Below are 58,903 nucleotides of genomic sequence, written 5' to 3'. Positions count from 1 at the left end.
ATTTATCTTTAATCTGTCCTCCAGATAAGCAGTATTTTTTTGCCAAAAGTTACTTTTGAAATGTAATTGCTTTCTTTGTAAATGACAACCAACTTGCTCACATGGGAAGTAAGAAAAGCAGGAGGTGGTATGCGCTACCAGGCAAAATTCCAGGGAGTGTTTGTGGGGAGAGGCTGCTGATGACTGCTTCCCTCTTCCTGACCCTCTGAAGACAGGAGGATGTGTTGGAGAGGCCACTTTTGGGGATCAGAATCAGTCTTATAATGGAAACGTGGTTGCATTCGTAATTGCCACCCCTTTGTTGTAGAGACAAAAGCAAATTAACAACGAACACTGGGCAATATACTCCAGAGGATTTCCTCACTTTGACCTGGCTTTCTCTTTCCTTTTGTACACTGCCCCAAGCAGTCATGTGACCAGTGGAACGTGTTAACTCTTGACAGGCTCAGGGCCTTTACCGTGTCATATCCAGGAAAGGTTGGTTACTATTTGCCATGATTATACCAGAAAACTGGGAACTATTCTTTGTGATATTGTATGGACCTACTCCCCAAAACAGGTTCCTGTTTGACAATATGAAAGCGGGGGAAGGTTGGCCAAAGATACGGGGGAAAACTCCATTCTTCCAGACATTGCCAGATGGTCATCAGAGCTCATGCAAAGCATATGAGACCAAAGGGCCCACCCATAAAGTAAAGTACAAGGTGATCAAGAAAGATGAAGAGCTAAGATAGCCCTATTGGGATTTAAACATGTAGCACCCAGGAATCTATGTATAGCATTCAAAACCTAATGTTTAGACTTTAAACCATCCTCTCAAGCCAATGTCCAAAACCAAGCCTGTATTTTATGCCATTTTGCATTAATGTAGAGTTTTGAAAGCATTCCAGAATGCACCATATTGGAATTTGATAACCTTAAATTAAAAGTAAAAAATTTTGTTGATGTCCTCTGTGTGTAAGTTACATTCATTAAAATTTTCCCTGGCAAATGTTGTGCTCTCTCTAGTGGCCAACTTTTGCAAACTTCTTTTCCCATCCCTACTATCTCACCACACACATGCAGCCTTCAATAAGTCTCAGGGCATAATTATTAATTATTGTTTATTTGTGTTACTGTAGTGCCTACAAGCCCCAGTCATTAACCAGGACTCCATTGTGTTGGAACCTGTACAAACCCAGAACAAAAAGACAGTCTATCCCTCACCCCCAAAGAGCTTGTGATTTCACATACAATGGTGTAAATCCCAAATAACTCCATTTTAGTCCGTTACATTAGTGTAATGATTGATCCAAAGCCCATTGAACTCAGTAGAAAGACATACTGTTTGCAGTGGCTCAGACCCTAAGTGAGAGGAAAATCAGGCCTTTATCTATGCTACATAACCTAAAATACCCACCACCCAACATATCCAACAATTTGGGGGACAGAAGAAAGGGTGTGAGTGTCAATAAACTCTTTCCATTTCTGATATGTCCTTTAAATATTTGAATCTAGAGAGTTTGGTTTGTATTCCTTAACATGTTAGATTTCACAAGTGGGTGGATCTGACCATCTATCCAGGGCTGGCCTTAGGGAAAATGGCACCCTGGGCTAACTTGTATTTTGGTGCCTGTGCCCCCCTGGGCTCTCCATCGCTCCTGGGTCCTGCTGCCTCCCTTGGCACCCCACCCATCTCCCCATCCCCCTTGACCCCCGCTGTCTCCCTCGGCTCCCCTCCCCCGCTCATTGCCCCAAGCTCCCTTCCACAGCCTCACACCCTAAACCCGCCCCACTCCTTGCCTCTTGACCACAGTGCCCTGGACAATCACTCACATCTCCCACGCATAAGGCCGGCCCTGAATCTGCCTATAGGTGTAGAATCTAGATGCTGTTTTTATGATTCTGTGGGAGTGTATACTCGTTTCCATCACTTCTTGGACTTTTTAGTTCAGGTCGTTATCCGATGGTAGATTTATCTCCAGGAGAGAGCAGTCTTGTTTGGACTTCATGAAACTCTAAATTTACTGCTTCTTTTTGTATCTTTGAATGGCATTCTAATATAAATATATAGAACTAAAGTGAACAGTTCATATGCTCTAATATGGCTATGTTTATACTCTAGATTACCTCTATACTATATTTGACTACTATCTTTCATGTATACAGGTCTGTCTCATCTTACGCTGGGGTTACGTTCCGCGGTCAGCGCGTAAAGCGAAAACCGCGTATAGTCAAAATTACATTGAGTGTAATGGCGGGCGGAATTGCCCACACTACAGGAACAGTATTTAAATTGTTATTTTTCTCTTTTTTTTTGTTTTTGTTTTTGCCGACCGCATAAAGCTGAATTCGCACATGTTAAATGCGCGTAAGATGCGACAAACCTGTACAATGTTGTTGTAGCCACGTCAGTCCCAGGATATTTGAGAGACAAGGTGGGTGAAGTAATAGCTTTTATTGGAGCTTATTGTGTAAGCTCAAAAGCTTGTCTCTCTCACCAACAGAAGTTGGTCCAATAAAAGATATTCCCTCACCCACCTTGTCCTTCTACTGTCTTTCATGTAATTTTAACTCTTCTTAAACCTTACAGTAAATTTAAAAAAAAAGTCTAATAGATACAACCATATGTTCCTAAATTAATCGAAAATTTTCCTCAGCAGCAAATGTAAGGCTTTTTTGTTTACACTTATTGTAATATTCACAGAAACAACAAGGAGTCCGGTGGCACCTTAAAGACTAACAGATTTATTTGGGCGTAAGCTTTCGTGGGTAAAAAACCTCACTTCTTCAGATGCATGAAGTGAAAATTACAGATGCAGGCTGTCATAACTATAAAGGGAAGGGTAACAGCCCTCCTGTGTACAATACTATAAAATCCCTCCTGGCCAGAGACTCCAAAATCCTTTTACCTGTAAAGGGTTAAGAAGCTCAGGTAACCTGGCTGACACCTGACCCAAAGGACCAATAAGGGGACAAGATACTTTCAAATCTTGGTGGGGGGGAAGGCTTTTGTTTGTGCTCTTTGTTTTGGTGGTTGTTCGCTCTTGGGACTGAGGGACCAGACATCAATCCATGCTCTCCAAATCTTTCTGAACAAGTCTCTCATATTTCAAACTTGTAAGTAAACAGCCAGGCAAGGCATGTTAGTTTTATCTTTGTTTTCTCAACTTGTAACTGTACCTTTTACTAGGGTGTTTACCTCTGTTTGCTGTAACTTTGAACCTAAGGCTAGAGGGGGGTCCTCTGGGCTCTTTAAGTTTGATTACCCTGTAAAGTTATTTTCCATCCTGATTTTACAGAGATGATTTTTACCTTTTTCTTTAATTAAAAGCCTTCTTTTTAAGAACCTGATTGATTTTCCCTGTTTTTTAGATCCAAGGGGGTTGGATCTTGATCCACCAGGAGTTGGTGGGAGAAAGGAGGGGGAATGGTTAATTTCTCCTTGTTTTAAGATCCAAGGGGTTTGGATCTGTATTCACCAGGGAATTGGTGAAGAGTCTCTCAAGGCTACCCAGGGAAGGGAATTAGCACATTGGGAGTGGTGGCAGCGGACCAGGTCTAAGCTGGTAGTTAAGCTTAGAAGTTTTCATGCAGGCCCCCACATCTATACCCTAAAGTTCAGAGTGGGGAAGGAGCTTTGACACAGGCATTATATAATGACACATGAAGAGAAGGGAGTTACCTCACAAGTGGAGAACCAGTATTGACAGGGCCAATTCGATCAGGGTGGATGTAGTCCACTCCCAATAATAGATGAGGAGGTGTCAATTCCAGGAGAGGCAAAGCTGCTTTAGTAATGAGCCAGCCACTTCCAGTCCCTATTCAAGCCCAAATTAATGGTGTTAAATTTGCAAATGTATTTTAGTTCTGCTGTTTCTCTTTGAAGACTGTTTCTGAAGATTTTTTTGTTCAAGAATAGTTACTTTTAAATCTGTTGTAGAATGTCCAGGGAGATTGAAGTGTTCACCTACTGGCTTTTGTATGTTACCATTCCTGATGTCCGATTTGTGTCCATTTATTCTTTTACATAGGGACTGTCCGGTTTGGCCAATGTACATGGCAGAGGGGCATTGCTGGCACATGATGGCATATATAACATTAGTAGACGTGCAGGTGAATGAGCCCTTGATGGTGTGGCTGATGTACTCTAGCGACACCATCAGAGGACCCAACCACATCAGTCACACCATCAAGGGTTCATTCACCTGCACGTCTACTTTGATTGGCTGAAATCTTCTGGAACAGCAGCAGTTAGAAATAAAAGTGAATGGCTACTGGTTGATTGAAAGACAAGAGATACTTCATAATCTAGAGAGCATTCCAGAAGCAGTAAGATATTAATAATTGACATAAATTATACAGAGTCAGGGAAAGCCAAAATCATTTGTATGGAAATTTTTACTAGACAGGAACATAGAAAAACTGTTAAAAGATAAGTGCAAGATTTGTTCTTGTGAGTATGTGACACATGAAGATAGAATGAAGAAACGTGTTGAATTATTGTGATGTGTCTAGCTATTGTCAAAGTTAGATTATTGGAATCAAACAGCAAGAAAGGGAAAACTGGTCTGCACCACATTTTTTCTTCTGTGCATTCTCCTTCATCTTCAGCAGCAGCATCATGAAGCACAGAATCTCTTGATGAAGATAGTGATATGAGTGATAATGAAAGTGAAGCTAATTTCATTTCTTCATCTTCTAATCAGAATCTTGCCACTCCATCTGCGTCAGCCCCGAAAACTCCCACTCCTGGAAAGTCTTCAGATGTTCATCATATTGGTATTTAGGTTTTTGGATAGAATGTCCCATGATCAGAAAAATGAACCTGATCATATGTTTGCTAGTAGAATTTATGCCAGCAATACACCATGTCATATCGTATCCTTATATGCTAGAATTTTTTCATAAGGTGCATCCAGTATAAGTATTAAGTAGAAAACTGCTTGCAGGAAGCGTTCTGAATGGCAAAGTGGACTATGTGAAAAATAGAGTTGGTGTCCATATTGTGCAAGCTTCTCACATGCTTCTAGTGTGTGATGAGTGGAGAAATAGTCACAATGAGGGTGTCATCAACTTCATGGTAACAACTCCACAACCAGTGCTTTACTCCTTTCAATGCACAACTGAGCATCACCACCTAGCCCAATATATTGCTGACCAATTAAAACATAGAATAAATGAATTGGCTCCATGAGAAGTTATTTCGGTTGTGACCAACAACGTCGCTAATATGGAAGCTGCTTAGGCTTTGTTGATAAATGAGCATCCACATCTCCTGTGTTATGGACTTGCTGCCCCTATGATGCAGCTTTTCATTGGTGATGTTGAAGATCTGACTACTTTCTCATCACGTGTGTCAAAAGTGAGAAGCACTGTCAAGTTTTTCAGAAACAAATGTACCAGTAGCCATTTTTCAGAGTAATTTAGTACCTCAGTCGGTTTCATCCACACTGAGTATGCCTTGTCATTGTGGATGGGCATCTTTTATTAAATATCTCAAAGAGCTTCAAATATAAATAAATAATGGAGATATCCCATCTCCTAGAACTGGAAGGGACCTTGGAAGGTCATCAAGTCCAGCCCCCTGCCTTCACTAGCAGGACCAAGTACTGACTTTGCCCCAGATCCCCAAGTGGCCCCCTCAAGGATTGAACTCACAACCCTGGGTTTAGCAGGCCAATGCTCAAACCACTGAGCTATCCCCCCCCCCCCAGAAGACTCTTTAATCAGCTGGTGTTGAAGAAGCGGTGGTTGGGTATTGTCCCTGAGTAATCCGCACTGACGTTTTTGATGTCTTTTGGATATGAAACTCGTAATTAATTTCACTTCTTGAATTAGTAGCTCAGAGCATTCAGAATATGAACAGTGATAATTTTACACTGTCTGATGTCAAGAATGAGTTCCTGAAAATAAGAAACATATTTGTGAGAATACGGAACACAGTCTACTTCCAAAAGCTGAAGATAAAAAGATAATAGACAAAATAATATAACAGGAAAAAAAAATCAAACAATCACTCCAACACATGATGCTGCCTCATTTCTTTAACAACACTTCCCACACCAAGCCCTTTCTGATGATTAATTTGATTCAGCTTTTGACCTCATGGAGGCTGTTGTAAATTTTAAAGGATATATAAATTAACAAAAAATTCCAATAGGGGTAGCAAATTCTAAAGGAAAAAGCAGCCCATTCAGTTGTAAAACAATGTGGAGTGCGATCCCAGCAGTTCAATCAAAACAGCTTGCTCCTTCATGATGGTGGAAAGGAGTGTCTCTTCCTTGCACTTTAGCTATAATGGCAGAAATTCTTTTATCACTTCCATGTGCTACTGCATGTGTGGAATGAAATCAGCGGGTTTGGGGAACTATCCATTCAAAAACCAGAAATAGACTGAAGAAGACCTCCACTGCTGGGAAGCTGATGACTGTGTATCACAATTTACGATTAGAAAAGAAAATGGTAGATGAAGAGTTGACTCAATATTCAGCAGGTGAAAAGGAAGGAGGAGATTCTGATTGATTTGATGATGAGACAAATCTAGTTCAAGCTGCCATAGAAAAAGAAGAGAATGAAAAGCAACATTCTTGAAGAGCTGGCCTGCTGCCTACATAGCATCAGTGCATTTAAAAATTACTTTTCTTCTTTTTATAGTTGTTGTTTGTTTTATTTCTGCTTAGCTTCATTTTTCTTTTCTTTTGTAATTGTTTAGTCTTGAATATCAACCACCTTTAAATGCTCACCTAATGTTGCTAAAAAAGGTAATAATTCCTTCATTTTTTGGAACTTAATTTTATTGTGTGTTGCATTTTTCTGAGTTAAAATAACTCAGTTAAGTAACTTGTTTTTTGTAATTAGGTATAAGTACCTATCTAAGGCCATGTTTATATGTACAGTGCTGCAGTGGCGCAGCTGTTCTCATACCAGCTGCGCTGCTGCAGCACATCTGGTGAAGACACTCTATGCCAACGGGAGAGCTCTCTCCCATTGGCATAAAAAACCCACATCTGCGAGTGGCATAAGCTATGTCAGCGGGAGGCGCTCTCCCGCCGACATAGCACTGTGCAGACGAGCGCTTATGCTGGTGTAATTTATGTCACTCTGGGTGGAATCAGTGCTTAACCCAAAGTTTAAGATTCTGAAGTGCCATCCAAAATCTGAGAGGGATGAGGTGTGGAGCATGCTTTTAGAAGTCTTAAAAGAGCAACACTCTGATGCGGAAACTACAGAAACCCGAATCACCAAAAAAGAAAATCAACCTTCTGCTGGTGGCATCTGACTCAGATGATGAAAATGAACATGTGTCAGTCTGCACTGCTTTGGATCGTTATCAAGCAGAACCTGTCATCAGCGTGGACGCATGTCCTCTGGAATGGTGGTTGAAGCATGAAGGGACATATGAATCTTTAGCACATCTGGCATGTAAATATCTTGCAACACCAGCTACAACAGTGACATGCGAACACCTGTTCTCACTTTCAGGTGACATTGTAAACAAGAAGCAGACAGCATTATCTCCTGCAAATTGTAATTAACCTTGTTGGTCTGAGTGATTGGCTGACCAAGAAGTAGGACTGAGTGGACTTGTAGGCTCTAAAGTTTTACACTGTTTTGTTTTTGAGTGCAGTTATGTAACCAAAAAAAATCTGCATTTGTAAGTTACACTTTCACGATAAAGAGATTGCACTTCAGTACTTGTATGAGGTGAGTTGAAAAATAATTTTTTTTGTTTTTTACAGTGCAACTATTCGTAATAAAAATAAATATAAATATAAAGTGAGCACTGTACACTTTGTATTCTGTGTTGTAATTGAAATTAATATATTTGAAAATGTAGTAAACGTCCAAAAATATTTAAAATAAATGGTATTCTATTGTTGTTTAACAGCGCGAATAATTGCGATTAATCTTTTAAATTACTTGACAGCCCTAATTCATAATCATAACTGATGCGGCAAGCCCAGAGGTGCCGGGGCTATGAACTGCCAAGCCTAGAGGTGCTCAGCCCTGGCAAGCCCTGGCACAAATTAAGCACTGGGTGGAATATTCACACCCCTGAGAAACATAAGTTTTGCCGGCATATGCTATAGTGTAGACATAGTCTAAGACTAAGCCTATTGGAGACCATAAAGTCTTACTCTTTATTGTTGCTGTTCTAATTCATTAGTGCTTTAAAATATTTGACCATTTTTGACATTGATAATGTTTGACCAGTCAATTGACCAGTTATTTTTGGACTGGTCAAATGCCCAGCCCTGTAAACCAATTTAAAATGACACATAATACTTTGTACTATAAAATATTTATTTCATATTAGCCCCATTAGCAAAACTGCATGTGGTTCTGGGTTTCTACCCTTTTATTTGTTTGTGGTGAAAACTAAAAATGGCAAGAAAAGTACAGTTAATCCCGGTAATATTTCATCTTGACGTTCTAGAGAATTGTAATCAGTTGTTTAAATCAAATTGGTTACAAGAACAAACAACTCTGTGTATGCATGTATGAACGTGCAAATCTAGACATTGTTATGCCAAAAGTTACTAATGGTTTGCCCCATTGTAGGTCATTGATGTATGAACACCCAGACCTTCTGCAAGGAGATTGTGTGAGTTAAAGCATTCTTCACTGTCTGGCAATTAAAACTCTGAGGTTCCTTTGTAATAGAAAGCACAAAAGGAGGGTTCACACCCAGGCTCATCTTTGAAGGCCATGTGGTCCTAGAATGGAGTTCTGAGCTAAAGTTTTCCCAGGTGGAAAGCTCAGGGATTGGAGTAGGAAGAGAAAAATTGTTTTGTTGAGTCTCTAGATTTGTGGGAAACCCTAGACAGCTGCTTCTTGGTGTCTGACCTCAGGTTTCTGCAAAAGGGGATGCAGATTATTACACCCTTGCTCCCGTTCAAGAAAACAGAGCATATGTACCTTTTGTAAATCAACAATTCCCACTAAGAAAATACTCTTACTCCACATCACTGATTTCTACTGCGAATGAGAAACTGACCTGCAATAATCCAAAAATCTGCTATTGAGTGTGTGACACTGCATGGAATATGTGGGACACTTTATGATATGGTTGTTATCGATATTATAAAATGCTATGTGAGATATCTGCAAAAATGTTATCATTTCCCAAGTATGATAATCTTGTTGATATGTTTGTATCACCTTTGTATTGTAAGTTATAGATATGTGTGGTATATCTGTATTTCCAAATTTATGCTGTGCATCTGGGTTACACCCCTAGACACATTGGCATCAGCAAGGCCTAGCCTGATTGATGGCCCATCAAGGGACATCAACTGTACAATGAACCCATTGAAAGGGCCAGGGGCTACACCTTATGTCTCAGCAAAGGCATACAGGGGCATGCCTATGGAGAGAACTCTAAGGCCTTTCAATGCCATGTGCTGTGAGTTTGTGTTTGGAACAAAGGAAGTACCAGACACGTGGCAAAAGGACTATAAAGGGCAGCTACATCATCATCTCCATCTTGTTGTCTTCAGTCCTGCTTCTTGTGTCCATTCCTGCTTCTTACCTGTGGAGTAACTTTTCTACAAACTGAAGCTCTGAACAAAGGACTGAATGACCCATCCAAGCTATGGATGTGTTCCAGAGGGACTTTCAAGCCAGCAAACTCATCAATACAGCTAAGAACCTGATACATGGACTTTGAATCTTTGTATGTATGTGACTGCTTTACCATTTCACGGCTCTCTTCTTGTTCTCTCTTTTTTTTCTTTATAGTAAACCTTTAGTTTTAGATGCTAAAGGATTGGCTGGCAGCATGGTATTTTGGGTAAGATCCAACCTAATATTGACCTGGCAATGTGGCTGGCCCTTTGGGGTTCAGAAAAACATTTTGTATGGTGACAAGAGTTTTTGAAATAACTTTTCACTGTACTGGACCTCCGGGGCTGGAGCACGCACTGGCAGCCCCCTCCCCCAGAACGTCCTGCCTGCTGGTGGGCCCCGCCAATCAGTGCCTCCCCCTCCCTCCCTGTGCCTCCCGCCCACTGCAATCAGCTGTTTCATGGCATGGCGGATTCTCTGGGGAGGAGTGAGGACGTGGCGTGCTCAGTGGAGGGGCTAGAATGGGGCGGGAAGAGGTGGGGCGGTCAAAGCTTGGCAAATAGACAATATACTTTGTCAGGGGTTCTCAAACTGGGGGTTGTGACCCCTTGGGGTTATTATCAAAAGGTTATTACATGGGGGGTCGCAAGCTGTCAGCCTCCACCCCAAACCCCACTTCACCTCCAGCATTTATAATAGTGTTAAATACAAAAAAAGAGTTTTTTATGGGGGGGGGGTCACACTCAGTGGCTTGCTGTGTGAAAGAGGTCACCAGTACAAAAGTTTGAGAACCACTGCTTTAAGTGCAAAGCTCAACTCAACCTTAACTATGAGAGTTGCAACCAGTGCCCCAATAATGTATGTGCATGCATATTTGTGTGTTGTCTAAAAAAACCTGCATCAGTTTGAAAATTTAAAAAGTACCAGAGAAACCAGAAGAAATATTTTCTAAAGTGATTCATGTTGGCTAACTCTGGGCCCAGTGATGATGTCAATGGGAATTTTACCATTGATTTAACAAAAGCAGAGTTGGACCGTTGCTGAGGGCTTTAGAAAATCCTGCCATAATTAATTGTCTTTTTACCACGTGTCTTGAAACATTCTCCTATCTCATGATTGTCCATATTTTATATATTACTGCAAGACATAGATTTTTCAGGGCATAATTCTAATTCAGAGTACCTCAAAAGTGGCTCCCAGAGGAAAATGGTGTTTATTGATGGGTGCCAGCTCAGTGCATATATTTCTGTCTTCATGTTGAAAATTAGAGGAAATATAAATTTTCAAATCTATCATTCCTAAGTTAACTTCCAATGCTCGTTGTTATTAATATCTTTCAGTTATTATAACAGATGAATATGGGTAACTTTGTCACAGGCCAGAATCTTGTCGTGTCAAATAATTATAAGAATGATGTTCCAAGCTAGCTCTGTAAGCTCTAGCTCTCAAAGAGCAATTCAGAATATCACTAACTAGACAAGGAAAGAAAAAGTCAGGACAGGTGGCAAAAAATGCTCTAGGATAGTAACATCCGTTGGATCTGATTTGTGTCGTCTGTCCATTGGAGATTTGATTCTGTCACTCATAATCATAGATTTGTAGATGTTAAGGCCAAAAGGAACCATTAGATCATCTAGTCTGACCTCCTGTATATCACAGGTTGGAGAATCTCACCCAGTTCATCCTGAATTGAACCCAAAATCATGTGTTTGATTATAGCATATCTTCCAGAAAGGCATGCAGTCTGGATCTGAAGACATCAAGAGATGGAGACTCCACCACTTCTTTTGGTATTTTGTTCCAATAATTAATTACTCTCCCTATTAAAAGAAGGTGCCTGTTTCTAATTTGAATTTGTCTGGTTTAACTTCCATACATTGGTTCTTGTTATCTCTTTTGCATTTGGGTTAAAGAGCCCTTTAGTAGTCAATATTTTCTCCCCCCAAGATGCTTTTATATACTGTAATCAAATCACCTCTCAACCTTCTTTTTGATAAGGGAAATGAAGTGAGCTCTTCAAGTCATTTTCAGGCATTTTCTCCAGCCCTGGAATCATTGTTGTGGCTCTTCTCTGCACCCTCTCCAATTTGTCAACATTTTTTTAAAAATGCGAACCCCAGAACTGTTCGCTCTATTCTAGCATCTGTCTCACGAATTCCGTATACAGAGCTAAAATCACCTCCCTACTCCAACTCAATACTACACTGTTTATACATCCAAGAATCGCATTAGCCCTTTTTGCCAAAAGCTTACTCTGGGAGCTCATGTTGAGTATATGTCCACTATGACTCCTAAATCCCTTCCAGGATACAATCCCTCATTGTGTAGCTATGACCTGCATTCTTTGTTCCTAGATGTATGGTCCTGCACCCATTATGGAGGTTTAAGAAATAAAGATAATGATAAGCTATGTGCTCTGTCTGTATCAACCTTTGTTGCTAGAAACAAAAGATTATACTTATGAAAGAGAATGTTTTGTTTGATTTAAGAATATATTTATAGTATCTATTAGATGTATTTTTGTTATTGGGTATATGCTGTTCTTATTTAATGTTAAATTGTGTGTGTGCGTATGCACACAGCTAAAGGAGGTAAGTGCAAATAAAGGCCCATTTTTTTTGGAGGGAATAGCTTAGGAGTGTAAGTATCCATTTTGGCATACTTTAACTCTCTGGTCTTTTTCCTGCCAAAACAGGTCTGGGTTCTGTTTCGCCCATGCAGGAGCTGATGTTTGTGCTGGGAAATATTCTGCCCCTCTGCTGCTCTGAATGTCTGTGTTACTCAACTCTTCCAGAATTAATAGAATCCTGAACACGTATCTTCAGCCTGGAGTTATGATGTGCATACTTCCCAGTGAAGTTACTATATTTCCTATACACAAAGAGCAAAATATGCACTTTTAGTATGCATGATTTATTTTAGAGAAAGGAAAACAACAAAAGAAAGTACAAGTATAAAACCTTCATGACAGGGAAAACAGACTGTCTCTCAATCAGCAAGATCCTCTATCTTGAATCCTCTTCCATCCCAAGACTACTCCCTTGGCAGAGAGGAAGAAAGACTGTCTACATTTTAAATGTATAGTACACAGAAAACAATTGGCAGAGCCAGGAGTATAACTCAGGAAATTCTGGCTCCCAGATTTGTGATCATTCCTTTAGCAGCTTGCTTACAAGAATTCTGAACGAAAGCAGACAAAGTTCAGATCTATTTACATCTTCAGATAACATCTATGAGGATTTATCACTGTCCTATCAAATTCCTTAACCCCTCACAATTTACCTAGCCACTTGAAGTGTCTTGATTTTCAGATGCATTTCTCACTTCAGAGGGGCTAATCAGTTCTAAGAAGTGTTCAGTATATTGCCATAGAAAGACTGGATTTATTCACATCCTATATAAAGTCACCTCACATTGATGAGGAATTAGCTGCATGACGAGAGGCTTTCAAACATCTCCTTAGATCTTAGACTCACTGACCTGATTTCTGTCTCTACTTCATACTGATCTGCCTTGCTCTCTCCCAGTGACACTGTCATATGGAATCTACTGATAATATTAGCTTCCTAACAATGCCACAAACCGGTTATAATAAATTATGCCAAGCTCTTATGTCATGCAGAGATGACGAGGAACCTAATAAAGGGTGAACACCCTTGTCTGTGACCTACTAACTACAACCTTCAGATATGGGCTATAGCCAATCTCCTTGTAAAATCACTCAGACTCCTACAACAGAGAAAACAGACTGTTTTCTTCCTCCTCACTTATCCTATAACCTTCCAAGTCACTTTCATTAAAACAACAGCTATGGGATCCAAAAGGGGCACTCTAACAATGTCAGCTGAGTTGGAGTGGGGTTGGGGCAGTAGGCCAGCTGGACCTCTCTATGAACATTGGGGAATCAGGTACCTTGAGGCCTCTCTGCTGAACAGCTTTCTCACTGGAGGACAGTCCATAGGACCTTGTGCTCTCAGGTTAAGTTAAAGTTAAGCACGTGGCAAGTGTCTGCAAGACGGGTGCCAGAGTCAATACTAAGTCAAAGTCATTAGGTCTTATGGCTCTTTGCCCTGTATAAAATGAACTGGTAGTTTCAATTCACTTTCTAGTGGTCAGGTAGTCACATCACACACACAACTAACTGGCTTCTTTAATAGAGAGGGCAGGAACTGACTAGGCCCTGGACATGGTTATGAACCCTCATGCTTCAAGGCATAAACCATGCACTAACTGATGGGGGTGAGGAAAAAGCTTCTAGGATAGGTTATTGTACATTATGGGGCTTCATGCATTTTCCTCTGGAGCATCTGATAGTGGACACTGTAAGAGAGAGGAAACTGGGCTAGATGGACCACTGGGCTGATCTAGCATGACAGTTCCTATGTTCCAAACTACCCTGTCATCCCTTGAAGTAAAAAGTCCAGGTCAGTCAATGTAGGGAAGCTTGCATTGTCCATGCCCTATCTGGGGCTATCTATTTGTCACTAGCCACACTCACTTTTATTTGAAACTCACTTAAACTGGTTCTGGTGTAACCTCAATTGGCTTTCATATAAAATGATAAAAACAAGACTGGGTCAGGCAGTAAACAACAAGTGTCTAGGTGTCAGCTCTATCTTAGGCAAGAGCAGTCAAAACATTGCAATGGTCAAGATGAGTATATGGTGCACAGATTGCACAATGCACTGTTTATGTACCGTGTATACCTCTGATGTGCACATCCTGTTTGCAAATGGCATAGTCCTGTATCATGTCTGAATCCGTTTGATATATTGTCTGAAGCCATATAGTAGTATAATACACAGTCAATTCAATTTAGACAATACATTTCGAATGTATACTCCTGTCTTCCAGAGATACTCTGTATAATCGGCCTTGCATCTCGTGATGTCCTTTGCTTAACAGAATAATATTTATTTTAGTACAGCACATTAAGTGTACATAGCGCTTTACAGACAATGTAGAAATTAAGATAAAGGGGCTTGATTGTGCTCCCACTGAAATCAATGGCAAAAACCCCATTTATTAACTGGCAGTAGGAGCTCCTAATCCTGCTCCAATCGCCAATCTAATTTAAACAGAAAATACAATTACATCCTGGCAATAATTATACTCTGCACCTCTATAGCTACTGTCATTGGAGGATTTCAAAGCACTTTACAATCATTATTAAATTTAGCCTCACAACACCTTGCGAGACAGGGATGTAGTTTTAGCCTTATCTTACCTGATGGGAAACTGTAGTGAAGAGAAGTGAAGTGACTTGCTGAAGGTCAAACTGCAAGTCAGTGGACATAGACTCACAGTTATGTACCTTATCTATTGTACCATGCTAACTTAAAGTAAAAGAGAAATTAGTTACATCATGGTTATGAATGGACTGGACATATTTTGTTTTTTATCTGCTACTTTCTGCATTGAATTACTGAAAGAAGATTCAGCTAGAACTGCAGCTAATTTATAAGCACCTAATGCTATAACTTGAGTTGAAGATGAAATTACGGTTTTAACTAAGTGGAGGTTTAAGAAGTGTAACAACATTCAAACAGCTTCTTATAGTGAATTTTTAAAAACTAAACAATTTAAACACAAACTGAAAAACAGAAACTTATTTTTCTCTGCATTCTATCAGTTACAGAACCTTAGGTATCACTTTTAAGAAGCGCAGGTAAAAGATTTTCATACAGAAGGGCTGGCAAGTGTCCCTTTAAGATAACTGACCATTTTATGACTATACAGAAAGCTCACACAAAAGAATTAGATCATAAAATCATCTATATTACATAGGTAAATAAAATGAGTAACACCTGGTAAATATTAGGGCTGTCGTTTAATCACAGTTAACGCATGCGGTTAACTCAAAAAAATCTTATTAATCGCAGTTTTAATTGCACTGTTATACTATAGAATACCAATTGAAATTTATTAAATATTTGGATGTTTTTCTACATTTTAATATATACTGTATTCTCTATTGTAATTGAAATCAAAGTGTATATTATTTAAGATTATAAATATTTGCACTGTAAAATGATAAACAAAAGAGAGTATTTTTCAGTTCACCTCATACAAGCACTGTAGTGCAATCTCTCTGTCGTGAAAGTGCAATTTACAAATGTAGATTTTTTTTGTTACATTACTGCACTCAAAAACAAAACAATGTAAAACTTCAGAGCCTGCAACTCCACTCAGTACTACTTCTTGTTCAGCCAATCGCTAAGACAAACAAGTTTGCTTGCATTTACAGGAGATAAATTCTTATTTGCAATGTCCCCAGAAAGTGAGAACAGGTATTTGCATGGCACTTTTGTAGCCAGCATTGCAAGGTATTTACGTGCCAGATATGCTAAACATTTGTATGCCCCTTCATGCGTCGGCCACCATTCCAGAGGACATGCTTCCTTACTGATGAGGCTCATTAAAAAAATAATGCGTTAATTAAATTTGTGACTGAACTCCTTGGGGAGTTTTGTATGTCCTCTGCTCTGTTTTACCCGCATTCTGTCATATATTTCATGTTATAGCAGTCTCGGATGATGACTCAGCACATGTTGTTCATTTAAGAACACTTTCACAGCAGATTTGACAAAATGCAAAGAAGGTACCAACAGGGGTGGCGAGTTGTATGGGCCCGTGGTGCCTGGGCTCCAGCAATGTTTAGGGCCTGGGCAGGGCCGGCTCCAGCATTTCTGCCGCGGCAATTGGAAAAAAAAAAAAAGCCGTGATCGGCAGCGGCAGTTCAGCGGCAGGTCCTTCGCTCCTAGAGGGAGTGAGGGACCTGCCGCCCCCGAATTGCCGCAGGTGCCGCCCCTCTCCCTTGGCCACCCCAAGCACTTGCTTGTTAAGCTGGTGCCTGGAGCCGGCCCGGGGGCCCGGCTCCACGAATGTTTGGGGCTGGGACTCTCCCGTGGCCCCACCTGCCGCCCCGTGCGCCTCCCCCAAGTGTCCCCTGGCCCCCACTTGCTGCCCTCGCGCACCTCCCGGGGCCCCAGCTCTGCCTCTCCCCTGCAGCTCTGGGCTGCTCTGCGGGATCCCGGCATCAGTGCCCCCCATCCACGAGTGGCAGCGCAGGCTGTCCTACCCCTGCTCTTCCGCCTCGGACCCTTCCTTTTTCCGGCGGGACCCTCCACCAGCACAGGGCCCCCCCGCCTGCAGTCACCGCTCCTGCCCCATGCTGGGCAAAGGGCAGCCCCACCCCCAGTGAGGCTATGGTGAGGGGCAGCAGCAGGGGAGGTGGTGCACATGTGATGGCAGCCCCCCGCTCCGGCACCCACCAGAGGGGAGACAAGGGGGCTTCCTCGACCTGAGAGGGGGCCTAGGAGCACGTGCAGGGACAGTGGTGCGGGGTGAGTGTGCTGTCGGGGGGGAGAGGGGGACCCTCCTCAGAGCTCACTGCTGCTGGCGGGGAAAGGGCTGGGGGGAGTCCTCCTCTCTGGTCCCAGCCCCGGGGCAGCCTGCCTGCACCACAAACTCATCCCTAGCCCTGCCCCACCCCAGAGCCTGCACCCCCAGCCAGATCCCTTACCCCCCCCACCCCAACCCTCTGCCCCAGCCCTGAGCCCTCAACCCACACTCCAAACCCCTCATCCCCAGCCCCACCCCACAGCCCTCACCTCTGCATCCCCTCCTTCCGCACCCCCTCCCACCCCCAAACTCCCTCCCAGAGCCTGCACCCCCACCTCCTTCCCACACACCCTCTCCTGCCCCCAAACTCCCTCCCAGAGCCTGCACCCCCACCCCTCCTGCACTCCCACCCACTGCCCCAGCACAGAGCCCCCTCCTGCACCCAAACTCCATCCCACAGCCTGCACCCCAGATCCTCTCCCCCACCCAAACTCCCTCCCAGAGCCCAACCTCTCACCCCTTCTGCACCCAAACTCCCTCCCAGAGCCTGTACCCTGCACCCCTCCTGCACCCCAATCCCCTGCCCCAGCCCAGGGCCTGCACCCCAGACCTCCTCCCCCCACCCAAACTCCCTCCCAGAGCCTTAGGCAGGTGGGGGGTGGAGTTTGGGGTGGGCGGGTTCTGGGCACCACCAAAATTTCTACAAACCTGCCTCCCCTGGGTACCAATGTGAAATTTCTAAAGATGGCTATAGCACTCAACGCAAGGTTTAAGAATCTGAAGTGCCGTCCAAAATTTGAGAGGGACGAGGTGTGGCGCATGCTTTCAGAAGTCTTAAAAGAGCAACACTCCGATGTGGAAACTACAGAACCCAAACCACCAATAAACTAAATCAACCTTCTGGTAGTGGCATCTGACTCAGATAATGAAAATGAACATGCGTCAGTCTGCACTGCTTTGGATTGTTATCGAGCAGAACCCACCATCAGCATGGACACATGTGCCCTGGAATGGTGATTGAAGCATGGAGGGATATATGAATCTTCAGCACATCTGGCATGCAAATTGCGACATCGGCTACCACATTTGTAAGTTCAACTTTCATGATAAAGAGATTGCACTACAGTACTTGTATAAGGTGAATTGAAAAATACTATTTCTTTTGGTTTTTTTTACAGTGCAAATACTTGTAATCAAAAATAAATATATTTGTAAATGTAGAAAACATCCAAAAATATTTAAATAAATGGTATTCTATTATTGTTTAAAGTGCCATTAATCACGATTAATTTTTTGAAATCGCTTGACAGCCCTATATTTTTGAATATTTGTATTACATAACAACTTCAGGCTTACCCCTCTGTTCCCCCAATCTACTAATTAAGAGGAAACAAACAAAATAACAAAGAACTATTAAACACAAAGAAGACTCATGGGCATCAAGGAGAAACAACAGCCCACTAATGGAAGAGAAGAAAATGTCTAACTATTACCCCAAATACTGTCTCTGTCCTAAAGGACACATCACAGTTAGAATTCATCTATCAGATTATGTTACCTGTTGCAGTAATGCTCAAGAAAGCCTAATTTATATGTCTCCAGACTGCATAAGGGCTGCTACATGATGTTATAATGATGGCAATTAGCTAATTTGATGAAGTAATTTTTCAAATTTAGCTACCAAGTTACTGCTCACATGTACTTTAATCTTGTGCTGTGTACAGGGCTGTTTGCATTATGAGAGAGTTAGTCTCTTAGCAGCAACCACTGGTCTCACAAACAAGCTTCTCAAAAGGTAACCAGGCAACTAGTGTCTCCCAGGATAACTGACTTCACGCTCAACTCCATATCCACTTGTAATATTAAACTGACCCTCAATTGTACTGTTCCAGAACAGTACATTTTCCACCATAGGGTCTGATTCTCCTCTCCATCACATCAGTTTAACTCCAATGATTCCACTAGAGGCCCCCCCCCCCCAGATTATTTTGGATTAAGTGAGAGGATGCTACATGTGCAAAGGACATGTAGCATCTCTGAACATTCAAGATACATTGATGGCAAAAGACAAACCTTCTTGAGTCTGGTAAGAGCCTATATATTCTGTGCAATATTTTAAATTGTAGTGTCCAACTACGTGATCCATCCAGGTTTCCTTTATATTTCGTTAACTTACTTCCCAACTCTGGGCCGTTACCCTTTTCTCAATATTGTGTTATCAAACTCCCTTCAGCAGCTTAGCCCAATGTCTCTATCTGTTTAGCATTTGTATAGTTTGGATAGAAGAATAGGGATCAGAAAAACAGATCTGTAATCTCATTGTGCCCTTCAGCTGTAAACTAAAAAGTGACTGTAAAAATGGTACCGGGGGTTCCATCTTCATTCTGTCTGTTTCCAGAGCAAATGTGTCCAGCCTGATTTGCAAACTCACCCTGAGATCCAAAAGTCAATCTGCTTTCTTTCTGGATCATGCATTATCACCAATAATAAAAAGTCTGCTGTTCAAACTTATTTAACAATTCTGTTGATCATAAAAACGTTACAAGATAATTCAGCTCATTCTTCTTTATGAATGTTGAATCTGCAGAGCTAACAATAGTATAAAGTAGTGCAAACTTATATCTGTCAATAATGTAAGGAGCTGTGACTCTGAATACACACAGGGAGTAGATATGTTGGGTGAGAAGGTGCCATTTTTATTTAGTCACATTTCCCACTAACCTCTCTGTAAATTCAAGCCTTAAAAATGGTAAGCACGTTGGGGCAGGTTCTCCTTCTGTGCAGAGCAAAGCAATCTGTCAGCCCTCAATAAATACTCAGAAATATTCTTGTGAATGGAAGAATGTCTGAGATTGCAGTTACTTCCCCCGCCCATGTCCTCAAACAACAGTTGCAAATGTTTTATTTTAATTATTTATTAAAAATAAAATAAGTTTTTGCAGAACCAGTTAAATGACAGCCTCATGCTCTTAGGTTTGCAACTCTTGCCAGAAAGTGCAGATGGATAAGGCACCCATGGCTCCGAGAGCTGGGAAATGGCAGCCATGACTTTGATTAGCATTTCTGAGTATATGTACCCCAAGTTCACATCAACAGAAGTGGGTGTCCCCTTCAACTCATGTGCATGTAACCACTACTTATGGCTGGGAGGGGAGGCTTCCTGGAGGGTCCCTCTCTATCCTTGTATCCTAACAGATGTTCCTCTCCTATTCCAACTGTACTGCAGTACAATGCCAGGAGTGAGGTGACCCTAATCCATTCCCTGCACCACAGTAATCATTCTGGGAGACCAGAGATATCCGTCACCCAGCCCCCTGCACCCCATTACTCACTCTAGGGGATGTCCTTTCCGCTGCAGTCAACAATCATTTTAGGGTATTCAATCTCTTTATGATTAGAGATTGTAATTTAATCAAGCATTTGTACAATTTAAATATAAGAGAGAGGCAATGAGATATATTATGCTGTGGGTAGTCTCCTGAGGGAAGTGGTGGACGCCTATTTACTTTGGTTTTTTTGACACTACACTGAACAAAAGTTCCCATTACACCCCAATAATCACCAGTGGATGTCTCTCTCCCATTTCCCAGCACCCAGTAATCAAGTAATCAATCAGTAGGTCTAGGCTGGGGATTAGGAAAAATTATTTCACTAGGAGGGTGGTGAAGCACTGGAATGGGTTATCCAGGAAAGTGGTGGAATCTCCATCCTTAGAGGTTTTTAAGGCCTGGCTTGACAAAGCCCTGGCTGGGATGATTTAGCTGGGGTTGGTCCTGCTTTGATTAGGTGGTTGGACTTAGGGTGACCAGACAGCAAGTGTGAAAAATCAGGATGGTGTGGGGGGTAATAGGAGCCTATATAAGAAAAAGACCCAACAATCGGGACTGTCCCTATAAAATCGGGACATCTGGTCACCCTAGTTGGACTAGATGACCTCCTGAGGTGTCTTCCAACCCTCATCTTCTATGATGATTCTATGAACTTACAGCGGTGTTTCTCGACCAGGGGTACGCATACCTCTGGGGATACTCAGAGGTCTTCCAGGAGATACTCAGCTCAATTAGATCAGTGTTACTCAACCTGGGGGTTGCAGCCCTGAGGGGGGTGGTCCTGGGGCAGGTTTAGGAGGGTCACAAGTGCAGAGCCAGCATTAGGGGGAGGCAAGAAGGGCAATTGCCTGGAACCCCATGCTACCAGGGGCCCCACAAAGCGAAGTTACATGTTTCAGCCCTGCCGCCTGGGGCTCAGGCTTCAAAAACGGCTCACAAGTGAAAAATAGGCGCAAGGATCACACTGAACTATAAGTACAATATTTATATTCCAATCCATGTATTTTCTAATGCTATGGTAAAAATGAGAAAGGAAGCAACGTGTCAGTAATAGCGCGCCGGAACACTTTTGTGTTTTTATGTCTGATTTTGGAAGCAAGTAGTTTTTCAGCGAGGTGAAAGTAGGGTGACCAGATGTCCTGATTTTATAGGGACAGTCCCGATTTGGGGGTCTTTTTCGTATATAGACTCCTATTACCTCCCACCCCCTGTCTCTGGTCACCCTAGGTGAAAGGTGGGGTACACAAGACAAATCAGACTCCGGCATGGGGTCCAGTAGCCTGGAAAGGTTAAGAACTGAGTTAGGCGGACTGGGGGAGCCTCCCCTATTCGCCCTGCGCTCCAGTAACCACCAGGGGGGTTCAGCAGGTGTCTCTCTTATTCCCACCACATCCCATGGAAACTGTGGCACTGGGGGCGAGTCCTTGTGCACCCTAATAATCTCTATGGGTGGCAGGGGTGTCCCCTTCCTAGTCCCCTCCGGCCCGATCACTGCTAGGGGCAGGGGGGCCGCCCCAACACTCAGGCGGGGCCCAGTGCGGGGAGCAGGGGGGTCCCCCTGAAGGGCGGGGAGCGCCCGGGGCAGACCCAGCGGGGGGCGCCTCAGGGAGTCGGGTACCCGGTGCCGGGCCGCCGCACTGCGCATGAGCGGGAGGCGGCGGAAGGGCCCGTGAGGAGCCGGACTCGGAGCTGGAGGAGCCGCTGCCGCCTCCGGAGGAAGCAGCCGCCGTCGCCGCCCTCAGTCTCCGCCTGAGCCGGGAGGGGAGAGGCCTGCACAGCCCCCAACATGGTGAGCGCCGGGGGCAGCCTCCTGGGCCGGGCCGCGCTCCGGCCCCCGGGCCCCCGCCGCCAAGCAGCGCCGCTATGCGGGAGCCGGGGCCTAGTCGTGGTGGCGCCGGGGGCGAGAAAGTACCAGGGGGCAGCGCCTTAGAGGCGGCGCCTGCGGAGCCTCCAGCCCGGCCGGACTGAGCAAAGGAGGCTGGGGGTCACTGCGGGGCCTCGGCTCGGCTCAGGCGGGAGGTGGGCTGCTGGGGGTCAGGCCCCCTTCAGCTCAGGGGCTGGTGGGGGGGAGGGGCTCAGACCCCCTTCAGCTCAGGGGCTGGTGGGGGGGAGGGGCTCAGACCCCCCTCCGCCTCGGGGGGGGGGGGGGGGGGGGGAAAGAGGTCAGGCCCGTCACTGCGGGGGGAGGGGGGCACACTGGTCCCCTGGAATGGCATATGAGGGGGAGGGTGCTGTGGGGCTGACTGGGCACCTCTGTCGGGAGGGTAACTCAGGAACCTTCACTTCAGTGCTGCAGGGAAGAGGTAACTAGGGCTCTATGGGGAGAGAGCAGGAACTGCACCTCAGGGCTAGGTGAGGGGGTCTGTGGGTTCCTGGGGGGACCCTGCATCTCAGGGAGGGTTTGGCAGGGAGTAGTCCAGGCCTCTCCACAGCAAGGGCTCAAGGGGGGGGATTCCCTGTATTTTTGGGAGGGGGGGATTCAGGTCCCTTGGGTTGGGGATTTCTAACTTCATGGGCATTTTAGGGAGGTTCAGTTTTTTGTGTCATTGTTGGGTTGGGTGGATTCAAATCCCATCGTACACCAGGAGCTAATGGGGATGCTTTCCCCGGGCTCAGTGCCCATTGTAGCAAAGCAACTTCACTGGTGATAGGGAAGTTTCTGAGGTTCATCAAACCGGAGCCTTCCTGGAGAATTTGTGGGCATTTACTGCGTAGACCGGGGATTGATCCCTTTCATATCAGCATCACGAAGGACATTCTATCCATTTACACTTTTTAATTTGATTTATTTTGGTAATAGCTAATGATTTCTGGTATACAATGTGTTGTTTTTAAAATTATTTTTTTTTTAATATGGGAGTATCTTGATATTGACTTCTCTCACACGTTTTTGTGTACTCAAGTGGACATGTTTTAGTGTCATACTTTTTTCTAAGGCCTCATCTGCACACAAAAGTTGTACCACTTTAACAATATTGGCACAATTAAAGTGGTACACTGCTCCTAGTAAGGACGTAGATTTATTGTTATAAATATGTGGGAAGGGGAATAAGCTATAAAGGTATAAGACACCTTTACAGCGCTATAACTGCATCCACACTAGGGGTTGTACTGGCATAACTATATCATTTAAAAAAAAATCTCAGCAACATAGTTAGACTTTTGTAAAACAAACAAAAAAACACCTGTGGTATTCCAGGACATAGATTGTTGGTGTGGCATTTAGACCTCTTGCACTTCACTTTTTTGTTGTCATTAGAAATCCTTAATAAAAATCGAAACCTTTTACTGAGCAGTTGGATGACGGTTTTTTTTTGTGCGAAACAGGTTTTCTAAGAGAGATCTTGCAGTTGAAGGGTGAGGTTGTTCAGGAATCTTAGTATAACTACATGCTTTTTGGAACTCGGTCAGTGGTTTTCAACCTCTTTCATTTGTGGGCCCTTAAAATTTTTCAAATGGAAGTGCAGACTCCTTTGAAAATCTTAGGCATAGTCTGCGAACCCCTAGGTGTCTGCGGACAACAGGTTGAAAACTACTGTTCTGTGGTAATGACAGTCTTTTGCGGACCCTTTAGACCAGGGTGGGCAAACTACAGCCTGCAGACTGCATCCGGCCCGTGGGATTGCCAGCCCCACGCCGCTCCCAGAAGCGGCTGGTACCATGTCCCTGAAGCCCCAGGGGGAGGAGGGGGCAGAGGCTCTGCACGCAGCCCTCGCCTGCAGGCACTGCCCCCCGCAGCTCCCATTCTCTGGGAACGGAGAACCGTGGCCAATGGGAGCTTCGGGGGAGGTACCCTCAGGCCCTTTGCCGTCCCTCCCCAGAGGCCGCAGGAAAGTGGTGCCAGCTGCTTCCAAGAGCAGCATGGGGCCAAGGCAGGCAGGGAGCTGTGCGCCGCTGCCACCCTGGAGCTGCTCAAGGTAAGTGGCAGCGGGCCGGAGCCCGCACCCCAACCCCTCCTGAACTCTGCACCCCAACTCCCTGCCCTGAGCCCCCTCCAGCACCCCACACCACTCCTGCACCCCAACCCCCTGCCCTGGGCCCCCTCCCATACTCTGCACCACTCCCTGCACCCCAACCCCCTGCCCTGAGCCCCCTCCTACACTCCGCATCCCCTCCTGCACCCCACCCCTTGCCCATAGCCCCTTCCTCCACACCGCACCCCCTCCCACACCCCACACTCCCTCCTGCACCCCAACCCCCTGCCCTGAGCCCCCTCCTGCACCCCAACCCCCTGCCCCCCCTCCTGCACACCGCATTCCCTCCTACACCTCGCACTCCCTCCCGCACCCCAACCCCTTGCCCCAGCCGTACATTCATGGCCCTGCATGCAATTTCCCCACCCAGATGTGGCCCTCGGGCCAAAAAGTTTGCCCACCCCTGCTTTAGACATAGTCAGCGGACCCCAGTTGAAAATCACTGCACTAGGTAATTGTTACCTCAGCAGTGTTGTGCAACATTTTATAAAAAGCATCTTGTTAAGGCTTCAGGAAGTACAATTAAACTAGATACCTGTACTACTTAGGTCTTTGAAGGCACGTGGCTTTAGGCCTCATGCCTCACAACACAACCTGGATATGCCATATAACCACACACAAGGTGTGTTGGTTGTGTATGCATATATCAACACCTGGCTTTATGATTAGAGATTGTAATTTAATCAAGCATTTGTACAATTTAAATACAAGAGAGAGGCAATGAGATATATTATGCTGTGGATAGTCTCCTGAGGGAAGTGGTGGACGCCTATTTACTTTGGTTTTTTTGACACTACACTGAACAAAAGACTAGAAAACATTCTGTAGGGAACAATGCTGTATTGACACTGATGGACTGGGTAATCTAATAGGTCTATTATTATATTAATTTGTATTATAGTAGTACCTGGCCACCTCAGTCATGGACCATGGGCTTGTTGTGCTAGGCACTGTACAAATAGGTCTTTTCCAGCTTTAACTTGTTTAATTCTACAATTATGTACTAATGGCTTGTTCATGTCACCATGAACTTCAAAGTAAAAACACACCCTCATTATGAAATGGTTAGGATTTCTTGTAATACTACTTGGGTAGAAAGGTTCCGATTCTGCGAACACTTATGCATGCGCTTGTTTTTATTACCATGAATAGTCCTATTTAAATCAATGGGCTGTTCACAATAATAAAGTTAATTACATGCTTAAGTATTTGCAGCACTGAAGCCTAACCCAGAACTACAAACGAATTTTATAATCTTTATTCAACAACTTACATTGTTTACTGTCTTGTGTATCTGCACATGTTCTCTAAGAAATGCTTCTCTTGTGATAAAATGGTAAATATACAGTTGCTTATGACAAACTTCTTGCAGCAACAGGAAACTGAAATTCTTGTACAACTTGAAATTCTTAATGTTTGACATTATCTTCTGTAATATCTTGTTTCAGTTCATGGCATCATTTTACAGTTTAATATCACCCTGTAAGTTGTAAGATGATTGTTTCATACGGCTATTTGGTACCTATATGGTGAATATTTGTGTTTATAATAGTTTAGTGCTTGCACATCAAATTCAAAACCAGCTTATTTTCCTAAAGTAACATTTGTAGATTTAGCATCTGCATTTAGGATCAATTCAGGCCACTTCATCTGTATCTTAAAAAAGAGATGGCCAAAGGATATACATCTTTGTGTCCTTTCCCAGCTTTCCAAAGAGTCCATTGGATTCATGTTTATATAGTTCCTTTTCACCAGAGCTATCTTAAGATTGTTCAGGAGTAGGGGCTTCTGTCAGAGCATTGTGTGATTTAGTGTGTAGCCCACCCTTGATTCTCTATCCACATTCTTGCACTCCTGGTGGAAGTGTGTCTTATAGAAGCAGCTATATAGGGGCTGTATAGATGCTTCTAGGCTGGACCAGAATTATGGGTGCAAAACAACTATTATAGTTGACATGCGTCTGACGAAGTGGGTATTCACCCACGAAAGCTTATGCTCCAATACATCTGTTAGTCTTTAAGGTGCCACAGGATTCTTTGTTGCTTTTTACAGATCCAGACTAACACGACTACCCGTCTGATACTTGACTGTTATAGTGTTATTGTGCACCTGCTTTTAGGGCAAAAGTGGAAAAGGACTGAATTCAGTACTTACTCTGCCTGCTAGATTAAGGGCTTGTCTACACTGGCACTTTACAGCGCTGCAACTTTCTCTCTCCAGGGTGTGAAAAAACACCCCCCTGAGCGCTGCAAGTTTCAGCGCTGTAACGTGGCAGTGTAGACAGTGCTACAGCGCTGGGAGCTACGCCCCTTATGGAGGTGGGTTTTTTACAGCGCTGGGAGAACTCTCTCTCAGTGCTATGCCACGACTATGCAGCAGCGCTTTAACGTTGCTAGTGAAGACGTGCCCTAACTCAGAATTACCTCAGTGACTCTCAGAGCTATTACATTCTCTTGGTTAGGTAGGTAAGAATTGTATAAATTGCCATGAAAGATTATCCAGTTACACACACACATTAATTGAAATAACCTTAAATTTGTAAAGCAAATCAAGGAATGCCAGAAAACTTCAAGATAACCTTGCTGGTGTTCACACCCTTTCTTTGAGTGGTTTATGTTGCCGGATCTTGTGAACGTTTAATTTTTGTGTTCCTGAATTGAAAGTGAGTGGATCTTATTTCAGCTTAAAATACAGTTTAAAAAAAAGAAAAAGAAAATGTGTCCTTCCTCTCTTCTTTTTATCTTCCTTTCCCCAAACCACCAGAGAAGAGAAGGTGATTATCAGGATATGACTATTATTATTAGTACAGAAAATGCTGTGGGAATTGATTTTTGGTAGTGCTACACTTTAACTTGGACTTTGCATTTATTTTTAATTTGCCATGCACCCATATGCCATGGCACTAGATGCATAAATTATCCCTCAGTAAATGCATAGCTTGTTGTGGTAATAAATACTTCTGTGATCAGTTTTTATGCTCTCAACAAAGATGATGAATAAAATATCCCTTGATCAGGTTTTGCTTTTTATGTTTTACCAATTGTATATGTTAATAAACACAGACAAGAACACTTATGGTTATTTGCAAGTGTCTGATGCATTCTTTTGACGTATGTAGCACAACACTGAATGCTTTTGATTCTACAGAAAAGTGAAGAAATGCTGTTATGACCATAAGAATACTCCCATTAAGGTGCACACAAACACTTCACAAATCAGGACCCCAGAGCTAAAAGGTGATCATACCCGCCCGATGCTAATGTCTGCATACAATGCCTTCAGGTTATTCAGTGTTTGACATGAAGTCACTGGAGTTTTATGAGAGTGTAAGGGCCTCTCCTGCATGCAGATTACTCTGTAGGGTTTACAGGCAGTTTATGTATCCTTAACATAAGAACTGATTTTTTTCTAAAATGGAAGCCAAGATTCTGCAAAAGTTGATGCTACTTACTTGGAAAAGATTCCTATGCACCGCATCTATGTGAATTTTTAGGCCATAATTTAAGAGGCCTAATAAAGATATTAAAATATTATAGTTAAAGATGTAACCTCTAAATAAGTTCCAGTGCCTCTGTTGCTATGAGCTTTTCTAAACTGCAGATTGACAACTGGCTAGAGTTTTGAGTGTTCATTGCTGCTATTGGGATCTCTATGGGTAGTTGTGAAACTGACAAGAAGAGGTAGGCATCCAAAATGTGACACTGGGAAGAGATTGGAATAGCAGAGACTCCCATCACACCTGGGCCAGAATATTGGTTTGGTGGAGATGGTAATCGAACAAATACTCTCTACCTTCTGCAAGCCAGAGGGATTTGGGGTGGGGATTCTTCAAATTGATCAGATGCCAAATAGCTGGAGACTACACACAACCTCTGGGGAAGTTCCAGGGGCAGCGTACTGGAAAGAAGTCCATGCTTCCCTTTCTAAGCAGCATGGAAGAAGGGGTGTTGACTTCTCACATGGATGTTAATCTTGGGCAGCGGGGCATCATTATTTAGTGATCTAGCTATTATGTGTTTGGCAAATGTTTAAGTCCAATATATGAGAGTGATGGTGAGTGGGTGGCTGTGGGAACTATTTTAAAAAAATTATTTGTATTCCCATAGTTCCCAAAAGCAACAACTAAGATCTAAGTTCCCATCGTTCAAAGAGCTATATAAACACACAAGAAGATGTTTCAGTGTGGGGGAGGAAGGAGAGGGAAGCGGAGTCACATGACAAGAAATGAGTTGATAAAGGATGAAGATAAGAACTGCCATACGGGAGTTCAGACCAACGGTCCATCTAGCCAGTATCCTTTCTCTGACAGTGGCCAGTACCAGAGCTTTGGGGGGCACGTATAGAACAGGGCATGGGGTTACATCCCTGACCATCTTGGCTAATAGCCATCGATGGACCTATCCTACATGAACTTATCTATTTTTTTGAACCCAGTTATACTTTTGGCCATCACAGCATACCATGGCAATGAATTCCACAGGTTAATTGAGTGATGTGTAAAAAGTACTTTCTCTTGTTTGTATTAAACCTGCTGTCTGTTAATTTAATCAGGTGATCTTTTGTATTGTGGGAAAGGTTAAATAACACTTCTCTATTCACTTTTTCCACAGCATTCTTGATTTTATAGACTTCCGTCATAACCTCTCTTAATTGTCTCTTTTCTAAAATGAGCACCCCTAATCTTAGAACCATAGGGTTAGAAGAGACCTTAAGGGTCATCTAATCTAACCCCCTGGCAAGATGCAGGATTTGTCATATCTAAACCATCGAAGACAGATGGCTGTCCTGCCTCGTTTTGAAAACATCCAGTGACGGAGCTTCCACAATCTCCCTAGGCCGTCTGTTCCATTGTCCTATTGTTCTTACCGTTAGGAAATTTTTCCTGAGATTTAATCTAAATCTGCTATGCTGTAGTTTGTACTCGTTGCCTTTTGTCCTACCCTCTTGTGGCAAGAGAGAACAACTTTTCTCCATCTTTTTTATGGCAGCCTTTCAAGTATTTGAAGACTGCTATCATGTCCCCACCCTTAATCTCCTCTTTTCCAAACTAAGCATATCCAGCTCCTTCAGCCTTTGCTCATATGGCTTGCATTCCATCCCTTTGATCATCTTTATCACTTGTCTCTCGATCCTTTCCAGTTTCTCTACAACCTTTCAAAATTGGAGACCGTACTCCAGCTGAGGCCGAGTAGAGAGGTACTATCACATCCCGTGATTTGGGTTGTTAATGCAACCTAAAATTGTATTTGCTTTTTTGCAACAGCATCATTGTTGAGATTGTGATGCACCTCAACTCCCAAATCCTTCCCAGCATTGCTGCTATGAAGCCAGTTATTCTGTGTTTATGCATTTAGTTTTTCTTCCCTAAGTGTAGCACCTTACATTTGTTTTTGTTGAATTTCATTTTGTTGTCTGTCGCCCAGTTCTCCAATTTATCAAGATCCCTTTGAATTTTAGCTTTAGCCTCCAAAATGTTGGCAAACATCCCTAGCTTTGTGTCATCTGCATATTTGATCAGTATGCTCTTTATTCCTACATCCAGGTCATTAATAAAGATGTTAAATAACACTGGACCCAGAACATATCCCTGTATAACCCCACTTGAGACCTCCCTCCAATCTGACATCATTCCATGAATAGTTACTTTTTGTTTGCAAATTGTCCAATTATATATCCACTTACTGGTAGTTCTGCAGAGCCCGCATTTCTCCAGCTTACTTAATAGAATATCATGTGGAACTGTCAAAAGCCTTGCTGAAGTCTAGGTATATTATGTCCACTGCATTCCCCGTATCCACCAAACCAGTTACCTTGTCAAAGAAGGAAATCAAGCTGGTTTGGCATGATTTGTCCTTAGTAAATCCATGCTGGCTGCTAGCAATTACCCTTTCATCCTCTAGGTACTTGCAAATTGGATGTTTTATACATTGCTCTAGTAGTTTCCCAGATATCGAGGTCAGGCTGACTGGTCTGTAGTTGCCTGGCTCCTCCTTTTAAAAGATGGGGCATTATGTTAGCCCTTCTCCAGTCTTCCAGAACCTCTCCAGTGGTTTGAGCATTGGCCTGCTAAATCCAGGGTTGTGAGTTCAATCCTTGAGGGGGCCACTTAGGGATCTGGGGCAAAATCAGTACTTGGTCCTGCTAGTGAAGGCAGGGGGCTGGACTTGATGACCTTTCAGGGTCCCTTCCAGTTCTGAGATAGGTATGTCTCCATATTAGACCAGGGGTGTCAAACTCATTTTTTGTTGGGAGCAGGAGCAAAAATTCACTGATAAGTAAATTTTGCAGTCTTGTGCAATTGCATCATGTGTCTCATTAGTGAAGTTAAATACTGTGTTTAAAGAAAATGTGTTCACTTAGAATTCATAAATAAGACTTTTTTTCATTCTTCCCCCTTTCCTCTAGGGGAATTTCTCTCTTTTCCTACCCTCTTTTAGGAAATTATCTTCTTCATCCCGTTCTTTGGAGGCAGGAGGTACTAGGGAGTGAAGTGGAGAAGATGCCATATCCCTGAGCCCAGTGCTAAGGAGCTGGGAGAGATGGATAGAGAAGAGGAAGGCGAGGCTAGAAAAGAACTTCTCTGTGCCAGGCTTTGTGGTGTTACCTGTGCCCTCCTGCTCCTCCCAAGCAGTGGCAGTTTGCACAGGCATCTGTGTGGTCAGGCATGAGTTTCCTGCTTAGTGGCTCCCTCTAGGCTAGATTGTCTTTCATTTCAGAGGAAGTTGCAGGTTAAAGAATAGGGTTCTCGGCGCCACATGGAACTTGTGCGCTGTTTGACACCCCTATTCTACACAGACAAGAGATTTGTTTCAGAATTGTCAGTGTTATGCATAAACATCTATCTAGGTTCTTATACCGTGCTCATCACGTAAATTTGTGATCAAAGGGAATGGTCTGCAAAGACCTGAGTTTGTACTTTTCTCCTTATCCAGAGGCTGATAGAATTTATTAGAACATTCAGTCTATTCATTTATCTCACTTTTCACTGTCTTTTTTTTATTCCAACAATGATAGCAAATAAACTTTTGTTTAACTGACTTCATGTTACTAGAATGTTCCCTTCAAGTTGATGTAGAGGCATGTTAGCTAACCTGAATTGGGGTAGCAAGTACTGTATCTGTCTCTAGTTAAATACAGGAAAGGCTGTAGGGTGTGGTAGCCTCTCTATTGAGCATTTTAAAACAAGTCTCTTGAAACTCAGCTTCTCGAAATCCTTTAAAAAAGTGCAGTATGCTTTGGAGCCTGTTGCCACTTGAGGTGTGGCTTATTTTTAGTGCAACCAAATATGAGCTGTAACAGGATATTAAAAACTTGGCAATAATCTTATCTCTTGCAGTCCCACACCAGCAGGCTTTAGGAGAGCTGCCCAATCAATATAAACACAGAGTATGGAAGCTTTTGGGGAAAGACTCCTCCAATGTACAGGGCCTTTGAGGTGATGATGGGAATCTCAGATATGCCACCAGAAATAAGCTCCCTGGTGACATAATCAGAAAAAATGGATGTTAAATAATTCTAATATTGAAATATTCTATAAGGGAGACCATGGATTAGAAATGAATTGTAACACAGCTTTTATTAATCTGTTAAAATGAGTTCTAGTTTTATTTAAAAGGCATTGAATTGTTACTAACATTTAGGTAATCTTGGATATAGGAAAATTCTGAATGAATGAAACACATATAGGCATATATTAAAACTATACAGTAAAACCAATTTAAGCTACAATTTTTTTACCTAGTAAATTGCTTTTATTTTTTGTTTTATTTATAATTTAAAATTTCTGTTTACCTTTTTCTGTAATTCACTGCATTCCCGTTGAAGCCCTTGCTAAGCTTTCCCCTGACCTCCCTTTGCTTTTTATACCATTACTCTTGGGATCTTCCATCAAACCTTGTAGGGATTGCATGGTACAGAGCATATAAAGTATCTTCCTGGAGATTTTTTGTATTTAAAAATATTTGACTTACAAATACAAATGTTAAAATAATCGTAAGTGTGCATGGTACTTTACATAGTGAGTAAAGACTCCAGTCCTGAAGAGTTTACCGTCTGATTGCCCAGTCTTATAACTGACTTCATATGGGAACATTGGCCTGAGTGTATGGAATTAGTTGCAGGATTGCAGCCTTGATTGATACGGGCAAATATCTATAACCTTCCTGGTATTGCTAATGGGGAGGGAGGAATGCACAGATTTGGAGTTGCCATCTTGGTTTCTAGGATTTTGTTCAGTACTTTCCACAGCATATTATATATGTAATATTACAAAACAGGATGGATTTGATTTAAAAACTAGTCAGGAAGACTTGATTTAATCATAGATTTATACATAAAAGTGCATTCTTGTTTGTTGTTATAACCTTAATACATATTCTTCACAATTCAGAGATAGATGTAGGTTTTATTTTTAGAAGGTACACACTATACATTTTTAAAGTGATTTATTCTGAAATTTTTTCAGATTAGTTTTACAGCTATATCAGAAAATGAATGATTGGTCATTTCATTTACCAAAAGTAAATTGAAGCAGATATTTATGAAGTCATTGGGAGGTGAACTATCTTCAATTCAGCAGGTTAATCATTAATATTTGGAGGATTTTCTTGCCATGCTGTATTAGTAGGAGAACATCACCAGACAGACATTTAAATTGTTTTATTTAACTAAAACAACAATGTTGTTGTTCTGGATTTTTTTTCTTCAACAGCAAACATAATATTTTAACAAAACAAACATATGAATTTTTGAATGTAGTTAAACATTCAAGTTTTTTAAAATCAGGTTTGTTTTTGATAAAATTGTTTTTAACTAAAATAGTTAAATGAAATAATTTTTTTTAAAAACAAAAATTAAATCGACTATGTCAGCCAGGTCAACACGAGAAACTTAAAATATTGGCTTCTGCAGTTAACTCAGTCGTCTTCACCTTCACTTTCCTGTTTGTTCATAATCTGGAAAAGAAAAACAAGCTTTCCTGCTTTTTCAGGTCCCAAACGATTTCTCAGTTGGAATGAATTAATTCAAAGGAAGAAAATATTCTTTCTATACCGGCAGAAGAAGCTACTGCTGTTAAGTGAGATTATCACTTCAACAGTCTCTGAATCCAAGTGCTTAAGTGACTTCCACCAGTTCACTGGTGTGACTTTCTTTAAAACATCATCATCCTCAGCAAACATATATTCCTTGAATGGTTCTTATTCCCAAACTGGGTCTCTTTTACGGCCTGCTGCCATTATCGGTTTTCCCTTCTAGTGAGAGAATGGTATGGTAGATCTCAAATCAATGAAGGCTACACTCAGAAAGACCTCAAGACTTGTGGAATATGCTGCTCAAACAGTTTCACTTTTGTTTCTACAGCCTGCCCCTCCCTTCTCACATTTATCTCCAGACTTCTCCTTGTCCAGATCTATTCTGCCCCCAACAATTTTCTATTCATTGAACTTTTTGAATCTTTGCACTTTTAGAGAAAGGTAAGGGATTGACTCTGTGTACAAAAATTTGCAGAGGGACAATAGGGTTCAGGTCTGTTATTTCTCACCTCTATATTTTATTTATTTATTTAAAAACATTTTTGCTGTTAACAAGCATGTTATCTCTGGAGAGACAAACCCACAGTTTGAGAACTGCAAAACTAAGCATCTCTGATGGTATTTTCTAGACTGAGCAGTGAGTCCCATTGGGTAGATAGAAAGATTAACCTAAATAATCCATACAGAAGCCCCTGGAACACCATAAAATTGGGTCCCTAATCCATGAACTATTGGAACTCATTTACAAAACTTTTCTTAAACATTACATGAATATATTGTCTCATACTATAGAATTAGAATTTATAATCCCTATTCCATGATGAGATATATTTGAGCTATAGTGTATCTTAATTAAAACTATCTTTAGGCAGGTTTTTTCCTCAAAAAGCATTTTATCAAAAAATCTGATTTTTTTGATTTAAAAAAAATCATTTATTTTTATTCACCCTGTTACAAAATATTGTACTTTCTTTCTTAAAAACGGATATTAAAAAAAGCATATTTACCTCTATAAGTAATCCTTCCACATTGTGCTTGATGTACATGGATGAAACTTTGAGCCCAATCCTGGAAGGCACTGAATGCCTCCTTTTGAGGTGCTGAGCTTCTGCAACTCCTAATTTCAGTAGTTGAAGTGCTCAGTGGCTCACAGGAAATGCGCACCAGTTTGAAACATTGGGCACTTACTCTACCATTATCTGTGCAGTACCTATTCAAATGGATTGATCTCTGTCTGCAACTGTTCCTGAAAATTTAATTTTTAACATACATTGTGGGAAAAGGAGCAAAATATGGGAAACTTGTTTAAGGCAAAACTTTATATAAAGCTGAGAGAGAATAAAGCAGCATATTCTCTATGTGCCAAGTTCTTATCTGTAAACATTTTCAGATAGTAATTCATTCCTTCTAATAGGGGTTTTAAATAGAAATGCTGATTGTCTTTCTTCTGTAATAGCATGAATGGGCTCCATTGTAGATCATATTTAAATTTTGCTTGTGTGTGCATTGTTGTACTCAATAGAATGTGTAATACCTAGGCTGCAAACTTATGTTAACTACTTTTGCGAGTGTATTGAGTATTGGTTTTTCATGTCATCCACTCAAAGAGGAGTTGAGCAGCGTTACATTGGATCTTACTTTTGAGTTTGAATAATTTGGAATCTGAAGCTCTGGTTGTACTTCCTAATTATTTAATTGGACACACAACATGCGTTGGAATTGGGTTTCTGTTCCCACTCCTTTTAAAATGTTCATTCTTTGTCTAAGAATAATTCATGTCCGTTTCAGATCTTTGCCTTTTTCCCCTCCTTGTGGTTCTGAAAAGGAGTTTGGCAGTCAGATAATGCTGTGATGGGCATGGTATAAAAACCTAGATAGGATACAAGATGAAAAATTGTAAGTTTGGGAATATGAAAATTTGGGCTTTAAAGCTGAGTTTTGTTTCCTAACTTAGAACGGCACTTTTTATTAGTAGGTTTCAGCATGTTGATTAGAAGGCTTTCTGCTTTGAAAACGTTGACTAGTTTTTTTTAATTGGATTCAGGTTCAGTGAAATGGCTGGAAGAGACCCTGTTTTCATCAGTAACAATTGGGGTAATATTTTTATAATGTACTTCAGGTAAAAATGTCTGATTTGAAATACTAAGCACTCTTTAGTCCTCTCCCCCACTCAAAAGCAGAATCATTGAATCCAGAATCACATATTGCCTAGTAAGTTACTGGACTCAAGAAGTTGGTTTAATTTTGGACTTAAGTGGAGGGATAGTCTGTTGGTTTAAGCATGAGAACTCCTTAATTCTCACTGTGACCCTGATATGTCTACACAGTGCAACCACTCCCCCCCCCCCCCAAAAAAAACCCCCCACAGCAGCAAGTCTCAGAGCCTGTGTCAACAGACTTGAGCTTGCAGGGCTAAAAATAGAAGTGTAGACATTCCAGGTCCAACCCATGTCCAGATGTCTGTACTGCTATTTTTAGCACCTTAGCCCAAGCCCCATGAGCTCCAGTTTGACCCGGGTTCTGAGGCCTGATCTACACTGTGGGGAGGATCGAACTAAGTTACGCAACTTCAGCTACGTGAATAATGTAGCTGAAGTCGACATGCTTAGATCCACTTACCGTGGTGTCTTCACCGCAGTGAGTCGACTGCTTCTGCTCCCCCGTCGACTCTGTCTGTGTCTCTCGCCAAGCTGGAGTACAGGAGCTGACGAGAGAGCGCTCAGGGATCGATTTATCGCATCTAGACTAGACGCGATAAATCGATCCCCGCTGGATCGATCGCTGCCCGCCGATCCGGCCAGTAGTGAAGACATACCCTAAGACTCACTGCTGCAGGTATTTTTTTGCTGGATAAGTTTTGTCACTGTATTGCTTTAGGTAAGTTGCTTAACCTTTTTGAGTCTGTTTCTGCTTCTATAAAATAGAGACCGTACCTACTTCATAGAACTGTTGTGGGGATTATATAGTTATTGTTAAGGACTTTGAAAACAAAAAGCACTATATAAATGTTTGAAGATGTTTCATTTTTCAATTTTCAGCTTTCACTATTTTTAAATGCTAGTATTATCTGAACTGAAGTTACAAACTAGTCTGTCAACATCTGGTGGATTTTTTTTTTTTTTTTTTTGCATGAGGAATGAGAGTTTTCCAAATTACAGCAGACTTAAATTTTATGCATTTCAGTTACCTTTCTTTGTCACACATAACATTAAAAATTGCTCTTGCTGTAAGCCGAGAACTCCGTATCTTCTAGGCAAGATAGGTTTTAAAAGATCAGCCTTTTAAATAGGAACTGTATGTGCATGTGTTACGCCATCATCACTACAACGTATTGCCTATTGAGATGATAATATCAATTTTAACATTTTCTGGATGGTTTGGCTAGGGGATTTGTATGATGATTTAGTTGATAGTTTTGCCGTTACATAGAAGACCTGGATTTGAGGGTACCCTTGCATTGTGCAGCCAGAAGGGGTTGAGAATACTGAAGACACTGCTGACTTCAAGTAAACATTATGGGCACACAATGTTGTTTGTGTGCACTCGTAGGAAACCAGCAATAATGTTTTATAGAAATGTATCTGTTTATACCTGTCCAGTTGTTTGTCTTATAGTATGCCTAAAAAATATGTTCACATGTAATTTAAAAAAAAAAAAAGCATCTTTTGATATAACCAACTGTAAGAAAAACAAGGTATGTATTAAGTATAAAGAGCATAAGTTGTGGTCTGACTGTTTAATGTTTGTTAAGGAGAGAAGTTTAATATATTGTGAAGGTTGTAATGGAATTTGGAGGTACTTATATTTTTTCCAGTAACCAGTGTTCGTCTCAGTATTGTCTTTTCTAACTTTCCTAGAACAAGTTGAAATCGTCACAGAAAGATAAAGTTCGTCAGTTTATGATCTTCACTCAATCTAGTGAAAAGACTGCAGTGAGTTGTCTATCTCAAAATGACTGGAAGTTAGATGTTGCAACAGACAATTTTTTCCAAAATCCTGAACTTTATATACGAGAGAGCGTTAAAGGATCATTGGACAGAAAGAAGTTAGAACAGCTATATAACAGATACAAAGGTGAGTGCAGTGAGTTCTAACAATTACCCTTTTTAGATTATTTTATTTGCAGCTGCTAATTTATAGATTCCATGTGCATCGTATGCTTAGAACTGGGCTACTCGTCTTAAATTTAAACTGACCTGTACACACTAACTTTTATGTAACTAATAATACAAGCCCAGTCTAGAAAAGCAGAGATGCCTTATAGAAATGGTCACAGTACTGCAAAGACACACATGCTTAACTTCATGAACTATTGACTTAAGCATGTGTGTAAGTTTTTGCAAGATTGTGGCTTAAACTTGGAGCTTCATGTAGTGTTACCCACTTGACCCCTTGATAGCCATGCTTCTTTAGATTGATTGGTTCTTTTGTGGGTAACATATCACTCCAGACTTAACCCTTGACAAAATAAAATGGCATATAGATTGGTCACTCAGTCAAAAAGGTGGAGTGAGGATGGGGAGTCACTTTAAAAGCAACCCTGTAGTTTTATGAGACCAATACAGACAGGGCAGGAAAGAGATGGAAACACCCACTGTGGCCTATCTGAAAATGTCATCGGTTGAATGTTTGGCTGAATAATGAACAAAGTAAGGCGGAGGGGGTTTGCAGCGATAGATTAGATTCTAGTTAAAAAAATACTTGATGTTTTAGTTTAAAAAAAAATAGATTTGCATAGTCATCTTTACGTTTTCTATTAGTTTTAAGACGTGTGCTGTTTGCATAAACATTGTGTAATACACATACAATTATTCTGAAGTCTTTGCTGGCTTACGTTAGTAGAGGGTTATTACCTCCTTTTTGAAATGTAAAGACCTCTCTTCTAGTCCAGCTACTGACTTTTTATGAACTGTGGGGGGAAAGAGGACACATGGCTGGATGATTTGGGGTTGCTAATGAGGCAACAAAGTCTTTGCCTTCTAGGTTACTATATCCAATGCAGCACAAGTAGTTTCATGGGGAAGCCAATTTGGTTGTCTCAAAATCCATCATTGGAAGTGGCACCCACATTGGCAATCTTAGCCAAGAACTTGAGTGTGCAATGAGGAGTGAACTACCTTCATTTTCCTAGAGTTAGAGCTTGTCTACATTAACCTGGAGGGTAACTAATTGCCTCCTTGATAGAGGAAGTTGAGCTAAGTTGTATAAGTAGACTGAGGGAGCTCAGTTGTGGAGAGACTGTAGAGGAGACAGGCAATGTTCCCGCAAATTTTTTCCATCCATGTGCAGAATAAATTTTATGCGCACTAAGGTATGTGCGGATGTGTGCCACCAGTAGAAACAAAAAACCTATATATATATATATATTTTTTTTTTTTTTAAAAAGTTACTATAGGGATAATTACTCCAGCCAGGACAGGTTAGGCATTTTAGAACTCACTAACCAAAGAATTAAATTTAAGTGTAAGAGAAATAAAAATTATGCTTAGACCAGTTAAAACACTAAAATAACACACTTTGAAAGAATAAAATTACAGAGAATATATGTGCAGTGCAGGAAGTACCAAGAAGTAACAACAAGAATAATACAAGTATGTGTTGGGAGGTGAGTGTGACACAGACACAGCTGTGTGTGCTGGCTGCTGGGGAAGTTTCTGAGACATGCCGTGCGCTATCTCTTTGAGACACTCACTGAAAGCTCTCCTGCTTTGTCCTGAGCCCTGTTGTCTTCCCTTCCCCGCTTTGCAGAGATGGGGTACACGGGCAGCAGGAGGGAGTGGGGGGAGAGCGTGTGTGAGAGAGAGACAGAAACTGTGTGAACTCACTGCTGGGGAAAATCTCAGAAACAGTGCACTGTCTCTTTAAGAAAGGCAGTCAGTCACTCACCGTTCACCGCAACAGCTCCGAGTCCTGAATCAGGCCGTGTCCCCTCCCCTGCTCTGCGGAGATGGGGTACAGAGGCGGGGGGAGGGGAACACCTGACATCAGCACCCCCCTCCCTCTGCTCTGCACAGCCAGCAGGAGGGTCCTGGGAGCAGCTGCAGGATGGAGCAACGTAGGGGGAGGAGCACCTGAACACATGCTGCCGGCTGAGCATGCTCTGCTAATCAGCTGGGTGGCATTTGAATCTCTCCTGGGCGGCTGCCCAAGCGCGCAGCTTACAGGGAACGCAGGAGACGGGTATCTCTGACAGAAGCCCTGGACTAGGGCTTAACAGGCTGGATACAACCAGGAAACTACAGTGAAGCCTGAGGGCGTGGAAGGGCTATTAATTTGAGGTCTTGTGTGAATCTTTATTTGGACTTTTTTATACTACCCCAGAAGGGGTCTAGATTTTTATGTGACTTGGCCAGAGGGTCAAGGCTCACAGTACCCTAAGGGGGAGTCAGGAGTGGCCAGCAGAGAGGGGGTGCAAGAGGCAAAGTTCCCTGCAATGCCATGTTCAGACACGAGGGGATGCGCGAGAGGTGGGGACACACATTTACACATGATACCAGGAGGAGGATTTGGAACCCCACTCTCTGAAAAGAAAAGAAAAAAAAAGGTGGGGGGGGAGATACCAACTTCCTTTAAGTCGAGGTGTAGAGGGACAGACTAAGAGTCTCTCTTCTTCTTTTGGGACGATGGAGTACATCGTCCGCATGCTGGCGTCCCAATAGGAGCAGATGCATGCCCTTTTGTTGTACCTACTACAACGGCAGCAACAACAGCAAGAGGCTGGACAGGCTCAGCAAGAACATTTCCTGCGATGCCTAGAAAAGTGGACCCCAGGGACCCGACTGGTTTTGGGAGAAGAGAATTCTGCCAGACAGGTACTAGGCCTGGCAAAGTTGGGCCCAGGTGTTGACCCAGAGGGATTTTTGCACACATTTGAGAGGGTAGTGACCACAGCAGGTAGCCCCTCTTCAGTAGCCCCATTCTTCTCCCATTCTTCTCAGGAGAAACTCAGGCGGCCTACTAAGCTTTGTCTGACAGCAGGCACAGTCATACAAAATTGTAAAAGATATTCTGGATAAACTGGGTCTGGGCCCAGAAGTGTACCACCACCAGTTTGGGACAGAGCCTTTCCCCCGAGGGTGCATCCTAGAGTGGCAGCACATTTATGAGATCTGGCAACACAATGGTTGCAGCCTGACACAAACTCATTAGACAAAGTGATGGACCTTATACTTCTAGAAGAGTTCCTAAGGATCTTGTCTGTGGGGGCCCATAGTTGACTCTAGAAGTTTTGGCCAACTTCTGCTGATGAGGCCGTGGTGAGTCCAGAGACCTACATGGAAGGTGATAATGCTGAACCACCTAAACGAAGGTGTAGGTCAAAGGGACCGTTCTGAGGGAAGCAATGTGAGAGAACCCTGACTCTGGGATGGCATGGGAGATGCATGGAGAGAGAAATTCATAGACAATTCTGTACTTAAGAAACTGGAGGAGGTAGTGGCACTCAGAAGAATCCGGTTTTGTGTTTCTGGTGTGGCCAACTGGCTGATATACAAAAGGATTGCCCAGTCACGGAAAGCGACTTGAGACGCTCCCTCAGTAGGGGGCACACTTCAGCCTACCAGGTAACTGCTGAAGTGGCTGGACAGGAAATGAGAGGACTGATTAAGTCTGGGTGCAGACAGAGTGGGGAGTAGTCTCCTCATAGTGAGAATAGATCGGCATTTGCCGGTGAAAGTTTCACATGTACCTGGAAGACATGGGTCTACCTGGAAGACATGGGTCTACCCGACAGCAGAGGTAGAGATAGAACTACAAGGTTGGAGGAGCAAGCTGCGTGTCGGCATTGTAAGATACCTCTCCTGGTCCATAATTGTAGGTAGAGACTGGCCTAATCTCCCGGCCCTATTACGAGAAAGAGGAGTGCTCGGATCTGTTGACCATAATATGACCGTCACCCGGATGTGGAGTGTTGGGCTGCGTGGCCCAGCGGCAAGGATGAGGAGTGAGGACTCGATGGGCTGGGGGAGCTGATTGAGAGACTCTGAATGGAGACATCAAGGCAATTACAAGCCCTGGTAACATAGTTATATGAGGCAAATTGGGAGCTGGAAGAGGTGAAAGCATCATGACAGAAAATAATAGAGGAGGCTGTAAAACAAGAGCAAGAACTGGTTTGGACAAGACTGGCATATGAAAAGAAGTAGCTGCACTGTATATCGTGGGACCATGTGACAGTGGGGCCTCAATCTCTGGGAGTCAAGAGCAGGACCATGCAGGGGAGAGATCGAATTGGGCAAATTTGTGGGAATCGATGTCCTGAGTGAGGAGACAGGAGAAGCTGCCCTGGTCATGGACTCTGATCTGCCACGCCACAGGCAATGCAGGAGGCTGGACAAGCCATGGAGAGAACACAGTTCCAGTAATTCCAAGGTAGGTTAGCCACTGCTGAAGAAGCCCTGCAAATACATGTGCAAGATAACATTCCTTCCAGTATTCTTTAAGATGTGCTAGATGAACCAAAACACTGTTCATCTGGATACATGACTTCGAAGAAGAGCTGGAATGACTGCAAGGCGAAGTACAGTAACATGTACAGAGTACCCGGACAGGTACTACCTCGGGGCGGGGATAGGGGTTAAGTCCCGTCACCAGCCAGGCAAGGGAGGGCATCCAGCTAGTTATGCTTTGCATCTTGGGAGTAACTAATTGCCTCCAGGATAGTGGAGGCAGAGCTAAGCCATACAAGTACACTGAGGGAGCTCATTTTTGGAGAGACTCCAGAGAAGGCAGATCTCTCTGACAGAGAGAAACCCTGGAATAGAGCTTAACAGGACAGGTACAACAAGGGAACTATAGGGAAGCCTGAAGTGGGTGGAGGGGCTGTTCATTTGAAGACTTGTTCGAATCTTTATTTGGACTTGTTCTTGCTACTCCAGAAGGGATCTAGACTTTAACCTGACTTGGTCAGAGGGTCAAGCCACAAAATACCCGAAGGGAGGCGTTGGGAGTGGTCAATGCAGCTGAAAAGTAGCCAGCAGAGGGAGGGCAAGAGGCAAAGTCCCCTGCAACGCTGTGTCTGGGCAATAGGCGGGCACCCTAGGGGTGAGCACACACGTCCACAGGGCACTTGCACTGCTCTTGCCTATGCTTAGTGTTCTGCATTTTCAGTTTTTATTTGTGTAAAAAAAAAAAAAGGAGTTTTTCAGTGTTTATTTTCCTAACATTAAAATGGGGATGAAATTGGGTTAAAAATTAAAAAATCCAGAGGGGGAAAAAGAAAAACAAAAAAACTTGTAGGATACACATTTTACTACAGTATAATTGAAACTTTTTTTAAATGAACAAAGGTATATTTTGCCTCTCTGAGCTAGTAGTTTTTTCCAGAAATCCTGGTTGGGTGCGCTCGCATAATTTTCTTCAAAGTATCCTCACTCATGTTGAGCCTCTTGCTGTCTTGGAGGTAGTCCAACTTTGAAAATCAGTGTTCTGCATCAATAGATCCAGGGGGTGCACTCAAAGCTTTCCATGGCACTTTGCAGAAGTTGGGAAGTGTGTCTTGATGACTGTTCCAAAAAGCCAGAACATCCAGTTTCACATAGTCAGGGTTAGGCAAGTTCATGTAAGTAGTAAATTCCCTTTTCAGATTTGAAATTTTATCTTTAGTGGAAAATGATTGAAACACTTTGGCATAATGGTTGGGTCTGCTACAAAATTCACCTTGAGGAAGGGGTGCAACACCTGGATGACATTCCAAGAAGAATCTTCAGCACCAAACACTTCAGGATTCAGATTACGGACCATGGTTGTCTCCCATTTCTCGCTGAGCGTTGTGTTGAAGGTTTTGAATGTATTTTAGTTCTTATATTCTGGGATGGGAAGGATTTCCAGAAACAGCTGGGTTTTCTCGTCGTATGTTTCTCCTGCAGCTTTTGTGCTCAGTTCAGATGACATTTTAGTTGTCAGGATTTGGTAAACGTCTGTATTGGCAAATGCGTTAGCAGTAGGTGGAGAAAACTCCAGTGTTTTCTGTATGACAGTGATACCAAGTTTTCAGCAATGAACATTACCTTTGTGCACAGAATCTGGCAGTTGTTTGGGTTATTTGCCAGTCTCTTCAGAGTTTCTGCTTTAGAGCGAACAAAATCAAGATGTTCTAGGAGACGCATTAGCACAGTCCTCACGTTAGTTACATGACAGGCAGCAAAATACAAGCTCATCCACCAATGTGGCACAACAGGGGTAGATAATCGGCAGCTGGCTCTGCACTCGTCTCGCATTGCGTAAAACAAAGCCTTCAACTTGTTCCATGCTTGAAAATAGCCCTGAATCCAATGATGCAAGATTTCATGTCTTTCATTTCTTCTGTAGCAGTAGCTGCTGACAATGCAACATTAATCAGATTAGCAAGACAGGTAATACATAGCAACTCCTGTTTCTGATTGAGTTTAATCTCCTGTGCAAATTTAGCCATGTAGGAAGTAGAATCTGTGTTAGTTGTGGCCACATTTTCCCAAATTAGTTGGTACATCTCAAACATGTTGACAAAACCGCTGGCAGCAGAAAGGATGCATGTCACATCAGCACAAAACAATGCAGGTTTATTTGCTTTGAAATAAAAAAATGAAAACAAAAGGCCAAGAAGCATGTGATCGAAAGCATCAGGAGACTTGTAAAAAATCAGACTACTCACCCCATTTCCATCAATTCATTCCATCAGTTTAGATACCAAAGCATTGTCATTTTCTTTCAGATACTTACAAGTGAGGTTGTCGGCATTAGAAAGGGTTTTTGCAGCTGGACTGTATTGTCACACAGTCACCAATAGGCCCCTCTGCTGTTAACCGTGGTTGTCCAGCGAAACAAAGAGCACGCACAAATTCATTGACACAATCATGCTGTGTCCTCTCTTTCATTAAAGCTCTGATGAAAGCTCCTGATATTGACTGTTTATCCCGAAGCTCACTTTCTTCTTTAAGCTTCTTGTGTCACTTGCTTTCAACATGCTCCTTTATTCTGTCAGCGCGAGCACTGACCTCACTGCTGCTCTACTTGCAGTGCAATGCATCCTCTTCACTCCCGTCTTTACTTTTATTGAAAATTTCTAAGCACTGATTTTCTTGTTGGTATTCGGGCATAGATTTGCGTTTTTGCCCCATATTTACCTTTTTACCTTACCTATCTGTAATCCCCAGGGAACTTACCTAGGTTCCTGGGACTCTGTGTGATGATAGTTCAGGGAGAGGCACACTGTTCCTGGTAGCAAGGGGGAGCCAAGGGCAGACTCAGTCTTCTAGGGAACCAAGAGGGAGAGAGGAGAGAGACTATTTAGAACAACTGGGGACCCTGTTGGTTTGGGGAAGAATTGCAGATGTGCCTGCTAAGAGGAAGGGGCAGAGTGAAATGATTGATACAGGAAAGCCTGAGAAGAAGAGTTAGCCTGACCAATAGGGAGTGAGATGCTGTCCCTGGGAGCCCCCTGGAGGGGAAAGAAGCCGTTTGGGAGCTAGCCACAGAAAGGGCAGGACTGGCTGTGTGAGGATCCAGAAGCCCATTTATCCAAACCCGTAAGGAGATTGGCACTAAAGGAGGTATCCGGGTGGATAGGGGGCATTATATATCTTTATCTGTAGAGGATTAATTGCTTAAATCAGTGCCACACTAAATGGACGCAAAGAAATAGGCGGGCAGCATGTCCTTGTGAGCCAGTGATGATACGATATTAACATGGTGGAGGTTGGAAAAAATCAAGCAATGAGTGTGTTCTGTGTTTTTTACACTGTGGAACTGCTTCAGTCTCAGAGTTGACGGACACAGCAATCGTGTAAAGCTTTTGTTTTTTAACAAAAATAAGTACCTGAAAAAAGACTGATTTAGTAAATGGGTGTAAATCAGTAAAAATTGAGCTCCTTTAATAAAAAAAACCTGGTAATTTATCAGTGAAAATCGATAAAAAAACGAAACCGCAGAACACGATCTCTACAGTATCTGTTCAGTGGATACAGAGAGGATTTCACTGTACAGAGCTTTCGCTCCAATAATAGCCACGAGCCTTAACGTTTTCTTACAAATTGAATCTGAAGTGTATATTTTTAAAAAGTGCTTAAATATCCCCTTTTAATGTGGCTTATTCCAGAGGTGATGTTGTGCATATATCTGTTTGTGTTTGTGTTTGTTCATGTGTGAAGGAACTTACTACTTCAGAATCATGGAAGATTTAATGTTTGTTTTTAATCTTTATCATTGTATTCCAAAGATCCTCAAGATGAAAATAAAATTGGCATAGATGGTATACAGCAATTTTGTGATGACCTAGCACTTGACCCAGCCAGTATTAGCGTACTGATCATTGCATGGAAATTCAGAGCTGCGACACAGTGCGAGTTCTCAAAGCTGGAATTTATGGATGGGATGACAGAATTAGGGTAAGTATGCAACAGGTAAAAGAAACTTAGCAGTGTAACATACTGGAGAAAGCTGGAACTAAAAGGAAAATATGTCCACTTTTAGCAATTCAGAACTGAATTATGTCTTCTCAAAATTTGTCTAGTATCTGCCGTCTATAAATATAGAAATACATCTTCTATAAATTTGGCAGAAGTTATAAGCGAACCCAAATAAAGGGCAAAATGCTGCTTGCTTTAAACATGTGACTAGTCCCATTGGCTACAACAAAACGAGTGAGTAAAAGAAGGATTTGGCCCAAAGGCCAAAATGTTTGGGGCCATTTATCTAAGAATGTAATTTCTTTGCCCTGCATCAGAGCTCTAGTTTTTGTTTTCTAAGAACATTGATAGACTTTTAATTATTCTAGATTACATATATCTGATTATTAACCAGCTTCTTCAAATGCCAATGTGAAAAAACATTTTTTTAAAAAGCAGCTGAAATTGTTTCATAAACAGACTTGTTACGGACTTGCTGAAATTAGTTTGCATAATCCTTCTGTATTAAAACAACTAAGGATTGTCCATAGTAGATAAGGTTTTAAAAATAAATTTAGCGTGTTATTTTTACAAAATGAATACACAGAAAAACTTGCTTTTTAAAATACAGATGTGACAGCATAGAAAAACTAAAGGCCCAGATTCCTAAAATGGAACAAGAATTAAAAGAGCCAGGAAGATTTAAGGATTTTTATCAGTTTACTTTCAACTTTGCAAAGAATCCTGGACAGAAAGGTTTAGGTATGTATTCTTAATTGTAAACACTTGTGATATAGTTACTAGAAACTGTCTCTAATACTTACTGTAGTAAGTGAAACTATTATTGTGATCCAGTTAAACTAGCCATGGGATAAAAATATACTTCACTGTGGTAAAATATAGATGTCAGAACTAACTTGAAGGTCAATGCCAGATTTTCAAATTCACAGAGATTTCCTGCGGCCTTATGAACTGAATGTTTCAATTTAACATATGAGGGTGCATTCTTCCCTTCAGAGTACAGTATGTGCAAAATTCCCATTAAAGTTAACATGTTATGATTTCATACTAAAAATATAATTAAAACTTTTAGAATTTGCAACCATGAGCAAATAGCCTAAATTTCAACTGTAAGTGTGAGTTTGTGTATAGGTACAGACTTGCACAAAGTCTCTCATGCCACCAAAAATACATGTAAATCTCTTTGCAAACTACAATTCAGGTATTGCCAAGTAATTTCCACATAACAGGCATGATTAGATTTTCATCTCATTGCATCTACAGTCAAGATCTTAAGCACAATTCAGGGCCTGCTGGATCTATAGTTTTTCTCTTTGGAGAAAGATTGCAAAATGAGGACAAATTCCAGAATATAAAACTCAATGACACACACAAATCATGGTTTCTATAATTTTATTTCAGCGCTTCCCCCTTGATAGTCATAGCATCGAGTGTCCAAATGAAGTGGAAGAACTACTCACTAGGAAAAAGTCATTGGGGGGGGGGGAAGGTGTAGTTTGTTACTAATTACGGTAAATGAAATAACTGTTAATGCAGAATCATAAAAGTAAGGGAATGCAAAAGCTAGATTCTAACAGCAGTATTAACTGGGCCAGGATGCACATCCTGTATGTTTTATTATATGCATTTTATGCCATTATAATGTAGCTACTCGTTTAATCAGAAAGTCAGGAATAGAAATAGGCCATATGTACAGTGCAATTAAGGTTCCAAAAGCAACTCCTATTTCCTGATTTTCTGTAATTTGAACTGTTTAATGTTAAACAATGGACATTAATTTTTTTCATTTAATGAGGGGAATGAGGGCAGTGAAAAATCTGCAGCTATTTTATTTGCAGCTTGCAAACTTTTATTAATTTCCCCAGTGGAAGTTTCTTGAACCAACAAATGTGCACAGTACTTCACATTTGTGCATGGTGAAACTGTTTATGTTCTACTGGATGTGATAAATCTGCAATTTGCACATGGACCAATCTTTGTTAAAAAATTAGCAATGTCTGTTCTCCATCAGGACACTGTCTGTGCCAATCTTCAAACTTTCTTGTACTCTCAGTAGGCCTGGTTGGGTATTTTAAGTTAGAGTGGAATAAGTGGTTTTCACTACACACAGACCTGTTGATGTAAGTAACACTGTTGTATAGATGTATAGGCTGAGTCTTACTCCCATGTGGAGTCACTTGCAGAATTGGGGTTGAACATGGAAAGTTTCAACCTTAATAGTGAATTTTACAGAAGAGTATATGTGTTTGAGAGAGAGATAATATGGAAATAGTTTTGCAACCTGAACCATAACAATAGCTTCTGATTACCATGGTGATGTTTAGTATTTATATAGTATTTTCAATTTTCAAATAGTTTTGCAAATGTTAACTGATAAATATTCTGTAACATCCTTGTGAGGTAGCTATCGCCTTATATAATTAATTTTGAAATAGAGCCATGAATGTCATGATTTTCCTCAAAGCTTCAGAACACACATGTCAGAGCTGGGGGTATATCATAGGAGTTTCTGACTTCCAGTTCTGTGCTTAGACCACACCTCTGATTTCCTCTGTCCACATTTCTCACACAAGGAGAAGCCTATTAGTTTCTTTTCTTGCTGGCTTATTTCCATACAGGACTGAACATATACAGAACAATCAATTAAACATCCCGGGAACGATAGATAATTTGTTTTTGAGACCTCAGTGAAAATGATTAAGCAAGAAAAATAATCTTTTTCCTTTTCCTTCAGCCTTCTTATTGCTTCTTCAGGGAGGCCAGCCTCTAAGAATGATATAAAAAAAAGATATAGACAAATATAACTTTTAGATTTGTATGTTTTACCTGTAGTAATTATTTATTTGTATTACAGTAGTTCTCTAAGTACATAATAAATAGCTCTGAAGATCAGGATATGGGGGGAAGCCTTTGGATTAAAATGCAGTCTCAGCATGTTTTCCCTTTTCCCCACTCCCTGTGTCTGGAGTTATTGCCCTCCCATTGAAAAGATTTCATGGTAACTGTTTACTAGAGGTAAAATGATACATGAACAGACACATACTTTTAGTTTTCTAATCAGGGTATGGCAGACATGTCTGGAAGGAGTTTGAATTTCTTTGTTTTGATTTTATGCATTGGGAGGAAAATTGGACTTTAGTATCTTAAAACAAAATCTATAAACGTGTGTAGTATAGAGGAATAGAAAGAGACCCATCAACTGTTACTAATTGCTGCTATAGAAATTCATTGTCTAAAAGCTTGCTTTCTAATAGGTTCTGTGTCCTTGAATGACACTTTCAATGTGTTTGGCCCTCCAAATTTACCTTCCTTAAAGGTAAAAACGTATCTAGTGGAATCCCTTTAGGAAACTTAAAATATGTTGTGAAGTGTTTTGATAAACTGCTGCTTGAGCTCACTGTTTGTCATAGAACCTAGATGATTAGCTGTTGATTGAATCTAATTTATTTCCAACAATTTTTCTGAGGTGCTGTGTGATGTGCATCGTGCAAGTCACTCCAAATGAGTGTCAGTAAAACTCTCCCCTCATGTATTCAGTTTATGCCACAAATATATAATATTTCTAAAAGCTTTTGATTAAATTAGTGGCATAAACAAAATACATGAGAGTGTGGTATAAAGATTTGATTATTTGCACTTATTTGGACTGACTTGCATTATTTGTTTGTGGCTTCAAAATTCATGAGTATTGCAGCCATTTTAAACGCTCATGCCAGTAAAATCTAAAACTCTTTATTGTCCATTTTCATCCTCTTACTATAGGCAGGGCTGGTGGCAGTGCTTACTATTCATTTCCCATATATAAGATACTACAGTAAGTTGCTTATAACTTTGCCAAACTTTAACTGTTGGCTAAAATGTTCTATGCTAAGTGTGTGGCTCAGACTGAATTTTTTTTTGGAAAATTTCAGCCCAAAACAATTCAGTTGTTTCTGAGAACAGGGCTAGGGGAAAAAATACATTGTGTCCCCCTTGTTTAAAATTTGGTGACCTTTTCTTTGAAAAGCTTTAGTGCCCCGTGCTTTGGAGCAGGGACTCAACATTTGGCAGAGGTTGTTGTCCTTTGTGTCAGGAATATCTCAGTGAAAATCTGCCCAAATTTAACTAAGTTATAAGTAAGACTATGAGTCTATCACAGATTCTGTGACTTTCCAGGACCTCCGTGACTTCTGCAGCAGCTGGTGCCACTGGCCCGGGGGCCGCCTGAGAAGCACGGGCAGCCTGTGGGCCAGCTGCACTGGCCATTGCTGGGGCAGTCTCGGGGCGCCGTGCCTCTGCCCCTCCCCCAGCAGCAGCAGGAGTTTGTGTGGGAGGGGGCTCCGGGAGGGGGTGAGGGCTCTGGGCAGTGCTGGGGGGGGGGGGCCTTCCTGGAAGTGGCAACGTCCCTGAGCTCCTAGGCAGAGACGTGGCCAGGCAGCTCTGTACACTGCCTCTGCCCGCAGGTGCTACCCCTGCAGCTTCCATTGGCCGCAGTTCCTGGCCAATGGGAGCTGCGGAGCCGGTGCTAGGGGCGGGGGAAGCGCGTAGAGCCCCCAATGCCATCCCTTTGCCTAGGAGCTGAGGGACATGTTGCTGCTTCCAGGGAGCCGCACGGAGCCAGGTAGGGAGCCTGCCAGCCCCCCAACTCTCACCCCCCCCCCCATGTCTAGCAGCAGTGGGGGTCCTGGGCCACCATCCCCCTCCCCCGAGCACCCAACATTTAGTCAGGAGTATATAGTACAAGTCATGGACAGATCACGGGCAGTGAATTTTTGTTTTGTTTTTGTTTTGACATTTACGATTATTAGGGAGACCTTACCTCTGTTTCCATACTATTTCTTGTGGGTTTTAAAAGGTACTCCTAAGTTTGAATTTCCTGACTTTTTTTTTTTTTTTTTTTACAGTTGTCCTTTCTATTATTTTCCTAGAATGTCTTCCCCTGAAGTTACTTATGCATCTCCTAACCTTTATCTTAACAAAAGTTTGGTTGGTTGTTTTATTTTTACTTTGGTTTAAGAATAATGAAGGCTGCTCGTTTCACTAGAATTGTGTTTTAAGGTCCTTGATTGGCCACAGGAATATAACATGGTTCTCATGGATGCAAATTGAAATGCGCAGCTCATTACTGTTTGTTTGTATAGTACACCTCTACCCTGATATAACACGAATTCGGATAGAACACGGTAAAGCAGCACCCCGGGGGGGCGGGGCTGTGCACTCCGGTGGATCAAAGCAAGTTCGATATAACGTGGTTTCACCTATAACGCGGTAAGATGTTTTGGCGTTATATCGGGGTAGAGGTGTACTATAATGTGCATGGAATTTGACAGCTTTTACCTATCTGGTATGCCTACTATGTTTCATATTCATAATACTTACTTTTTCTAACTTCTTACCCTCAAGTAGTGTGACCAGCCAAACATAAAGTCTGTATTTCTTGGAAAGGCACCAATAGCTTTTTAACTAAGATTTAAGTGGAGCATCAGTTTAATATCTGAAACGTCCTCCAGTAAGTGGGGACAGACTCAAATTTCTGACCGCTAAGAGCCTAATAAGATTTCTTAAGTTTTAGTGCATCCTTGGTATTTTCAAATATAATGGCATATCGTGTCCATCCACAAAACACATCGGATCAAAATTTTTATCTGCCTCTGGAAGCCCTGAACTTAAATCTTTTGGGTGAAATCCGGACCCAAATGAAGTCACTGGAAAAACTCCCATTGACTTCAGTGGGGCCACGATTTCACTCTGTATTTGTCTGGAGGGGCTATGATGAGGTGATTGCTCTATTAGACTTGTTAGAGGAGCACTGTTAAAGTTATTGGGAAAGGGGGAGAGACTTTTGGCACTGGGAATAAGTCAGTAAGAATTTTCAGGTGTGACCAGCATAGGTACTCACATTGGCAGATAAACATATTTAATCTAGAAGTCTTTAATATTACTTTAAAAAATGCATTGGTTTGTCTGAAAAAGTAATCTAACAGGGTGCCTGTGCTTTTTGCTTCTTAAAGTATGGATTGGTTATAGACAAAACAAATTGGTACGCTCCAGAAGATGTAAGACTTTCTGGATGCAGACACTTTGAAGGTGGATCCAGTTAGGCTGACAGTGATTCTCTCTTGGTGGTATTGAGATTTTTGAATGTTCATTTGAAGAGTTTATTCTCTCTTAATTGATTATGTAAACTAAAGTTGTTTGGGGTACATGCACATACTTCAGTAGTCCTGATTTGTTCCTAGCTTTGAGGAATACAGGCCCACTCAAAATAGAGAGAGATTGAAAGTGACCCTGAAAAATTGACTTAAAACGGGCAGGAAATCCACATTGGCCATCATAAAGACAACCACCTAATGTACATAGTCTTTCCCGGGATGCTTGTCCTAAAGGAAATCTGTTCAGCGATTTGAAAATTTGACAAGACCATTTTGCAACTCTAAAACCTGTGACAAGGTTGCTCTAAAAATAAAATTATAGCAAACTAGGTTATGGGAATTGCATTTGATTAAAGGAGCCTAATCCAGCAAATGATGTGGAATTCTTATTGAAGTCAATGGTATCTCTTTGTGTAGAGCAAAAAAAGTTGAAAAATCTGTTGTATGCTTTGGGCGGAGTAATTCTTAAATTCTTAATTTTCAGATCTTGTATGCCCCAGGGGTCAGACCTAAATCTAAGGGTTAGTTCATCTGAAACAAACCCACCAGTTTCCTCAGTTTTAATTACCTTTTAAAAAATTTGGAAAGAACCTAAGAGCATTCTTGCATTGAGAGTTAATTTTATTTCACCTTCATTAGTTTAGTTTATAGTCCAATCCGGCTTGGTGAAAATACCTGTGGAGAAAATGTATATTTCAAATATATCTATAAGAGTAACATATTTTTAATATTGCAGATTTAGAAATGGCTATAGCCTACTGGAATTTAGTACTTAATGGAAGATTTAAATTCCTAGACTTGTGGAACAAATTTTTATTGGTAAGTTTAAACCTTATTCTATAATATAAATTGGGCTGCAATAGGTTTCTGGGTTTTTTTTAGTTTGGAAGATGAATCCATGTGTATTTAAGTCTTTGAAGAGATCACATAACTTATTTTGACAGAGCATTCTTTTGTGATGCATGGATGTTGCGGTTTTTGGCAAATACAGTAAAAACTTAGTTGAGGGTGACTTGCATATATTCAGGGATTTAATATTGAATATTCAGACTTTAAAATTAATTTTGTTCATGGTTTTTAAACTCAGATTTTTTTCCCCAAATAGGAACATCATAAAAGATCAATACCTAAAGATACCTGGAACCTTCTTTTAGACTTCAGTACAATGATAGCAGATGATATGTCTAATTATGATGAGGAAGGTAATATTTACATTTTGTTTTCTCAGTTTCTCTGTGTGTGTGTGTGTGTGTGTGTGTGTGTGTGTTTCTGTGGATAGTACATTTAGCAGTGTGTTGCTGGGGTAGCATATCTGGCTAGTGACTGGCAATCAGAATGTCTGCAGAACAGTATGTGACTTTTTCTGGGGTTCGAAGAAGTTCTCTGCCACGTAGCTGATTAGGACTAAGCCTACTAGCACAGGAGAAAAATACTTGTTCTGTCACTTCCCCAAAGCCAGGAGATTACTTTTTTTTTTTTTTTAAACATCTTCACTCCTCTCCTGCTCCCAAAAAGTCAGCTCTTCCCTGCATAAAACAAATTGTCTCCAACTCCTACCACACATAAATAAAAATAAATTTACCCACCCAGTTCTTGCTTCCTCCAACTAATGGTGCCCCTCTTCTTCCCCCCCTTCCCCCATCTCCTTGCATGGCTTCTCTGCTTCTGCTGTTCCTCAGCAGAGGAACAGTTTTATGTTCTTTAGCTACCAGTTACTGATTTGTCAGCATTTCAGACATTATATTTAAGTGAGGGTGGGAACACACAGAATGAAAAACATATGAAGAGGGTAGTATTTAGAATTGGATAATCACTGAGTGCACCGTATTTTCATCAGGTAAATTCATTTAATCTTCAAGGTTTTCTTCAAGACCCATCCCCTACACTGTCTGCAGTAGCAGCAAATTTTTTGTTTGAAATGTGGTGACATGCTGATGTCAACATATGAACATGACATTAATATGAAATCCTATTGTGAGCTCTAATTATTTTGGTGCTCTTGTGCTGTTAGCTTGGTGCATGCATTCACAATTATTAGAATTCCTTCACACTTGCTGCCATTCTGGAGACCCAGATTTGAGTTTTGGTTCACATTTAGGTTAGCCAGGTGAGATGAGTGCTGTGGAGATTGTGCTGTCGTACTCTCAGCCCTCTTGGGCCAGTTATCATGTTGATTGGCTCGAGGGTGACCAGATGTCCCGATTTTATAGGTACAGTCCTGATTTTGGGGTCTTTTTCTTATATAGGTTCCGATTACCCCCCCACCCCCATCCCGATTTTTCACATTTGCTATCTAGTCACCCTAATTGGCTCTGAAAGGAGTTTTTTTCCAGCTTTTCTTGGTTTAAAAACAAAACAAAAAAAAAAAGGATGATTGTTATGTAATGATACCTGAAAAATTGGGTGTGTTTAATTTGTGTGTTGGCATGGGGGAGGTCTCAGTTGAGGAAAAAAAATCTTAACCAGATATTAAATCTCAAGAAACAGAATGAAATGAGGATTATTCATTTAAAACTTTAAACAGGAAAGATAAATCGTCAAGAATCTATTTTGATTTAAAGAGTTTTTTTTAAACTGAATAGCTCTACCTTGGAAGAAATGGGATTTGTTCACCTGATTTGTTATGTGCTTTTGCTTGTTCTTTCCTTTCAGGAGCATGGCCAGTTCTTATTGATGACTTTGTGGAATTTGCACGCCCTCAAATTGCTGGGACAAAAAGTACGACAGTGTAGCACTAAAGGACCCTTCTAGAATGTACATAGACTGTACAAATAAATACAACGGAAAATTGCACAGTCAATTTCTGCTGGCTGGACTGAACTGAAGATCAATCCTCACCATAAGGGTTGAGGGTTGAGACAAACCTTTAAGGATACATCTTGGACCATATCATTCATTCATCTAATGGTGGTTTGGGCTTCTCTTCTAGTCTGAACCACCTTTGCCAGTTATAATTCCAACATAGTGGATTTCATCATATTTTTGTGGACCACCTTTGTTTACTCTCCCATAAGTCTTAGAAGCTTTATGATGATTATTTTGAGATTTCTGGTTTCGCATAAAGCACAATGCTGTCTTCATGAGACAACCGTTGTCTGGCATCTGCATTATACAGATCAACATCACAAATGGGTTTTTTTTAATTCCTTAAATATACACTTTGGGCTAGTTGCAAAGACTATATTGATAGCACTTCCTATAAGAGTGATATATTTAAGTGTACTGGGTTCGATTTTTTTGTTTTTTTTTCTTTCATGGCAGATTACAGGTATTGTCTAAGTGAGTTTTGAGTATCTGATTAAAACAATTGTAGAAACAACCAACAAAAACAAGAATGTTGATACTGGGAAATCTAGGTGCCTATATGAAAGGTTTTATTGTATGTCACCCATCTTTGAAAGGAGTTGAAGTACTACACAACTACTGTGCACTTATAGCACCCCTGGTTTAATATTATAGTCAGCCTCCAGTGAGCTTCATTGAGACACGCTACGTGCATAACAGAATCTAATATTCTCTAGATTATTATCTAATCCGATTTCATTACAGTTTTGAAATGCTTATCTGTCTGTCCAGGAAGGTGTTTTCATTTTTGTGGAAATCTAAAACTTGAACAATATACTGAATTTGTGTCTTATGTTTTGTACACAATACGGTATTTTAAATTCAGACATGGGTTTTGATGGTTGCGGTATGAAATAACAAATGAACCTGCTATATAAGAGGGTGGCAAATCTGATACGAATCTGAGTTTTGAAGTGATTATCACAGGCCATTTAAGTTACATTTTTACAACATATAGGTACTGCCTTTATGGACAAAGCCCATTTTCTCAGTTACTTACTTTGTTGGGATTTTTACAGGTCATTGTGGTTGCCAGTTACAGATATTAAAAGTAAAACTCTCAAACAAGCATAGATCAGATGCAATATACTACACTGGCTTCTTTTGTTTCCTTACATTATTTTGTTGATCACTACTACTTCTATTTGTCTCACTGCACATAACTAAATTAGAACTGATTTCACTTCAAAGCTGGATTTTATCTTGTTGTGTGCTTTTTAACATTACAGGAGCCCTTGAATTTCTTTCATCCTGAAAATGCTTTTTCACTCTTCAGTTGCTGACTTATGAAGAAGAGGCTATTGTTTTCTTGAAATAAAAACTTCTGTAAAACAAGCTAGAAAATGTTAAACTAGGATGTCTAAAAAAATTATTATAGTAATTATTAGGAATAGGGTACTTATTTGAATACTCCAGCCAGTCCCATGTTAAGGTTGTAATTACTGTTGAAATTAGTAAGTGGAACTTGCACTAAAACAGCAGTACACTTTTATGCAGATGCTAAAAAGATTTTAGGAAGAATTTAAGTATTAAACTGCTAAAACTTTTACCCTCTGTGCTTTGAAGTTGATTGAAAGGTAGGCTTCCCCTCATAGCAGTGCCCTTTTAATAAAGTCCATTCATGCATTTATTTCAAGAATACAGTTCTACAAAATGCGTTGCAAATTTCTACGCCAGCTACTGGAATTGGCTATGCCAAAAATGTGTGTGATTTTTGTTTTGCTGCTTTCAGTATTTCCTTTTTCAATTTTGTGTAAATATCAATGGGGGACTTGAATTATGAAAACTTTACAAGATATATATGCGTGCTGTTTTCTGTCTTAAGGGTTTTGGTACAGTTTCAGATTGATTTGTTCAAGTATGCTGTGTTTTGAGATGAGCTCTAATTAGCTTTTATCCCAATACAGATATGACCTTCACAAAAATCTGATATTGGTTAGTGGCATAATGCCATGGTGTTTTTAAAGAATATTCCTTATGAATGCGAGACCTTTTCAACAAAATAGTGTTGTCATCAGTTTGGTACTACACACTTATAATTACTGTGTAATTATAAAACAAAAATACATTACATAAAGCTTTGGATAATTATGTAGCAGAAAAGTTAAGGTTATTCATGCTGTAATGGCATCTTAGAATTTAACGAAACAAATGACTCTAGTTGGAAACAAGCTTGATTTAACAGTGTGGTTATTCTAAGGATAAATGCCTGGTTACAGGAAATATTTTGTATTGAAAAGTGCTCAGACATGTGGCCATGTGTTCTTCCTTTATATATGCGTGTGGGTGTTTTTTTTTTTTTTTTTAAAGAACTCAAACAGTTACCTACTTGGATTGCTTTAATTCATAAGTGCTTACGTCCTCAATTTGATGATGATTTCCCCTTAATGGATCAGTTTCATTTTGCCAAATGTCAAAAAAATGGGTTAAAAACTTAACATTTGTAATCTGTTTTTATACATTAAAAATGTACAAGATTAGCCGTGCCCTGATATAAAACACTTAAGATCAAGATTATATTTAGTAAAGAACATCATCTGCATATCTCTGTAAGTTCAATGTAATTTCTTACAAATCCCTCTCATTACCAACAGAGGCAATAAAGCTCCAGTGAAATTGCCATGACTAAATCTTCTCATGCATTGTTTTAGTCTATTGTTTGTAAAACTTTATTTCTAGACTTTTTAAAAAATATGGAATACTATGTCCTGAATAAAACGTGCACTAAACGGCAAGCTTTTGGGGGGAGGAGGGGAGATCTAAGAACTGATACAACATCTTGCCTGCCACTTCATCTAAATGTTTACAGCTACAAAATGGAGCTATTTTTATCCAGCTATGCTGCATTGACATTAACTAGCGTGTGATGGACAATACCATAAGTACATGCAGTGCATTTGTTTAAATATGGCTGGTTTGAAGACTACAGTATATGAGTAAATGACTTTTTTTTATTGAGCAACATGTTATTAAATAAAGTAACTTATGAATTGCTTCAAAACTGTTTTACAATGAAATCCTTACTGAGAAATCCTTATTTAAAAAAGATATAATTTTTTAAAAATACGTTTAATAAACTTTTGTCATTCACACTTATTTATATAATTTTGCAAGAAGTCTCTGTAGATTTTATTTGAGCATGATACATTGACTGTCATTAGGTTTTTAAATACTTGGTGCCAATAGCTTATCTGACCTCTACAGAAATCTAATGAAAGGCATACTTGGGAGAAAGTTAGATTTCATCTGAAAAAGTTTTATTTTGTATGTTAATAGGAACACTTACTTGTGGTGTCATGTTAGTACCAGTAAACGCTTAATTGGAGAGAACTCCCATTTTTAAATAGAAAGGATTCATTGGCTGTTAGCAAATTGTAATTTAATTGTAAGTTAATTGCTCATAGATTTTTAAAGCCAGAAGGGACCATTATAATGATCCATTGTGACCTGCCTAGCACAGGTCAGAGAACCTCACTTACTCCTCAAGCCTTTCTCACTTACTCCTCAAGCCGAGCATCTTTTAGAATGCGAGTGTCTTGGTTTAAAGATCTTCAAGTGATGGAGAATCCATCACATCCCTTGGTAAGTTGTTCCAATGTTTCCAACAGGCTCTGTTTAAAAAATAAAATACAATTTCTCCTTATTTCTATTCTGAAGTTGTCTAGCTTAGCTTCTAAGCATTTGAGCTCATTATGCCCTTTTCTGATAGAGCCATTTCCTATCAGAAATTTCTTTCACATGTAGGTACTTGCAGACCATAATTAAGTCACTTAACCTCTCAGATCTTACAAGTGATCACTGTGTTTGTTGGTGTCTTTTTTTGGGGGGGGTGTCTCATTTTTGCAAGCAAGTAGGTTTTAAGTGAGGTGAAACGTGGGAGTACCCCAAATCAATCAGGCTCGTGAAAGGGGTACGGTCAGCTGTAGAGGTTGAGAGCCCCTGCTTTACAGGGCACAGGACAGAGACTAGATAATATGACTTTCCTCATTAAACTGAACAATGGAGGGTGCCCTATGGCAAAAGGCAGGGACAGAGCTCAGACTCATGGCTCTGAAAAAGGCTGGGAAGGGAGGATTGAAGGGCAGGGCTCGCTACTTCCCTGTCTGTCCCAGCTGAAATGATGGTCTAGAAAAACAACAGGAAGTCAGAGATTATTATTTGCATTGTGGTAGCACCTAGGAGCCTCAGTCATTGACCAGGTCCTCCCTCTGCTAGGCTCTGTTCGAACAACACAAACACAGTCCCTGCCTCAAAATGCTTAAAAACAAAGTATATAACAGATTAGCAGAAGATTAAATGGAAGCCTTCATCTCTCCA

The 58,903-nt window shown here is 41.2% G+C and overlaps 1 protein-coding gene across 1 annotated transcript; it reads left to right on the top strand.

Annotated features, from left to right (window-relative positions):
- Window positions 1–21,886: 21,886 nt before the first annotated feature.
- DCUN1D1 (defective in cullin neddylation 1 domain containing 1) lies at window positions 21,887–57,206 on the top strand. The gene is made up of 7 exons (XM_026650073.1): window positions 21,887–22,011; window positions 37,086–37,302; window positions 45,422–45,590; window positions 46,222–46,352; window positions 52,479–52,561; window positions 52,848–52,944; window positions 54,395–57,206. The coding sequence occupies exons 1-7, from the start codon at window positions 22,009–22,011 to the stop codon at window positions 54,472–54,474; spliced, it is 780 nt and encodes a 259-aa protein (XP_026505858.1). The 5' UTR covers window positions 21,887–22,008; the 3' UTR covers window positions 54,475–57,206.
- The last annotated feature ends 1,697 nt before the right edge of the window (window positions 57,207–58,903 follow it).

This window comes from Terrapene carolina, unplaced genomic scaffold (assembly GCF_002925995.2).
Source record: "Terrapene carolina triunguis isolate 2854851 unplaced genomic scaffold, T_m_triunguis-2.0 Scaffold88, whole genome shotgun sequence".
Classification (NCBI taxonomy): Eukaryota; Metazoa; Chordata; order Testudines; family Emydidae; genus Terrapene; species Terrapene triunguis.
The sequence above is the reverse complement of the archived record's forward strand: the minus strand, read 5'-3'. Positions and strand labels throughout refer to the sequence as shown.

What these genes read in the sequence shown, in the direction of transcription:
- DCUN1D1 (XM_026650073.1), top strand. An exon ending in GCTATATAACAGATACAAAG is followed by an intron (nt 37,303 to 45,421) that starts GTGAGTGCAGTG and finishes TGTATTCCAAAG; the next exon opens with ATCCTCAAGATGAAAATAAA. An exon ending in GTCTAATTATGATGAGGAAG is followed by an intron (nt 52,945 to 54,394) that starts GTAATATTTACA and finishes CTTTCCTTTCAG; the next exon opens with GAGCATGGCCAGTTCTTATT.